This window comes from Diabrotica virgifera, chromosome 6 (genome assembly GCF_917563875.1).
Source record: "Diabrotica virgifera virgifera chromosome 6, PGI_DIABVI_V3a".
Lineage (NCBI taxonomy): Eukaryota > Metazoa > Arthropoda > Insecta > Coleoptera > Chrysomelidae > Diabrotica > Diabrotica virgifera.
The window spans coordinates 229,967,172-230,039,260 of NC_065448.1; the positions used below are offsets into that span (position 1 = coordinate 229,967,172).

The window sequence follows — 72,089 nt, forward strand, 5'->3', positions numbered from 1 at the left end:
CTTACATAAATAAATTACAATAAAATTTTGGTTTCGAATTAATATAGAATTTTTGCTCTCGTGACACTTTGACATAATTTCACTCGCCTTCGGCTCGTGAAATTAAAACTGTCAAAGTGTCACTCGGGAAAAATTCAATAATTTCAGAGCTCTTGTGCAATTACTACTGATAATTATTTGGAGGATTCTAATTGAGTAATAGTTTTCTGAACAAAACTATAGTTTGATTTTATGAATGACACCACGACACTGAACTGTTTATTTGTGGCATTTTCAAAGCACAATAATTATGCACAATTACGAAGACACGTGTTCACGGCCTATTTTACAACAAAAGCGAAATGGTCCGTCAAAATGAAAATTTTTACCTAGAGATAAAAACTGGCTGATTTTGGAACCTTTGTAACCAAAACGTGACAAAACTGTGTACATAATAATAAGCCGCTCTTTTATTAGTTACTACATTCAGGGTTGGCATAGAATTTCCCCATCTTATAAAACCCAGTGGGTTTTTTCGGGTTTTTTCAATTGATAAAACCCACTATTATTGGGTTTTTTGGGGTTTTTTTCAAAAATAGCAAATTTTCAGTTGAATGAACGTCATATACATATATTTATTTCTGAATAAAAACAAAAACTAGCATAAATACCATGAAGTAAGTAGTAGGTGAATACAAAACGAGAGAAACTGAAACTAAACTAATAAAACACTTATTTTAGACATGCTATATAGACAAATAAAAAAATAAACAAGTTTCTTGTTAAACAAAGCATCAGCAAAGCATATTAGTTATCAGGAAAATCAGAATCTGTATTTTTGTCACATTCCGTTTCAATTTTGTTAACGTCTGCCCAACTGAAATCTAATTTTCTTCCACATCTACTGTTATTTGCCATAATTTCAGAATGATGTAATTTTACAACTCCAGAACGCCACGGCAAAACGCACTCATCAATGCATCGCACAGTTAAAATTGACAAAATTAAGAGGTTTGTGCTCTAAATAAATCCCCGAAGAAATATCGGTGATTCCCCATTATCCGGCTGTTGGCAAATGACGTAGTGCAGGTGCTGATGCACTGATGGCCAGTGATGCCAAATGTATTTATTTATGTCAAGTTGCTTTATTTTGTAAGCATATTTTGTTATTTTATTATTTTGCAATAAAATTCATAATTTTTGTAAAACTTTTGATAGAGCAGAAACTATCAAATCTAAATAAAAAACTGAAAATCCCCAAAAAAAACCCGAAAAAACCCTAAAAAACCCAAAAAACCCGTCGGGTTGGGCTTTTAAAAAAACCCGGGTTTTTCCAACCCTGACTACATTCAGGTACCCAAAATTTGAATATGTACCAAGAGATTATAAAATAAAATTAAATATTGAGATTTCCAAGCTACTTGTTACAGTAATATAAAAATATATATATAGTTACAACCAAAATTTAAAATTATGTGCACTTTATGCACACTTATATAAAAATAGGCAAAATTGAAATTTTTTTGCATTTTTTATGCATTATATTAAAAATATGCAATTTGGATATTTGCCTAAGTCTAGGCATTACCAATATGCATTCGAATTTCGACTAGCTCAAAATTGCTAATTGGTCAATTATAATTGAATTTTCACTAGTAATACCACTAGAGGTCAAATTATTTCCGGAAATTTTTTTGAGATCATGAATATTTTGAAAATTTCCCGAGTCGCAGACGAGGGAAATTTTCTAAAAATATTCATGATCAAAAAAAAATTTCCGGATATTAATTTGACTTCGCGTGGTATTCGGTAAGAAAATTCCACACCAAATTTGCATTTGAAAATCCAAAGCTGCATGAACAGATTAATAGCGCGCCATAGATTTGTCAGCAATTATTTAGGCTTTCAAATTCGTAATTTCTACTCATTGTAGTTGCATGGGAATACCATTTCAAGATAGAAAATAGTATATTCTTCAATTTTACATAAGTTTTGAGTAACTACAAGTGATAGAAAATGAATCAAAACTAAATTATGTAAACAAATAAAAACCAGTCTGTCCAAAATGTTCTGTTATTGTAAACGTCAAAAAATTTCCACTATAATTCGCTGTTGGGTACCCCACGAGCAAAAAATTTCCGATAAAATACCTCCGTTGCCGTGGTGATCTGTCAAAATAACGGGTGTCCTTGCACATGCGGTCGTAGCAATTGCGATCACGGCTATTATCGTTGCATTTGCGGTCATACAAAAATATGTTGATTTTAACGTTGCATGTGCGGTCATTGCCTAATAAACAAATCATATTTTTACCTTTTTCTACCACTATCACATGAATAATTCTATAACCAAATTTTTGTAAGATTTAAATAATATTTACCATAGACGTTGATAAGAGGAGAAAATGCTTACTAATAATTTTATTAAGGCAAAAAGTATTTTGATATAAAAAAACTTTCTTCTTTTGAGAGTATAGTGAGATTATGTGCACTAATTAAAAAAAATTAAGATAGTTGATTTAATAAACCTTAGTGTCACATAAATAAAATATTAGCGAATTGTTGATTATTTCTATATAAATTGGCTACCTTACTGTTTGTGTCAAATGTTAAAAAGTATTAAAAATTTAAAAATGGGAGTTCCTTCCCTTAGATGCTTTCATGTCTTTTTATATTTAATGTGTATTAGTTAAGTACAAACATTTAAAAAAATCCTTCACATTTTGTCCAGGCTTAGGATTGGCTATGATGAATCATAGGCATGTTTAATTTTTTTTGTTTTTTTTTATCTTTTTTTTAGCTTTTTTGTCAATATTTTCTGTTTTTTTATCTTTGTTTTTTTTGTTTTTTTTTATTTTAATGTTTTTTTTAGTGAAATTTTTGAATATTTGCCACGCACACCAAAAATGATTTTGTATCACAAGAGCGCTGCAATAGTTCTGTTGCACTATTTATCCTATTATCCAGTTGAATATACATTTTCTTTCGTTTCTTATTTTCTAGGTTTAAGTCCATTCTATTTAATATGAAATCGAAATATTCTGCTTCTTTTCTTAAATTTTTTATGAGAATGTATTTGTTTGGATGAGGTTTTTTAACATTCTGTTTAACCGGTTTTTCCATCCTTCCACGGCATTATTTGTTCGGTGTCGGAGGCCATGGCAGTTCCACATATTCATGCTAATCACTGGATTTTCTAGCCACTCGTTAACGAAGTAATCATAAAATTTTGTCAAATTTGCATCTTCCGGAGAATCAGATTGAATAATTAGCCACCCGTCTTCTATTTGCTCGAAAGGTAAGTATGCCAATGCAGAACACATTCTTAAATGAAGTCTAACGTTATCGTCGGTAATGTATTGTGTTGTCAGTCCGATCGACTGAATGTTCCTCCAAAGCGACTGATTAAAATGGTAGTTGCATCCATGCAGTCTAACATCTGGGAAAACAGTGTTGAGAGCTTGAATAACAGCATCTTCAAAATCAAGCGTCACTGTTGTTGGTTTCCATCCGCCTAGTTTTTTGTCAGTATTGTAAAGAGCCTTCTATACGTTTTCATTTTTTTGTTTGGTAGAAGCGCATACAAGACAGGGACAATTCTTGTTTCGTCGTCAGTGCTGCCCATATCAATATGCATGGTATATATTTGTGTAAACTGTTTGGAGGAGCTCTTAAATGTACCGTCGACAAAAAAATCTGTTTTTGTTGCTAACGTTTCCTTTGCTTTCGAAGTCGAAAAACATAAAATTCTTTCTCCTTCTTCAGTGTCGTCAAAACACAAAACACTCTGACCATCTTCTAATCTCAACATTTCCAGTGGGATATCTATTTCAATAGACGACGCTGGTTCTGGTCCGACACCAGTTTGTAAATGTCTTGAACGACAAAGTGTAGACTTACGTGAGGCATACAAAGGAATTTTACTTACAAAATCGAGTCCTTTTGTAAATAGTTTTTCGAAACCTTTCCTGTAAATGTCTGGGGTTGGAGTGTCTTCTTCTCGAGCTCTCTTTTTTGAAATGTACGTAGCCTTTTTTACTTCTAAGAGAGCTACATCGGGGACACCATAAGTGTGTTGGTTGACTTCGAGTAAATCCGTCAGTTTTGTTTTCATTCTCCCTTTACAGTTGTGGTGACGTTCTTTTACACATACCCAAGTTACAACATCTTCCTTATTCTTCCTATATTTTCGATACTGATATCCAGCGTGAAGAGCAGAAGGTTTTCCCTTGGTGGTTTCAATCACTTCAAAATTTTCCATTATTAAAAGTTGTTACTGTTATTATTAATATATTGTTGTTATTAATATACAAATAATATGCATTTGTTTTAATATGCTCCCCCAACCTTTTTAATTAGGCAAATACAAACTTTCCAAAAATCCGTAATGAGGGGATTATTGTGGTTTAGTCATTACTGTTTTCATTACCTATTGTTCGAAATATAGATAAGCGGAATAAAATATTTCAATAGGGTCGACCGGGCCTGCTAATAACTCGGGTGGTTACTAATTTACGACCTTCTTACATTTCTAGCTTTTAAGTAAAATGTCTGATCGCAAGTGCAACGTTACCTGCCAAAATATTTTGGATTGACCGCATTTGCAACGATAATTACCTTGACCGCATATGCAACGACCGCATCGGGACCTATTTCAAAATAACGTATTTTGATTGGTTCAAAATTACAGGTGTGGAATTTTCATTGTAATCAAACGAAAGAAAATATCCAGTGTTTTCTAGTTTTGTGGATGATAATATACTTACCTATTATCTAAATATTATCTAGTCACCACCTCCCACGCAACTTCTTTGTTTATGAGGCACCGGCCACAAACGCAAAAATCGATAGCGGGCTCACAACACAACTTACACTTTGTTGTTAATTAAAATAACCGCCTTTATAAACTAACCATTAACTCGCTGTCCCGTTCCCGCCATTGGGTGCAACAAACCGCACTTTATCGTCGCTATTGACCCTCCCACCCCCCGGTCCCACTCACGACCGGAGGAATATACTCCTTGAGGGGTCAACAGATTTATATGACAATTCGGGGGATTATACGAGATGTACACATGCGGTTACTGAATAGTTTATACTTACCTTCATTTTTGCATGTATTTTTAGTGTAGGAAACAGAGGGTGAACCTCGCAAGATGGACACAAGTCCGGTTTTATTTTTTTTCTGGTATATTAAGGGGTGCTTGTTATGAGACTAACTTTTTCTTAAAAAATTTCGCCTTGGAACCCCCCTTTCCATCCCTTTAAAGGAGGTAATTTGTGGTTTTTGTGGAACGAAGCCCTTCCTGTACGTTTTGCAAAAAAATTTATTTAATAATAAAATGAAGAGGACTATATTTCCTACTACAGTCAAACCCGCTTATTGGAATAGCCTTCGTGCCGAGCAAAAGTATTCTTATAACCGGGATATTCTAATAACCGATCATTGGTGGCTAGTAGAAACGTTTCGGGATCTCAAATTCCTATCCCTTAAAGCGGGATATTCCTATAACAGGTATTCTATTAAGCGGGTTCGACTCTATTTATTTCCCGAGAGCATATGTCTATCACCCACCGTTTAGCGGGGGTGGCGCCCCAAATTTGGCAAATTTTTAAAAAAGATGTTTTAAAAAAAATTATTTTTCCCCAACTGTAATGAAAATTAAGAAGAAACAATGCGGCAGTTAATCACAAATAAGTGGCTGATTTTTTTATATAGGTCAATTAAGGGCATTATAAGGGTCAATTAATTTAAGGACAATTGCAAATTTTTTAATTACGTTGTGTTACATTTTAAAAAACCCCTTTTTATACCATCTGAACCGCTTATTTCAGAGTAAAAAAACTTTCAGCGATTATCCATGTACTAGTGTTATTTACAAATTTGTATAATGCACCCCATATCTTCCCCGAAACCACCCAGAAAAAGGAGAATTAATAAAGAAAATCAAAAATTGATTTTGGGCCACCACTGTGGCTTTAGGGTGCAAAGAAAATAAAATATGCATAGGTCATAATGTGTGTTCTTTAGTGTGTACTGACAATGTGTTCCTTTATTTTCCATAAGTACGCTATTCATAAAATGAATAGGTGACGAAAAAAAAAAACAAACTGGAACCCGCCAAAGCATTTCTGAGGTTTGCGGCGCCACTGTGCCGTAACGGTTGCTTATAGGAAAAAAATGCATAGGACCTTATTTGTAGAGAAAATAGTGGTCTTTAATTCTGTATAAGATTTGTTTAAAAACAAGCATACGTAATGAGATAATCGTCAAAACATGCTCTGCAATGGATAGGGGTAGTTTCTGCAGTTTATTTTCAAGGATAGGGGTAGTTTCCGAAGGGATGTTACAATAATCATATATATTTGTGAAAAACCCTATTAATGAAGCATATGTCCATATGGGTCAAAAAGCAAAAAAAAATCTTTTTCTACCCCCCTTTATTTATTTTTTTGCTACAGGGGTTGCATTAAGAAATCGCTTTTGTTGTCCATGCATGGGAAATAAGAACGCGCACAAAATGATATATGAATTCCAAGAAACTTACTTTCTTTATTAATTCTCTTTTTTTTTGGGTGATTCCGGAAAAAAATGGGGGTGCATTATAGAAATTTATAAATAACTCCATTACATGGATAATCGCTGAAATTTTTTTTACTCTAGCATAGGCGGTTCAGGTGGTACAAAAAGGGGGTCTTTTAAAATGTAACACCCCGTAATTAAAAAATGTACAATTCCCCTTAAATGAAGCCTATACCAAAAAATCAGCCACTTATTGTGATTAATTTCCCCAGGGGTTTCTTCTTAATTTTCATTACAGTTAGGGAAATATATATTTTTTTAAAAACATCTTATTTAAAATTTTTTCAACTTTGGGGCGCCACTCCCGCTTAAGGGTGGGTGAGAGACATGCTGTCGGGAAATAAGTAGTAGGACATTCATTTTAGTATTAAGTAAATTTTTTGCAAAACGTACAGGAATGGCTACGTTTCGCAAAAACCACAAATTACCCGTTAAAAGGGATGAAAAGGGGGGTTCCGGGAGAAATTGTTTAAGAAAAAGTTAGTCTTATAATAAGCACCCCTTGATATACCAGAAAAAAGATAAAACCGGACTTGTGTCCATTTTGCGAAGTTCAACCTCTGTTTCCTACACTATTTGTCTTATTTTTATATTTATTTATTATTTGTTTTAATTTTTTAATTTTACTCAACGTATTCTGGGGTCGACACTGGTAATTAACGTCATTTTGACGTAAAAATTGCATTTAAACGAGGTAACAATTAAAAAAAATGGACTACTCGGTATTTAAGGGTGTAAACTATTCCATGGCTGCAGCTGTATAAATTACGGGTGGACTAAATAACTCTACCTTGGAAATTGGTTGGCATGGTTACATTTCAGATCAATTATTCTTCTTCTTTCTTCTTCTTCCTCTTTATAAGCAGTTCTGCTTGGTCACTTGTGGATTGGTTGTCACTTTATCTTTTGCGCGGTCGGCCGATACTTCTTCTACCGATTGGTGATTTATTTCTTGCTATTTTGACCACACGTGTCTCCCCCGTTCTTCTTATGTGATTCTTCCATTCCTTTTTACTATTGAGTGTTCATTCGTTTATACACTGTACGTTACATTGTCTTTTAATATCCTCATTCCTTTTTCTGCCGTTTCTCTGCCGTACTCTCATTTCTGCCGTTTCTAGTAGTCTTTGTGTTGTGGCTGTATTTGTCCCTGTTTCTCGACAAGGAATACTTGTAATATATAAAACAGTAAATAGAGACCCACAGTACCATAATCCTGCGAGACATGGACATTGAATAAGAGGAAAGAATATATTCTGGAAAGGGAGACGTGTATTCGGATAAAGGAAGACAGAAGACAAGTTGGAAAGAAAAACTAACAATGAAATAATGGCTTTGTGCAAAGAACCTACAATCAGCAGGTTCGTCAAGTAACAAAGGATCAGATGGCTGGAACATGTAGAAAAAATAGCTATAAACAGAATGCCCAAACTAATTATGACTGATCGACTCCAAAAGAAGGGGTAAACCCCGAAGGAGGTAGATTAATAAAGCAGAGCAAGATTTTGAACTCGTGAAGGTGCGGGACTTGAAAGGGAAAGCACAATAGAGAAGGAAATAGAGAAATATGGTTCATCAGGTCTTTCAGTAGTATAAAGTAGTTAACAATTTTGTATATATTTACGTTTGAGTTTTGTTTCAAATAATAATAATTTTAATGAAGTTAATCTTATGATAGTGCGGCAGATTCGTGCAAATATTATAAGAATTGCACATTTAACGATACAATCATATAATTTGGTCCACATATACTGCACATATAAAGGTTCAAATTTAGATATGAGGTCATCTCAGATTTTGCTTTTTACAAAAATGGCGGCCATTCAAAATGGCCATACATATGTGACTAATAGAACGATATCTTTTGAATGAAAAGTACGATTTCAACCAAATTTGGTATATAGGTTCTTTTGTGATTTACAAGGTCGATGTCGTGTATTGGAAGAATCGGTTTACCAGAAGTTGTGTTTTTCCTGCTTTTTTTAAAACTATTTTATATTATGGAAATAATTTATTTTAAATTTTTTCACCCTGTATATATTAATTTTTCAAAATGGTAATACCACCATTGAAAATAGCGTAAGAATATGTTTTAGGAAATATTTTGAACTTTTTAGTTATGTTAATTACCATTTAATAAATGCGTAACGTATCTTCACATGTACCTATGTGTGGCAAATCCGTGCAAATATTATAAGAATTATTGTGCATTTAATGGTAGAATTATATAATTTTGACCACATATACTACACATACAAAAATTCAAATATAGATATGAGGCCATGTCAGATTTTGCCCTTTACAAAAATGGCGAGCATTCAAAATGGCGGCTATAGGTACATATGTGACTAATAGCACGATAACTTATGAACGGAAAGTCCGATTTCAGCCAAATTTGGCATCAAGGTTATTTTTTTGATGCATAAGATCAACGTCTTCAACCGGAAGAATCGGTTTACCAGAAGTTGTGTTTTTACTGTTTTTTTTATGTAAAAATATGTTGTTTTTCTTTTCAATTCTTCCACCCTGTATATATTAATTTATCAAAAAGGTAATACCGCCATGGAAAAGAGTGTAAAAATATTTTTTAGGAAAGATTTTGAAATTTTTAGTTACGTTAATTACCATTTAATAAATGCATAACGTATCTTCACATGTACCTATGTGCGGTAGATTCATTTTGAATGCCCGCCATTTTTGTAAAAGAAAAAATCTGAGATGGCCTCATATCTAAGTTTGAATATTTGTTTGTGTAGTATGTGTGGTCCAAATTATATGCTTTTACCATTAAGTGCACAATAATTCTTATATTTTTTGCACGAATCTGCCGCACATTGGTTCATAGGTACATGTGAAGATACGTTATGCATTTATTGATTGGTAATTAACATAACTTCAATTTTGAATAAATTTTGAAGTCGTCAAAGAATTTATGTACTTGGGAGCGATCATAACATCTGAAAATAACTATAAAAAGGACGTGGCAGCCAGGATTATTGCAGGAAACAGGGCATATTACTCGTTAAGGACCCCACTTAAATCAAAAATACTCTCAAGACCAGCAAAAATAAGAGTATATAAGACAATAATTCGTCCCACAATAACGTACGGAAGCGAAACCTGGACTCTGAATCAGCGAGAAACAACAAAATTGCTGGTACTTGAAAGAAAGATACTGCGGACTATCTATGGGCCTTGCAGAGAAGATAAAACAGGAGAATGGAGAAGAAGACACAATGATGAACTCCAGACAATATACGGAGATGAAAACATAGTACGCTACATTAAATCAAACAGAATACGATGGGCGGGTCACGTACTAAGATCAAGTGACGAAAGACTTCTAAACGCCACATTCTGGGAAAGGCCCGATGGAAAAAGGTCAGTTGGTCGCCCAAGAAAGAGATGGAAGGACGCAGTAGCCAGTAATCTAAGCAAAATGGGAGTACAGAAATGGGAAACAGCTGCTCAGGACCGACAACAATGGAGGGAAATAGTAAACGCAGCCAAGACTCACATAGAGTTGTAGAGCCAAATGATGATGATGATGATGAATTAACATAACTAAAGACCTAAAAATATTTCCTAAAAAATATTTTTACGCTCTTTTCAACGCCGGTATTACTTTTTTGAAAAATAATATATACAGGGTGAAAGAATTGGTAAAAAACAACATGTTTTTACATAAAAATTAGGAAAAGCACAACTTCTGGTAAATCGATTCTTCTAGTTTACGACTTTGGTCTTACACATCCAAAAAATAACCTATATACCGAATTTGGCTGAAATCAGACTTTTTGTTCAAAAGTTATCGTGCTATTAGTCACATATGTATAGTCGCCATTTTGAATGCCCAGGGCCTATTTTACCACTAGGCCCGTGAGGCACCTGCCTCGGGCCAGCATTTTAATGGGGCCCGGAAAGATCACCAAAAAAATTTTATTTTTATTACAATAACAAAATAAATTTTTAAAATTCTTTCATTTTACGAAGAGGAAATGATAAATGATGACTCCACTGTTGATTTTCAAGCGACTTCACCTTGTCACAAGTACATCTCCGTCAGCTCCTACAGAAAACAACAATATCAATAAATCTTTTCCTAGCGATATAGGGGATTGACCAAAACATTTAGGTAAATCTGGAATTTCAACAATATCTTATAAATGAGCACATCAGAATCAATAACTGCTAAATCCTAAATTTGTTGTTCTGCTATGTAAATCCAAACTAAAAGTACAAATTTCTGAAGATGTAAGGGGCATGCAGAAAAATGAGAAATTAGTGTGCCATTTTTATGATATTTATTGATGCCCCTTTGACTGAGAAATGCCTGATACTTTTTGGAAAATTTACATTTTTAATGTTTTTTTAGCCTCCTGAAAATTTTTAAAACATGGATTTAGCCATTTTGATTCTATAGGCCTCAAATATAAATAATCGACCGACTCAATACATTGATAATATTAGTGAATGAATTTGTTACACAACTGGATAATAATAGAACCAGACATTTGCAAAGTGCCATTTTTTATGACATGAAAGCTAATGGAGAAATATTCTTCGTGAGTGGTTAGTGTACAGTCCTAAATGTAGCCTTGTTACGTTTGTAAACTGATTTCCACGAAAATTATTATTTTTCTAACTTTTGATAATTATACTTAATGACTGAAAAAGTATCAGTAGGACAGTTATTCAACATTGAGAGCGTGATCTCCTGAATACATTTCATTAATTGGTACGTTAGTCAAGAGAAGTAGTATAGCAGGAAAAATTGTAACAACAATGGAAAAAAGTTATTTAGAAGAAAGGACACATTCGAGATATCTTTTTCAACGAATAACAGCAATAGCAACCATTAAATTTTTGTCAAAGAACGGTCTATCCTTTTATGGTTCAACAACCTAATTACAAAAGGAAATGACATATATACAGTGAGTCGCATTTAAGACGAAGACAGCCATACATTATACATTTTGGCTATCAAAATAAATACAAATTTGAAGTTTTGAACAGTTATGCAGGTTGAATGTCCACTTTTTTTAAGATACTCAGCTGATATTTAAATTTTAAACGCAGCCTACTGCGACTCCAAAAACAGGGTAAAATTTCGATATTTTGCTTCCCGTTGGAAATATCGGAAAAAGTTATTTGAAAAAGATGTTACAAATATTATTCTAACCCCACGTACCAAATTTCATAACAAAACTCGTACTTTTAGTTTTTTTTCATTAATTGTAGTCAGGATCCTAAAACTTAAAATTGGTTGGCCTGAGATGCATCACGGGACAGACGAATTTTAGGGTTCTGACTACAAATACTGAAAAAACTAAAAGTGCGAATTTTGTTATGCAATTTGGTATGTGGGAAGTATATAAGATTTGGAAGTACTTTTTCAAATAACTTTTTCCGATATCTAGCTAACGCGAGGTAAAATATAGAAAAAATTATCCTGTTTGTGGATTCGCAGTAGGCCGCGATTAAAATTTAAATTTAGTTGAGTATCTTAAAAATGTGAACCTTCAACCTGTATGACTCTAATAATAAACAACGTTTAATTGTTTTTAAATTTTATTTATTGTTAATAAAAATTTAAACTTATTTAAAATTTAAATTTTTGGTGCAACTATATTTCTATTATCTAAATAATTAATTTATTTAAAAAAGTTATTATTATTAATGAATATTTAAGGGCCCGAAAATTGTGTAGTGCCTCGGGCCTGATTTCAAGTAAAATAGGCTCTGTGAATGCCCGCCATTTTTGTAAAAGGTAAAGCATGAGATGGCCTTATATCTAAATTTAAACCTTGATGTGTGTAGTATATATGGTCCAAATTATATGCTTCTACCATTAAATGCACAATAAGTCTTATAATATTTGCACGAATCTGCCACACATAGGTACATGTGAAGATACGTTATGCATTTATTAAATGGTAATTAACATAACTAAAAAGTTCAAAATATTTTCTACAAAATATTTTTACGCTCTTCTCAATTGCGGTATTACCTTTTTGAAAAATTAATATATACAGAGGGAAAAAATTTACAAAAAAAAAACATATTTTTATATAAACAACCAGTAAAAACACAACTTCTCGTAAACCGATTCTTCTGGTTCACCACATCCATCTTGTAAATCAAAGGAAGAACCTATATACCAAATTTAGGTGAAATCGGACTTTTCGTTCAAGAGTTATGGTACTATTAAGCACATATGCATAGCCTCCATTTTGAATGCCCGCCATTTTTGTAAAAGGCAAAATCTGAGATGGCCTCATATCTAAATTTGAACCTTTATATGTGTAGAATATGTGGTCCAAATTATATGGTTGTATCATTAAATGTGCAATTGTTTCACATATCGGCCGCACTATGATTATATTTAATATAAATGCCGTAGGTCTTAACGATGTTCCTGTAAAAAAATAAAACACACTATTAACGTCACTCTGTTGCCGCCATTGGGTGCAAGAAACCGCACTATCGTCGCTATTGACCCTCCCACTTCCGCCCCCGGTCCCGTTCCCGACCGAAGGAATATACTCCTTGAGGAGTCAACAGATTTATACGACAATTCGGGGGATTATACGAGATGTACAAATTACGGGGCGACTTAATGATTCTCTAGGTAGTGTGTAATAAAGTCATAAAGGTAATGGTCTAAATAGTGCCCTAAGATAAACGGAAAACGTTAGAGATAAAGAGCTTGATAAACAGCTCGTATTTTTTAAGTAGCTCGTAAAGGTTTTTATTTACTTTATTAAGATTTTACACTTATTAAGTTACATTATGGTAATTTGCTTCGTTAACGGTTTTTTTTTTCAGCGAACCACGTGACAGGAGATGAGGCATTAATTTTTTTTTACATTTTTTGTATATAAAAATTATAATAGTGGGGGATGCAAGTATGCTAAATTTACAGTTACTCAAGCGTTATGGGAACCTATTGGCTTGTGAAGATTAGGACCTAAAACATTTTCCAAAAGTTTTCCATTTTAGTGGGGACTTTCCATTTTTTTAATTTAATTTGCCATTTCCGACAGTCGTTTTTTCTGATTATAGCGTCATCTATCCATAATTCGAAAAAATGTCTCGAATAAAAGTTACTTATTTTTACGTAAGGGATCCAAATCTGCAATAAAAAATGGGAGCTCCTATTTAAGATTTTAGAGTAAGCCCACCTCCGTGTGTAGTCGTGCTTGATGTCATTCGATAAATTTTTAAAAACTATTTACCAATTATTTGAAAACTATTAAAAACTGACCAACGTAGGAAAAAAAATCATTTAACACGGCTGATTTTTTAAAAAATGTGTCCCAAAAGTAGTGGAACGGTCGAATATTTCGCGAACTAAACATCGGATCGAAAAACTGAAAAATACGTGTTCAATAATTTTCAAAAATCTATCCAATGACACCAAACACCAACCCCCACTATACCTCCTGGAGGTGGGGTGGTGGTAACTTTAAAATCTCAAATGGAAACCCCCAGTTTTTCTTACAGATTTTAATTCGTTACGTAAAAGTAAGCAACTTTTATTCAAGACATTTTTTCGAACTGTGGATAGATGGCGCTATAATTGGGAAAAACCATTTATCCTGATACCATAGGTAAATTATAGAAATGGTCTAATATCTCACGAAATACACTTCCAAATAAGAAACTAAAAAAGAGAATTTTAATCTTTTTCGAAAACCTTTCGAATAACACCAAACATGACCCTCCAACTCACCCTCTGGAGGTGGGGTGAGCGGTAACTTTAAAATCTTAAATAGCAACCCCCACTTTTTATTACAGATTCGAATCCGTCATGAAAAATTAAGCAACATTTATTCGAAACATTTTTTAGATTTGTTAACAGATGGCGCTTTAATTGGCAAAATACGATTTATTAGCGCCATCTATCAGAAATTGTAAAAAATGTTTCGAATAAATGTTGCTTAATCTTTTGTGACGAATACGAATCTGCAATAAAAAGTGGAGGTTTCTATTTAAGATTTTAAAGTTACCCCCCACGCCACCTCCAGGGGGTGGGTTGGAGGGTCATGTTTGGTGTTATTCCACAGGTTTTCGAGAAAGATTAAAAATCTGTTTTTTGGTTTCTCATTTGGAAGTGTATTTCGTGAGATATTATACCGTTTCTATAATTTACCTCTGGGATCAGGATAAATCGTTCTTCCCAATTATAGCGCCTTCTATTCACAGTTCGAAAAAATATCTTGAATAAAAGTTACCTACTTTTACGTAACGAATCCAAATTTGCAAAAAAGAACTGGGGTTTCCATTTGAGATTTTAAAGTTACCCCTCACCCCACTTCCAGGGGGTGTAGTGGGGATTGATGTTTGGTGTCATTGGATAGACTTTTGAAAATGATTAAATATGTATTTTTCAGTTTTTCGATCCAATGTTTAGTTTGCGAAATATTCGACCGTTCCGCTACTTTTGGGACACCCTATATTGTTCCCTATGCTTCTTCGAACACCATACCGACCATCTGGCTACTGAAACATGTTGCGTTCATTACTGCGCAGCATACTTGTACAGGTAAACATTATTAGAAATATGAACTGTAATTGACAGACATTTCTGTGGTTTAAAAAGTAATGACAAAAAAATTTTCGTCCTAAAATAATTTAAATTAAATTTACAGGGTGATTGATGAGTATGATAAAGCTCAGTAGATCCGCTATAATAATAGCTAGCAATAAAAGTTAATAATAAAAATTTTGGCCAACTTTCAGCTTCACACCACGAAATTAGTTAGATTGTTACAGGGTGTTCGATAACATAGTGGCAGACCAAACTTATGTTTTTTTTAAATGGAACACCCTATATTTTATTTTATATTCAAAATCCTCTTAACTTTCCCATCTCAAAAATATAAAGGTTTTTATGTTATATAGGGCTTTTACAAAGTTATAACAAATTTTTCATGAAAATGGTAAAACAAGTTCAGCCCCCTGTATAAATAAAAAAAGCACAACAGCGATGGTTTATTGGTGCCATATTTTTTTGTTGGTTGTGAAAATTTTGAAGAATTGTTAATATTGCTAATTTTTCTTATATCGAATACAGGGTGAGTCAAAACGCAAGTACATTCTTTTATCAGAAATTTTAAATAAAACACCCTGTATTTTATATTACAATCGAAAAATATCATGACCGTACATAAATTTTTGTATAATATTCCCTATGTCCAAATTTTTTAGTTTTCGAGATATTTTCATTTTTCACAGCAAGTTATTCATTAGGGTGTTCTACATAAAATTACTGTGAAAATATTGTACTTGCGTTTTGACTCACCCTTTATTCGGTATAAAGAAAATTAGCAAGATCAACCACTTTTATAAATTTTGACAATCAACAAAAAAATATTGCACCAATAAACCATTGTTGTTGTGCTTATTTTTATTTATAAAGGGAGCTGAACTTATTACGATTTTCATAGAACATTGGTTATAACTTTGTAAATACCCTGTATAACATAACAAACCTTTATATTTTTGTGATGGGGAAGTTAAGAAGATTTCGAATATAAAATAAAATATGGGGTGTTCCATTTAAAAAAAAAAGTTTGGTCTGCCACTATGTTATCGAACACCCTGGACCCTTGAACATTCTTACTAATTTTGAAATGTGAAGCGCAAAGTTAGCTACAATTTTTGTTATTAACTTTTATTGCTATCTATTACTATAGCGGATCTACTAGGCTTTTTCACACTAATCAATCACCCTTATTTTGTGTTTACCTGTACATATCTGCTGCGCAGTAATGAACGCAACCTGTATCAGCAGCCAGATGGCCGGTACGGTGTTCGAGTAAGCATAAGGAACAATTTATCAAAGAATCAGCCGTCTTAAAATGATTTTTCGAAAACGTTGCTAGCTCCTAGACCAATTTAACATTTTTAAAGTTAACACACCCTCTTTGTGAAGGCCATGTTTGATATCATTAGATAAATTTTTAAAAAATATTGAACACGTGTTTTTCAGTTTTTCGATCTTACGTTTATTTCGCGAAATATTTGCTTTTTTTTTAAACTGTTCCGTGATTGCTGTGTGTTCCGTGCTTCCGTGGATGCGTGTGATAACTTTATTGTCCACGGAAATAAATAAAATAAAATTAAATAAAACGTAAAACAACTGTTAATAATATATTTTCGGTAAAAAGCCTGCTTATTGCTTGGAGCAGGTGTGTCTTAATTTTTCTCGACCGAACGCTAGTTGTGACTGAACTCGTATTAATTTTGTCACCATATGATTTCAGATTTGAGTGCCCCTAGAACTGAGATTTATTGCTTAAGTGGAAAGACGTAAAATGTTTCCTGCCAAAATTTTCAGTGTATTTTAAATGGATTCATTTTTTCTAATCCTGGGAAAACTAATAAGTCCTTACAATAAATTTAAACGCAGAATGAAAGACTACGTTATTACCGAGGGCTGAAAGTCCCTTTGAATAAATAAAAAGTTTCTTTTAAATGAAATATTTGCAATTAAAAATCAGACTGAATTTTTTCTTGTATTTTCACTACTTTAACTTATTAAAATAAACATCGTAGAAGTTTTCAGGGACTTTCGGCCCTCACCAATAATAGAATATTTTTTTCTGCGTTTAAATTTTCCAAAAATATTTATTAGTTTTCTCGGGATTCGAAGAAAAGGAATACATTTAAAACACATTGATAATTCTGACAGTCGACATTTTGCGCCTTTCCCCTTAAAAGACTGGACAAAGTAATTGATTAGATAGGTATTTTGTTTTTGTTTTGTATACATACAAACTGAAAGAGGTTTAGGCAATTAATAATAATTATAAATATACAAACTGGAACATGAAGTAAAAACCACTTCTATGTAAAAGGTATATTTACTAAAAATTTTTTAGAATCCCAATGGATTCAATAAAATGAGTTCATCAGAACGTTTTCAAACCTATCGGTCCATCATCAGTGAATCTAAAATCAAATAAGTAATCTCACTATTAAAATTGAAAGATGGTTGAAATTGTGAAAGTTAAAAATGTGGTTATGATTACTTACTTGAATACTTGCAAAATAGCCCCAGAACCAAACAATGATTGTGATTATAAATAAATCTACATTATGTTGAAATAAATTTAAAATGGCTAAACGCCGATGTTCAGGGATTAAACCTCTGGGAATATGGTGAAACTCTACCCGAGGACCCAATCAACCATCTTCGGTCAACGATGAATACTAAGTGTCAAAGCTATGTAAGGAAATGCTTGATGTAACATTGACAGTTGAGGAAGAAGGTAGTCGATTTTCAAGGAAATTTAAAAACAAAATCATGATCCAAGACGAAGATATAGTAAAGATTTTAATGTCTGAAAATGTCTGTTAATTAAATCTATTGTTTTTTTAAAAATTAAAAGAAAATGTGTTTTACAAAATAAAAATTATTTTAACTGTAGGTAACTACAAATTGACTGTATCAAATAAAATAAACCTGATCAAAAAATTTCAATATGATAAAGTGAGCTGATTAGTAGTAATGACAGAAATAAAATTAAATAAGTGGTGATATAGAAGAAGTTTTAAATTTTGAAAATGGATATTATTATATCAAGAAATTTATATGTCCACAGTATGTGTATTGATGGTTGTATAGGTAGAAGGGAAATAGGATAAGAAGATAGCAGATAGGATAGGAAAAGGGAAGGTATAACAAAGTAATAGGAATTATGAAAATAATTGACGGTGAATGGGGACAAAATTGCGGTTAAGGGATGTTTGTCGGTTAACACAATTGGGACTTTTCTTTAGGTCTTTGACAATTTCCAAATCCTCGTATAAGTCTAAACGGAGTGTATTTTTTTGTTGAATGTTGTGTATCAACTGGACCCCATCAGGAATCTTAAGTTCGTGTTTATTGACTTTAAAATGGTGCGAAAAAGCTGAAGTGGTATCTCTCTTACTGTGTTCTGCCGATCGGGTGGAAAGAGATCTGTAAGTTCTACCAATGTAGGTAGCATCGCAGTCTGAACAAGAGAGTCTGTATACCCCACTACGGCTCATGTAATGGATAGGGTCTTTGGTGTTAGTTAAGCTTTTATTGAGGGTGTTATTGACTTTAAATGAGATTCTGATGTTATCACAAGAATTAGAAATTATTTGTTTGACTCTTTCAGATAATTTGGAGTTATTAAACGGTAAGGAGGCATAAATTGGAGTAGTTGTGGAAGATGATGAGAAAGCGGATTGTTGAAGTAACTTAAGTTCTCTTTTCTGTTGAAGTTTATGGATGATGTCTGGGTCATAACCATTGTTAATTGCAATTTGTTTGATGATGTTCAGTTCTTTGTTAAATTCAGTTGTAGATAGAGGAATAGACTTTAATCTATGTATAAAACTACGAAATGCAGAAAGTTTATGTGAAAGAGGATGGTTAGAAGTGGAATGGATAACGTGATCAGTCTGTGTAGGTTTACGGTAGATACCAAAGTTGAAGTGGTCATATAGTCTGGTAATAGATATGTCCAGGAAGTTAATGGAGTTAGAAGATTCTAGTTCCATGGTAAAAGTGATTTTAGGATGGAGTTGATTGATTTTATGAAGTAAGTTGTGAGCTGAGTCGGAGTTACCAGATATGAGGACTAAAATGTCATCTACATAACGAAACCAATGTAATATCTCTGGATTTTTTGTGATATGATTGGATTCTAAATGATCCATAAAGACATCAGCTAAGAAAGGGGATAAGCAACTTCCCATTGCTAAACCATCTGGTTGTTGATAAAAGTTGTTGTTGAAGACAAAGTAATCTTGAGATAGGCAGATTTTGAGAATGTTTATAATAGACGAAGTGGTAGTGGAGGTCACCGAATTATTTAAAAGAAGCGAGTTGACCAGACTAATCGATTCATTTTTTGGGACTGAAGTGAATAAATTGCTAACATCAAAAGAAAGCATGACGATATTCGGATTAAGATTGACAAGTTGAAGTTTTTCAACTAATTGGCGAGAATTCAAAACAGTAAACTGTGGGGTGAAGTTAATAAAATTTTTAATAATGTTAAGAATGAATTTAGATAAAATAGAGACTGGAGTATTGATGAAACTGACAACGGGACGAATGGGAATGTCAACCTTGTGTATCTTTGGTAAACCGTATAACCTGGGAGTGAGTGGATTAAACGGAATTTTGGTGTAAAGTGCTTCATATTCAGAGAAGAAATCAGTAAACTGTTTAAGATTGTTTTTCATTTTTGACACAAAAGATTTTGAAGGATCAACAGGGAGAAGATTAATAATCCATTACATGAGCCGTAGTGGGGTATACAGACTCTCTTGTTCAGACTGCGATGCTACCTACATTGGTAGAACTTACAGATCTCTTTCCACCCGATCGGCAGAACACAGTAAGAGAGATACCACTTCAGCTTTTTCACACCATTTAAAAGTCAATAAACACGAACTTAAGATTCCTGATGGGGTCCAGTTGATACACAACATTCAACAAAAAAATACACTCCGTTTAGACTTATACGAGGATTTGGAAATTGTCAAAGACCTAAAGAAAAGTCCCAATTGTGTTAACCGACAAACATCCCTTAACCGCAATTTTGTCCCCATTCACCGTCAATTATTTTCATAATTCCTATTACTTTGTTATACCTTCCCTTTTCCTATCCTGCTATCTTCTTTATCCTATTTCCCTTCTACCTATACAACCATCAATACACATACTGTGGACATATAAATTTCTTGATATAATAATATCCCTTTTCAAAATTTAAAACTTCTTCTATATCACCACTTATTTAATTTTATTTCTGTCATTACTACTAATCAGCTCACTTTATCATATTGAAATTTTTTGATCAGGTTTATTTTATTTGATACAGTCAATTTGTAGTTACCTACAGTTAGAATAATTTTTATTTTGTAAAACACATTTTCTTTTAATTTTTAAAAAAACAATAGATTTAATTAACAGACATTTTCAGATATTAAAATCTTTATTATATCTTCGTCTTGGATCATGACTTTGTTTTTAAATTTCCTTGAAAATCGACTACCTTCTTCCTCAACTGTCAATGTCACATCAAGCATTTCCTTACATAGCTTTGCCACTTAGTAGTCATCGTTGACCGAAGATGGTTGATTGGGTCCTCGGGTAGAGTTTCACCATGTTCCTAGAGGTTTAATCCCTGAACATCGGCGTTTAGCCATTTTAAATTTATTTCAACATAATGTAGATTTATTTATAATCACAACCATTGTTTGGTTCTGGGGCTATTTTGTAAGTACTCAAGTAAGTAATCATAACCACATTTTTAACTTTCACAATTTCAACCATCTTTCAATTTTAATAGTGGGATTACTTATTTGATTTTAGATTCACTGATGATGGACCGATAGGTTTGAAAACGTTCTGATGAACTCATTTTATTGAATCCATTGGGATTCTAAAAAATTTTTAGTAAATATACCTTTTACATAGAAGTGGTTTTTACTTCATGTCCCAGTTTGTCTAACTATAAGGTATACAGCCAATCCAGGGAACTACCCCTTTTTAGTTTAATTATAAATATGGTTTTGTATATTATGATCGGAAAAAATGTAAATTTTAAATTAGATCTTTTTATTTAATTTAGAACCAAAAGTTAGTATAAATTAGTAATTAAAATTAATTAAAAATTGTACATAATTTTAACTTGTCGCTACAAAACTTTGTGACACCCATTTCTTTACGCCCGCTCAAATTGTCAGATTTTTGAAATATAGACTGTTCTGCATGTAACTAACTTAATTTATTTTAATCTGACGATAAAGCTCTGGTGGGACTCTTTCCGTGTTATCGAGCCCTAGGTAACTTGGTATGCAGGTGTATCTACAAAAAATTTTCGTACACATCTGGCCGTTGCGAGTAGAACCGCTTTCTGCATGGTCTTGTAAAGATGTTCATTTAGACCCAGCTTTTTTATGCTTTCGAGGAGGTTCTTCGGAATGACTCCAGTAGTAGACATAATAATAAGTATCGTCTGGGTACTTTGAATTCTCCATTGTCTTCGTATTAGATCTCTGTACTTGGCGATCTTTTCAGTAAATTTACTACGTAGTGTTGTTTGTCTTGTTAATTTACAGCTACAATTTAGGAAAAAGAGAACTTGTAATTCTCTTCTAGTTTTTGCAATAATAATTGTATATTTCTCCGAATGAATTTAAAATACATTATGGTTGTTTTACCTTTCTCCAAATTTGTTACCAAATTTTAATTTTATTGTTAATATATTATGGTTATTGAAGTTATACGTCTTCAGGCGCGATTGGAAATAAATGTAAATGTGCGCAAATTCATCAAAAATTTTTAGCTCTACGCGCAGATAAACGTTACACATTTGCTCTGATTGGATATTGCAATAACCTGTCAAAAATTATTCAATATGGAGGCTACGGGTAAATATATGTTGTGTTTTAGTTTTTACTGCTGTGAGAACAGAGATAAAAGTAAGGTTGTAGTGACTTTTTAAATTGTCTTTAAAGGCAACAGGTAAATGTTTTAGTATTGTAATAAAAAATTATATACCTATTTGCAAAACGTAAAATATAGTAGTGCTTCAATTTACATAATTTGATTTCTAACAAATTTTCTACCAATCTTCATCTAATATTATATTGTTCTCTTAATCTATATTTTGTTGTATTTTAATATTTTAATTCCGCAAAACTCAAACTAATTTGATTAATTCAGACAATAAACAAATATGATATGACCAACTGTCAAAAAGTTTAAAACATTCAGTTGGTGTGTCCAATTGGGTGCATTTTAAAGTGATTGATTCACAACCTAATACAATGCTAATATACACGGGTTTGAGATCCAATGCAAACTTTTATTTTGTATTTTTTTATACATTTTATGACTATAAGTATATTTATATTATATAATTTTTTTTCAGAAAATAAGTATTTAGGTAAAATTTTTGGCAACAATTGTTGCTTTTTTTGCCAAAAATCATTCATTTGTGACATTTTTCAATGTGTTTGTATTTTTAATTTTTTTAATTTTTGGTGTTGTTTTAATAGAATTTTTTGGAAAGTGGTAAGTATTAAAATTAATTTAGTATTTAAATAAAATATAAATAAACTGTTTTTTATATTCATTTAAAGTACTTATATTTATTTAAGCCAGTGTGTGGCCGCCTGTTACAAGCAAGTCGGTTTGAAAGTGCTCTCTCGGAAAAATTGTGAATTTGGGTATGTGCACTTTATATTTAAACTGAAGAACTGTCAACCATATACCAATAGATGCAAAGAAGAGTTTGAGAAGAAAGATTTCAAAAATATCATTCTATTCTTCTAATAAAAGGAAAAGTTCAAAATTAGTAAATTATTCCTTAAAATTAAAGTAAAAGTTTTTAGTATAACCAATTTTAATACATTAACTTTTTGCATTTTAAGTAACGTTTTTGTTCAAAACAGTAATTACGGTCTGCTAAAATAAAGGTGACCATACACTAAAATCTACCGAAGAAAAAATATGGAACAGAAAATTGATGCGATCCTTGAAAAACTACTAAAGTTAGACCTACTGGAAAAACAAAACATGAGAATGGAAGACAAAATCGACACAATCACTAAATAATTGGCAGAACTAACAGAAGAAAATACAGAGTTAAAAGAAAAGAATCAAGAACTTCAAACAATATTGCAAATTCAAGAAAGAAGGGTAGAAGTATTAGAAAGAGAAGTAAGAGAAAAGAATCTGATCATCCAAGGAATAGAAGAGATCGAAAATGAAGACGAAACGCAAATCAAGCATAAGATTTCAGAAATTTCAAGAAAATTGCAAGTAGAACTAAATACAGATCAGGATATTATAGAGATACGAAGACTTCGTATCAAAACTGTTAATAAGAAAAGACCGATCCTCATAGAATTTAAAAATTGGAGTAAAAAAAACGAGGTCCTTAAAGAAACAAAGAAATTAAAAGGTACAGACATATTCATAAATGAAGACTATCCAAAACACATACAAATTCAAAGAAATGAACTTCGCAAATATCAAAAAGAAGCAAGAGAGAAAGGTCAAAATGCAGGTATCCGTTATAACAAATTGCTTCTAAATGGCGAATTATTCACTTTGAGTCAATTGCAAACCTTATCACAAGAAAATGAAGCTATAGTAATAGAAGACCAAAAGACGAATAGAGCTAGAAAATATGGTGATAGATCCCTCTCGGAGGAAGAGTTATCAATGGGCTCTACTACAGAAAGACCAACGAAAATAACGAAAACAGCGTACTCAAAAAACAAGTAAGTAGATAATCAAAGCCGGTATGACTATCAAGATAGGGAAATCAATGTGTTAGAGAGAGAAGTACCTTTCCAATGAGTAAGAGTGAGAAAGATGCTGACGTCACAGCGATGGAATCTACCATAGTTATTTTCCACTAGATGGCGCCACCAATCCGCCATTCTTATTCCAATTCGCCATTTTTATTCCATTTCAGTATTTTTATTTAAATTCGCCATTTTTGATCCAATTTTCCTTGACATTACGTCAAAGAAATCTACCATAGTTTAGCTATTAGCAGCTAGATGACGCTATTTTTAAATTAAAATAGTAAATAAATTAAAAATAAAACAATTTTCCGTTCTGTGCTAGTCACCACGCTCTTCTTCTTTTTGTCAACTGTCTATTCTTCTTCTTTTACATAATATGTTATGTTATTTAAGCCAGTCACGTGCAGAAATCTAAGCTCTACGTGTTGCATACTATATTTTATCTACGACCGATAATTTAGTATGTTTAAGCGATGGTGACATCTCGTTAGCATTGGTCTGATTGGAGATTGTCATACGTTAAAGGTGTGGGGAGTATCGAATATGTTATTTGATCCATAAACTAACCGTTACGAGCTGCATACTATATTTTATCTATGACCATAAAATAATATGTTATTTAAACCAGTCACGTGTAGAAATCTAAGCTTTACAAGTTGCATACTATATTTTATCTACGACCGTAACATAATTTATGTTTAAGCGATGGAGAAAAATTAAACATCATGTCATAAAGGCATTAGATATGTATCTTTACTAAAACAAATTTGTTAGTAGCGTCATGTCTTTGAGTGAGTACAGACATAAAGTTGAACAGTTTCAAGATAAACTCATTGAGTTACAGAAAGATATTAAAGTATATCAGGATTTAAGAAAAATTATCAAACAATTAGAGAACCTACATATTAGCGATAGAACATATCCACTAGGACATATTCAACCATGGACGATAACACCACCAGCAGAAACATGAAAAATGAAATTAATAATATATTCGCATTGACATGTTTAATTTTAATGCCTGTATTTATCTTAATTTTAAAAATTATTTTTAAAAAAATTGTAAATAGAGGATTTGACACGTAATATAAAAATTTATGAGTAAATAAGGAGTTTTAATTAAAAGTCAATAGTTTTTTATATATTTTTATTATAAAACATAATTATACAGGTAATATCGTATTACAAAACCATTGGCGTAGTCGATCCACATTTCTTTCGGTACATAAAAACACTCCATTGGCGTGACAGGGGTTTGCATCAGGAGCAAATTTACAAACGCAAGGCGTATAATCAAATTTGCAGACATCAATAATTGTAGGAAAAACTCCAATCATATTACATTTCTGTTGTAAAAATCTGCTTTTTTGTTCTCCTCGAACGTAAATGTAATCGGCAGCATACAATAACTTGGATTCTAGTATTTGATTTATTTTGGAATATTCCACATCACCATTGGAATACCGAATGCCATGCACGTTTTTCTCCAAGAAGAATACTGTCTTCTTATCTTGATTAGTTAATGAAGTAAACGGGTGCGGAGACGTAAATATGTAATGATGTCGTTTAAAACCAATTTCAATGCTGAGTTCCTTGGGTACAAACCATCCATCTACCATAAATCCCTGTATGTCAACTAGAGCAATCCTCATGATTAAGCGTGGTGATTGATACTGAGGGACGTACTCTTTAAACCTACTTAAATAATATTTTTGATAACTTCTGTTAGAGGAAAGTATTCGAGTAGGCTGTCGTGAACAATTAAACAGTAGGCTCGAGTGCCTGCCGGAAAACCTTCATCTGCTTCGATTTCCAGTTTAACATCAACGGTTCCTGATCTGAATGACGTATCATCCTGCTTGGAACAGTCAAAAACAAATAAGGCATATTTCTTGAAAGCAGCATAATCTAAGATGGGATGTTTTGTTGAGGAAAGAGTATAACTAGGAAAGAATTCCGTATAGTTATAGTGAGCTATAGCATAGTCATTCTTTGCAAAATCCAATTGCATTCTCTCGTTAGGCCAGTATTCTCCATTAATAACCAATCGCACGCTGGACATTCTAATGTGATCAAATAACGTTGGATCAGCGTGTATGTCATCTCGTTTAGAAGTTTGAAAAGCCACAATGACATAGCGTGGGCGTTCAACAGATGAAGTTGTCTTTACACTCCATATCTCGCGTCGAGATCCTGACGTAAGTGAAGGTAGTTCATTGAGCTCCCATTTACGGAAAGGTATAGTTATCGGCACATTATTCTTAATCGGAGTCATTAATTCAATTTTCATATCATCATTGGGAAAGACATGCTTGACCTTGAGTTCCATGCTGGAAACAGTTAAAGATACTGTTGTTGTTGTTGTAGCATTAGGTTCTTTCACTAGAATACAGTCTCTATCATTGCGTGCTCGAACAAATCGAAACACTTGACGGCCATAGGTTAATTTATTGTAGTCGTTGAAAATGTTGAATATATGTTTTATCGGAATCAGTAGACTAAAGTTGTCTCCCGATATATGTGGATTATTCGGATAGTTCCATCCTGCAGTACTGAGAAACTTGGAATCTTCAGGAGTATAACATAACAAACTGCGAATAGTGCTAACTACACCTGGGTCTCTAACTATTTCCATATCATGTGAACTTTGGATATACGTACATGTATCAAACAAGAAAGCTCCAGCATTCGGTGCAAGAGAAACCACGCCATCACCTACTTTCTCTATACTTCCTTTAATTTCCAACAGCGTTTCGTGTATCCCAAAAAATGCATCTGATTGATTTATGATAAATTCGACAACGTCACTATTATTAAATGATTTGATGTATGGTGTATATGTCCGAAATTCTTCTTTTCTAATAGTATTATCGAACAGAGGTTTTTGGTAAAGATCGAAAATATGAGGTTGAGGCTCCTGCTGTTGAACCCCCCGTCGAATGTATTGACGTTTTGACATCTTTCAGCTTTAATCCAATGGCAACAAGAAAGGCTTTATTGGCGGCAGACACGTCACGTCGCATGCAGGATCTGTGTGAGACTAATAGATATTGACTTGTAGAGTTTTGTTTTATAATTAAACCCATTTATATCGTTTCCTTAAAATCCAAATGGAGCGTACTTTTCTCTCCTCTAAAATTGACAGGTCTTAATTCCTGATCGACTATACTAACAGTAATTTTGGTAATTTCACGTATACTGCTGCTTATTGGTATGTATATAGGGTTATGAGGACGTTCATCAATAGAAAAACCTGGATCAACATTTATCGGAAAATGCAGAATGGTGTGTACAGGTCTGTCTTCGTAGAAGGCTCCTTCAGTAATGTTGCATTCAAATAGTAGACTTGATACTTTTATAATATTTACAGGTTGGTCTGAAGAATGCATTTTTCCTGATTTTAACACTCTATTTGAGGAGAAACCCAATAATTTACCAAGACTATCTTCTTTCTCGAAAGTAATGGTATGATCTTGACAGAAAATTTCACATTTAAGCGTATTGTTGTTCGGTTTTAAAGTGAACTCCTGAACCGAATTGTATATACCCATTAATTTATTTCGAATGTATGCTTCGATATCGGTAATTTCATACGATCCTGATGGAATTTCGATATAACGCAACTTTGTACGATCATTCTGCTCATAGAAATAAAACTTTTCACCATCAATGTTTGGAATTGAATTAAATGTATGAAATCCCAACACTGCTACATAATACTGCCGTAGCGGATCAAGCACAAGAGGCACTTGAGGAGTAAACGAAAACTCGTTTGTAGTACTTGTTAGGGTCAATAATCGAGACATGACTGATAGGAGGTAAAAGGTGCAGTAAGTTAAATACCAAAATATGTTAAACATTTCTTTATTTTTCTTAGAATAATGTTACATGTTTTTCTTGTCTTATTTATATTTTGTTCATAATACGGTATTCTACAAAATACACATACACTTTCCATCGTCCCACAAACATCGCACCATACGTGTTTCTTATAGTCTTTCTTGCAAGGTAAATAATATTCTAGTGCATGGCGAATATCTTGTGGTAATTCATACCAGACATCAGCGCTTATATTTTCCATTATACAGAAACTTTAAGCACAAATGTCCACAGTTTATTTGGTTATAACTTTGATATTGATCGTTATTATAGACAATTCTTCCACCATTCAAATAGGAAACTAGTTCTTGAGGTGGCTTCAAGCAGCCATATGAATCAAAATACGCTATGTCTTTGTTTATCTTTCTGTAAGCTACCCAATGTGTACCAGGGTTTGTTGAAATGTCGAGATTAATTATAGCACATTCATGTTTACGAGGGTTACGAGGTAAATTATCTCTCATAAACACACCACGAAAATTTGGAATTTTAAGTAGTTTAACAAATTTATTCAAGTCCACATTGGTTAAAGGTCTATTAGGTAGCTTCAGAGGTAGTTTTTTGACTTTTTTAAATATAATCCAAAGCCTCCTTTAGCGTTTTTTCGAAGGTATAATCCTTTGCCTAGATGTTCCATAGCTGTATTATGACGTTTGTCCTCTTCTAGTTTCTTTTGAGCATTCTTTGAATCAATTACAGTCTTTGCGATGGCACTTGCACCACCAGCCAAACTACCAAGAGCTGATAAGCCTGCAAAGATGGGGATTAAAGGTAAAATACCACCAGATTTTGATTCGAATGGAATGATTCTTGGAACTCGTACATTTCTTTTCCCACCTATATTCTTCACGGCTGTTCTAGCTGCTGCAAGTGCAACTAGAGCTGATTTACGCAAATTTGGTGATGGAGGAGTTCGTTTCAACGTTCTGATAATTGGTTGTAGCACGTGTCGCTTAAATGAACCAACACCTTTACCACGTTTCATACCCATACCTAGTTTTCGTTTAACTTTCATTGCTGTAGTAGTCAACCAGGCAGTGGCTTTTTCACTCAAAGATGCGTCGTTTGCTGTAACTCGTTCCCACGCTTTGTTTTCCAATACCCAATCTGCTTTATGTCTATCTTTCAATGAATTACTATGAGAATATGCAATATCATGATCTCTCGCAGCTCGATCTAATGGATTTATCCCTGGATCTCCACGAGCTAGACGTTTCTGTAATTTAGTTCCAGGTCCTAGATACTGGTAACCAGGGGCATGCAATTCAAACGGTATATTGTTGATCAGAGAATTCAACACTCCTTCACCTTGAACGACTAACATTGAAATGAATCGCTTCTTGAAAAATTTCTTTATATAACCAAGCGCATAAAATACATCTTAATCACAATATGAAGGTCATTCAACAAGATAAGACACTAGCAGTGGAGAACTTGGATTTTGTCGATAACGTGGCAAGAATCAGTAAACATGGTGTATTGCTACCACATTCTTTTCGTGCTATCGTATGTGGCCCAAGCGGATGTGGAAAAACGAATGCTATGCTAGCATTACTGTTTGATCTAAATGGCGCTAAATTCAAAAATGTTTACGTATATTCAAAATCGTTGTTTCAACCCAAGTATCAGTTTTTGAAGGAAGTGTTGGAATCTGTGAAAGAGGTTGGCTATTTTCCATTTAAAGACAATGATGACGTAATAAGTCCTGACGAAGCTAAACCAAACTCAGTATTCATATTTGATGACGTATCTACGGATCCACAACAAACAATACGTGAATATTACTGTATGGGAAGACATAAAGATATCGATTGTGCATACATATGTCAATCATACAGTCGAGCAGGCAAACAACTCCTGCGTGATAATGCCAACCTTATTGTATTGTTTAAACAGGATGAGCTCAATTTAAAACACGTCTTTGATGATCACGTCTCACCTGACATGACATTTGTTCAATTTAAAAAAATTTGTTCTGAATGTTGGCAGGATAGGTATGGTACGTTCGTAATTGTTAAGGATTTCGATATTTCTAACGGACGATATCGTTTAGGCTTCGACAAGTTTATAAAATTGTAGTTATGATCGAAATACACGCATTCCATAACAACATGTTAGACAAAGAGGTAGCTGCACGCAAGCGTAAAGTTGCTGAATTAGCTCGAGTCATTCGCAAAAAGTATTTGGCATTAAAGCTAGGTAGGACAGAACAAGACGAGACGCTAAATAAACTCTTTGAACCCATAACTAAACCACTAAAAGATATTGCACAATCCTCACATCATGCTATTAATAAGAAGCTTAAACACGTCAAAAAGGAAGAGATGAAATCAGAAGAAGAGGTGAAAAAAGAAGATAGCGATGACGATGTTTTTTCAGATACAGTATCAACGAATCATGAAAATGAAGATTTAAAACAATATAAAGAATTAAATAATACTGAAGTTCATCACAATTCCATAGGCCATCTTAACGGTGCAACTGCAGAAAAATATCTTAATATTGTCAAACCGTTGTTTAAACCTAAAAAAGCAAAGAAGCAATCACCGAAAATTAAATCTACTAGATTAAAGAAACTGTCTCTCGAAGGTCAAGAGAAAGCGACTCGTTCACCACCGAAAACTCGGTCTACTACATCAAAGAAATCGCCTTTAGAAGTAGTAAAAGCAACTCGTTCATCATCGTCAGCAACTACCTCCAAAGGATCAGGGTTCATCGATGCTTCTCATTTGATTTACAACGATAATCCTATTGAATATGTATATTGGGATGATCCAAATGAACTATGTGATAGACTCGAATTGTTGATTGCTTCCCAAGAAGCAGGAAACACATCCCATAGTAACGAAATTGTTGCCATTATCAACGAATTACGTGAAGCAGATATTATATATTAATGTTAGGTCAGATTAGACATCATTTCCAACATGAGTGTTGATAAGTTTGGTCGTCATCATTATCGTTCTAATGAACAAGCTATTCAAAAGCTGCGTGAAGGCTTCAAACAATCCATTTTAGATTTACAAAACCAGATACATGCAGTAAATAAGGATATTAAACGAGATCCTCCTGTATCAGGTATACATCTTTCCAACAAGAAATATGTAGATGACCACATTGCAAATATAAAAAATTGTCTGCGAAAAGAGATTACCTTGATGCAAAAAGAATATAGTTCAAAAGATACTCAACTTGAACAAAAAATTTCTGACTTTCAAAACTCCATCGGTAAGATTGAAAGCAAGTTTAATAAAAAAAATAATGAGTTATCTGATGCAAATAAACTGGCTGTCTTGAAAATATCTGATTTAACAAAAGAAATGAATGATTTACAAAAAGCAGTAAGTATCCAGAATGCAATAAAACAAGAATCTGTTGGAGAAAATACCGTGACAGTAGATAGGATTAACAAGGCATTGAATCTACAAAAAGCTGCAGAAAATACCTTGACAGTAAATAAGACTAACAAGAGAATAAATCAAATGTTGTCCTGAAAAATAATTTCCCATCGAAAATACTTAATAAATCAAATGTAACCTACATTACAGAACGCAGTAGATAACATTACTTCATGGGACAATCGTCTTAAGTTTAAATTCATAATGTCTAAAGAAAAACAACAATTGGTCAACGAATTACATAAACCAGCACGAAAAAATTATCCTCGTCGACGAACCGTCATTAAAGGACTAGATGATTTATGGCAAATGGATATTGCAGAGATGAGATCCTATGCCAATCAAAATAAATCTTACAAGCTCATTCTTGTCGTAATTGACTGTTTTTCAAAATTTGTGTGGACTCGACCATTAAAGACAAAAACAGGGGAGGAAATAACAAAGACGTTTGCAGATATTTTAAATCAAACTCAACGAGTTCCGAAAAATTTACAAACAGACCAAGGTACAGAATTTTTCAATTCCAAGTTTCAAAACCTCATAAGAAAACATGGTATTAATCACTATAATACCTTTAGTGTTAAAAAAGCAGCCATATGTGAACGAATTATTCGAACATTGAAGGAAAAACTTTACAAGTATTTCAGTCTTAATGGTACTTACAAATGGATAGATACATTGCCTCAAATTACAAAAGACTACAATAACACGAAACACAGCAAAATTCGACTTAGACCTATTGATGTTAATAAGTCTAACGAAAAAGAAATCTTACGAAAATATTACACTCACTTGAAAATTTCACGTAAAAGAAAATTGAAAGTTGGTGATATGGTGCGTATTAGTAAAAATAAACACCTTTTTGATAAGGGATATAAGCCAAATTGGACAACAGAACTATTTAAAATTACTGAAATTAAAATAACAAATCCCACAACATATTTGATTGAAGATATGACTGGAGCGCCTATTAGAGGAGGATTCTACGAAGAAGAATTACAGAAAACAAAAAATACAGACATTTACTTAATTGAAAAAGTATTGCACAGACGCGGAAATAAGATGTATGTTCAATGGCTGGGTCTCGATAGTAAACATAATAGTTGGATTAATAATAAAGATGTGGTTTAGTACTTTTTAATGCGAATGCAACCTTGAATAGGAGGGACGCAATATAAAAGACCGCTCAGCAACCTCGCTCTCAGTTAGTTCACCTCGCTCTTCAACATGAGTTCTCAAGATAGTGGTTATAGTTCATCAAGTTCTATTGTGGTATTCGATGATTCATCAAGTGAAATCAATTATGGTGCCGAACTAGACCAAGTTTTAGCAAAATTCGAAGAAGCTGCGAAGAATGAACCATACTACTTGTTAGAAGCCTCATTTCCACTAGATAGTTACATAATTAAAGTTGGTCTATCTCCAGCTAGACAGTTTACGGCATCCGTCATTTTATGTCAACATGCCATAAAAGAAGAATTATTCGACGGTCGAAGAATTAGTATAGACAAATTTGAGTGGAGTGACATAATTAACCTATTTTCACAAAAGATGAATGATTTTTTCTATGCAGACGAGTTTGATCCTGTCGAGTTTCAGTGTGGAGACTACTGCAAGATACGACAATTGGTGTTGGATTCAATCAAGTTCCTTGTTATTGAAAAACATGGTGTGGAATACTATTTAGATGAAAATGATGTTACGCAAATTCTACAAGTACACCGCAGTATAGTGACTCATCGCATATCGTTGTTGGAAAATTTAAACTTTCATGCATATTATACAAATGTTGTATATTTTTTGCAACAGAATTTTTGTACAGATACTAGTTTATGTGGTCCGTTTGAAGCTATTACTGCGTTTTGTGAAATTTCTCCAGCAGATACTTTGTTAAGCCATGCTATGAGAGAATATGTATATTATTATAAAATTAAAGTTGTAAATGACTTAAATAACTTTATTTGTTAATAAATATTATGTATTTAAACACTTGTGTTTTATTTTCGTAATATATTTACAAAAGGATAATGAAAAAATAATATTGTACAATAGTCATTTTATTAAATATTACTGAGGAAAAGTGATTGTGTCTTTTCACCAGCCATACATATTTTTAATATCCAAGTAAATGCCCTCAGCGTCTTAAAGCGATTATATTTTTGCTAAAAAATTAAGGTATATCACAATGCCCCCAGGGAAGCGTCTTAAAGGATTCTGGTATTAAATATCGTTTATCATCATAAGGACTTAGGGCCGTTTTTGTTTGCTCTATGCTGAATACTGAATGTTGATATGACCGAATACACCTTTGGTTTGTGCTTTTAATTTTGTATTCTTTTAAACAATTTTCAAAATCTTCAAATGTGATTATATTTTTGACTACATTATATTTTACACCTTTTGCTTTTTTGGTTATACCTAAATTTTGAATACCACAATCAATTTGTTCCTTGTTTAGTTTCAGTTTTAAACGTTCTCTCTCATTTTCTCTCTCTTCATCAGTTGTTTGTAATTTAAATGTATACATTTTTGATCTTAGACCAATAAAATGTGTAATAATTTTTCCATTAGCTTCATCCTTCATTAGACCGGGGATTTTTTTATTTAACCGTTCTATCATGTACGGGTTATTTTCCGAATAGTCAGATGTATCGAATTTACAGTTGTGTGCCTTTAAAACCTCCTTATATGCATCTAAACACTGTAATTCATATATAAAGCTATCTGTATCCATGTACAATAACATACAATTTTCTTCTCCCATCGTTGGAAGCATGAAGGAGTAATGAAAATCATACATACATAATTTTGATATGTCTAGGATTGCTGCACCTATATACAAAGGTTTATTAAAGCACACCACTGATTTGGTTAGTTCGATGGCCACTAGGTTTTCACTAAAGATAGTACGACTGTGAAACCGAATACTTGCAATCAAGTTTTTGGCTCCATACCTTCCATTCCAATTTTTACATATTTTTACAGTTCTATGCCTCCTTATATTCTCCATGGTCTTACCGAACACAGCATTATTCATCATTTTATAGAGATTTTTCTCAAAACTGCTCTTAGATGCAGCCCGTAAGTTAGTATTTAACTCAATATAGGGTCGCAGCCATGCAGATTGATTAAATTTCAAAACTTTATGTATTTTAGTTAAAATTAATCCGTTGGATAAAGCCTGCTTTAAATTTCTATAATGAATAATATATTTTGACTTATTAAAAAGAGTTGGCAATAATTTTGGTAGTTTTGAACCGGGAGGAATGCGGTGTTCGGCAGCAAATGGAAAATCTTTATGTTTGTCGTGTAATTCACGTGGATACTCTAAGTCAACTTGAAAGAAATAGCCCTCCTTCGCAGCATTCGGAATTGACATAATATCAATATGACCCTTGGGAAGTTTAGTGGATTTAGATGCAACACCAAATTTGGTTACATCTTCAATCCACTTAAATCCTCCAAAAGGTAAATATTCACTCATAGCCCAACCATATAGATTATTTACATCTAAATACATGATGTACTTAGAGGGCTGTGTGGGGTCATATGTCGACATGTACTTATTGTTAGCTTCCGAAAATCGGTTACTACACACAGATATTCCGCCTCTTATGCCTTTTTCAATAAACAAAATCATATCCACATCTTTTAATAACTCTAATCTACATTTTGTATACCTAAGCATACAGTCCCATGTATAACCTGGTATGGTATAATACCACGCAGGATCTAAATGGTACGTATCCCTACATTTTTGTCTAAATTGTTCAAATACATCAGCCAGAAGCAAAATATCTGTTTTTAAGTACAAATCGCTATACTGTCCCAAATTTTTACATTCAAATGTAGACCAAACTTTCTGCGCATGAGCATACTTCTGTTCGCTAATATGTTCATCACATAATTTATTATAAAAATGACTAATTGTAGGTAAAGAAGTTTCCTCTAATTTTTCCAAACTATCAACATAATCATAGCAAAATACTCCTTTGCAAGTTAATAAGTTAAATGCATTATCATCTAAACTGTAAAATTCTTGTTTTAAAATCTTCTTCTCTGAAGTATCTAAAAGTGATGCTAATTCATCGAGTGAAGTTCCCATAAATCTCATAGTATCGATAAATCTTAGTCTAATTTTATGCTCATCTGAATGTAGAGTAAAAGAAATATATTTTTCTTTATTAATAGGAAGTAAGCTCAGGTGCCCATGTTTGCATAAATCGATAATCATGAAATGTGAGTCATATCCACTAAAATTATGAAAGGCTACTGGCACAACAAACACCTTTCTGAAGTTTAAATTGCATGCTTGGTGTGCAAATCCTCTTATCTCTCCGGTAAAATGATCATGATCTACCACAATTATATCTGTAGCTAAAAAGCGTTTCTCACAAATATGACAGGCAGTTGCCTCACTTGTACTAGGCTTTGTAACCATAGGTACAATTGATTTTATTTTAGAATTGACAAATTTGGATATTTCAGCCATTTCTTTTGCAAACCACTCCATGCAATTTTCACCTCTGTAGCTTCGAAAATATGATAAGCTGTCATCGTAAGCACAGTTAAAGTAATAGCCTGCACTATAAGGTACATGCTTTTGGTATTTTGCTGTTCTGCTCAGTTTTACATTAGAATCTGTAAAATTATGTAACTGACATTCAAAATCAGCATATATAATAAAGGGAGTGGTTTGTTTGTATGTGAAATTTCTAAAAGCAACATGATCGTATTTGGGAACAGTCATTTTACATTTGTTTATGTCTCTGCAGAACTCTTCGTGCTCCGCAAGTTTATTCCCGCTGGAAAAATAATTCATGCAGCGATCACAAATATATTTTTTATGTTCGTTCTTGCTTAACTGAGAACTTACCAACCTAGACATATCTTTAATCCAGCAATAATGATATTTTATTTCAATATTTTCATCGTCACTAGGAGGAGCGTCGTAATCATTTAACTTTGGAAAATATTTATCCTGAATTAGAAGCAAATTTACATGTCTATCAAGCTTGTTTTGTGTAAGTCTAGCAGGTACTACTTCGTAAAATTGTTTTTCCTTAATTTGATTTAATTCCAAAGCATAAACATTCACTGATATAGTATTTATTTTTTCAAATTTTGTAATATGACTTAAAGGCATTGGAGCTTCCAAGTCCTCCGTTTTCAACGCAGTACTGTAATATGGATATGCCGACGTACGTTCTGTATTTATTTTAGCAGGATAAAGAGAGCTAATAATCGCCCAATAAAAACAATTTTGATCATAATTTTTGATATTTATACATGCTCGACGCTTTTGAATTTGCTCAGGAAGTTTAATGTACGATGATCCGTTCCCAATTTCGACTTTATTGATGTTAACTTCTAATGAGATTACTTTAGAGAGAGCGGCACCTGAATCTTTTTCTGCAAACTCAGACATTTTTTTAAAAATTTTATCTTTGACATTTTCGCTAAACCAAATGTGTAAATCGGTTGAATAACTATCTATAATGACATTTTTAGTGCTAAAATGCATCAAATCTAAACTCTCACTGTCACCTGTCTTTTTAATAAATTCTCCCCACAAAGTAGTGTTGACTTTAAGTACTCTATTATATTTCAAAAGAGTTTTAACTTTTTGTCTAAATACCGCAAAAGCATCATCCAAAAACGGTCCTACATCCTTATGATATAAATTTATTATAACCCCTGTCTTAATCCGGCTTGCAAAACTTGAAGCGACATTTTCCCATTTTACTCTATTACGTAATTTTGAATTAAGTCCTAGACCAACATGTCTATTAAAATTTAAAATTATTCTTCGAAAATGTTTAAAATGTCCTACGTTTGACTGTAATTTTCTAGCAGTTCCTACAGGTAATCTTTTAGCTTTAATTAAATTATTACATTTGTAAATGTGTGCATTTAATCGCTTTAACCACACTTTAGCATCAATTGAAGTAAATTTATCAAAAATTATTTTGCGTAGTCTTTTAATAGTTAATAATAGATTATCCGACTGCTTAACTATTTCCTTAATCATTTTAATATATGTATGGCTTATAAAAAAAAAAAAACAAAATCACTTACCCTCTTTTTTATTTTAAGTTTCAACGATTTTGAATTTGGCTGCTGGATGTTCGTTTCCACTGCAATGGATGAAACCTTGCTTATTTGTTGCTAAATCCACCTAAAACAATAACAATTTGCTATACTAAAATTCACTCTCTTCGAAAAAATAAAAAAAAATGTATTGCTAGTGCGATTTTCGAAACCGCTGTAGAAAACACAAAAAAAAGACAAAAAACATATCTAATAGGAGGCTCTCTAATAGAAATATGTTGTAAAATTTCGATGCAAAATTCGGAGCAAAACTCTCAATAACAACTTGCTATACTAAAATCGAAAAATAGAAAAAAAATGTATTGCTATTACGATTTTCGAACCTGCTGCTTAAGTATTTAAACCCTGCTTATCTTTGCTAAATCCACCTAAAACAATAACAACTTGCTATACTAAAATTCACTCTCTTCGAAAAAATCGAGAAAAAAAAATGCATTGCTAGTGCGATTTTCGAACCGCTGTAGAAAACACAAAAAAAGACAAAAAACATATCTAAGAGGAGGCTCTCTAATAGAAATATGTTGTAAAATTTCGATGCAAAAAATATAATTCGGAGCAAAACTCTCAATAACAACTTGCTATACTAAAATTAACTCTCTTTGAAAATAGAACGACAAAAATCGAGAAATAGAAAAAAAAAATGCACTATTGAGATTTTCGAACCCGCTGATTAAGTATTTTACTATATTATATGTATGGTTAAAAAAAAAAAAAAAAAAAAAAAAAAACAAAATCACTTACCCTCTTTTTTTATTCTAAGTTTGAACGATTTTGAATTTGGCTGCTGGATGTTCGTTTCCACTGCAATGGATGAAACCTTGCTTATTTCTTGCTAAATCCACCTAAAACAATAACAATTTGCTATACTAAAATTCACTCTCTTCGAAAAAATCGAGAAAACAAACAAAAAGACAAAAAACATATCTAATAGGAGGCTCTTTAATAGAAATATGTTGTAAAATTTCGATGCAAAAAATGTAATTCGAAGCAAAACTCTCAATAACAACTTCCTATACTAAAATTAACTCTCTTTGAAAATAGAACGAAAAAAAATCGAGAAAAAAAAAAATGCATCGCTAGTGCGATTTTCGAACCCGCTGCGTATTTCACTATATTATATGCATGGTTTACAAAAAACAAAATCACTTACCCTCTTTTTTATTCTAAGTTTCAACGATTTTGAATTTGGCTGCTGGATGTTCGTTTCCACTGCAATGGATGAAACCTTGCTTATTTCTTGCTAAATCCACCTAAAACAATAACAATTTGCTATACTAAAATTCACTCTCTTCGAAAAAATTGAGAAAAAAAAATGCATTGCTAGTGCGATTTTCGAAACCGCTGTAGAAAACACAAAAAAAGACAAAAAACATATCTAATAGGAGGCTCTCTAATAGAAATATGTTGTAAAATTTCGATGCAAAAAATGTAATTCGGAGCAAAACTCTCAAAAACAACTTGCTATACTAAAATTCACTCTCTTTAAAAAATAGAACGAAAAAAATCGAGAAATAGAAAAAAAAATGCACTATTGAGATTTTGGAACTCGCTGCGTATTTCACTATATTATATGTATGGTTTACAAAAAACAACATCACTTACCCTCTTTTTTTATTCTAAGTTTCAACGATTTCGAATTTGACTGTTGTATGTTCGTTTCCACTGCAATGGATGAAACCTTGCTTATTTTTTGCTAAATCCACCTAAAACAATAACAACTTGCTATACTAAAATTCGATCTCTTCGAAAAAATCGAAAAAAAAATGCATTGCTAGTGCGATTTTCGAACCCGCTGCAGAAAACACAAAAAAGACCAAAAACATATCTAATAGGATGCTCTCTAATAGAAACATGTTGTAAAATTTCGAAGCAAAAAATGTAATTCAGAGCAAAACTCTCAATAACAACTTGCTATACTAAAATTCACTCTCTTTAAAAATAGAACGAAAAAAATCGAGAAATAGAAAAAAAAAAGCATCGCTATTGAGATTTTCGAACTCGCTGCTTAAGTATTTCACTATTATATGTATGGCTTATAAAAACAACATCGCTTACCTTCTTTTTTTATTCTAAGTTTCAACGATTTTGAATTTGACTGTTGGATGTTCGTTTCCACTACAATGGATGAAACCTTGCTTATTTTTTGCTAAATCCACCTAAAACAATAACAACTTGCTATACTAAAATTCACTCTCTTCGAAAATAAAATGAAAAAATCGAGAAAAAATGCATTTCTTGTGTGAGATTTATATAAAATATATCTAAAATAAAGGTCTCTAATAGAAAAAAATTTCGGGAAATGTTGAAGGGCGCGGAAGTAGAGGTTGCTCACTTACTCGATGGACGGATCAAATACAGAAAGCCTGTGGAAAAACATTCTCTGAATCTATATGAGGGAAGCTCAGGACAGAAGCAGATGGAAAGAGATAGTTGCGCTCGTATTATAGGGAATCACGACACTCAGCAATGAGGAAACGACTGAGGAGGAGGAGGAATAGAAAAAAGTTGCAAAATTTTAAAGCAAAAGTCTTTTAGAGTAATTCGATTAAGAAAATTATATATACACAAGTTACAAATAAGCAAACATAGATCTAATATGTATGAATAAAATCGAAATTACTAAAAATTTGGGATTCTAACCTGCTGCAACGCTACGAAGCACTAGATAAAACAGAAACCAAAAGACACATCATTTATTTTTGCTATACAAAATTTCACTCTCTTTGAAGTGGATCAAAGAATGTCAGATGATATTTCTGAGAAAGACAGAAACAAGTTGGCTAACAGGTTTATTTAGTAGAATTATGGAAGTTGGACAAAGCCAGACGAATGGAGAAGCACTGTATTTATTAAAAAGAGACAACAATGTACAAAGAGCAATATAACTATCACATATGGGCAATTGATAGACGGATACGTGAAAATCAGTTCGGCTTCAGGAACAAAGAAGCAAACTCTCATATATAAGAAGCAAAAAATATTGAGAAATACTAGAAAAATAAAACCGAAAAAATATATATCTAAGAGACAGTCACAAAAGTATTTTAGTTTAATTTTATTGAAGAATGGCATATAACACGGTAAGAATATAAATTAAAAATCAGAATAAAGTAAAAATAGTACTCACCTTACTGCTATGTTGACTGCAATATGACAAATGTACTTAACTGCCTCGAAAACTCGAATACAATATTTTTCCCTGCTTTTCTCGTTTTTATATCAAAGTCCAGTAATTATATTGATGGGTCTTTAATTACTGTATTTTCTCCATCAATTTGTGACGTATTTTTTAAATTACCTTCTAATTGCTTTGCTATTAAGCAAAGTTTATAATATTTTTCCATATATCATTTAGCTATTAAATAAAATTAAATAAAGTTTCTAATATAATATATCTTTCCATATTAGCAGTGGCGTATCTACGAGGAAGGGAAATTTCATTTTTCTATGTCATTTTATTCTGTTAAATAATCACGTGAACCAATAGGACTGAAAATACTAAAGCCTTTTTACATGCTGTTGTATTTCATTTTTTTATTGAACCAATAGGAGTTCGATTTTTTACTTGTGTATATATAATTTTCACAATCGAATTAGTCTAAAAGACTTTTGCTTTGAAAATTTGCAATCTTTTTCTATTAAATATCTTCCTTCTAGATTTTTTTTGTCTTTGTCAACTCAGTCGAAGTTCTTTTTCATATCGATGAATTCAATTTGTTTTATGTGTGGGATTTTATTTGAGATCATATTTAGAACGAATTATGGTAGATTCCTTCAACGTAATATCTGTGTCAAGACAAATTGGAATAAAAATAGCGAATTGGAATAAAAATGGTGAATTTAAATAAAAATGGACTAAAAATGGCGTCATCTAGCGGCTAATAGGTATGGTAGATTTCTTCAACGTAATGTCAAGGAAAATTGGATCAAAAATGGCGAATTTAAATAAAAATACTGAAATGGAATAAAAATGGCGAATTGGAATAAGAATGGCGGATTGGTGGCGCCATCTAGTGGAAAATAACTATGGTAGATTCCATCGCTGTGACGTCAGCATCTTTCTCACTCTTACTCATTGGAAAGGTACTTCTCTCTCTAACACATTGATTTCCCTATCTTGATAGTCATACCGGCTTTGATTATCTACTCAAGTAACTAAAGCAAGTTGGACGGAGACAAAGAAAAAAGAAAATAGTACGAAAACAGCAATGGAAGAAGACACTACCGAAAACCGAAGAGAGAAAGAAATACTCACTGTCGGTGCGGACGCCTGCAGCGTACTTAATAGTAACAGTAATGTTAAGGTGATTAATTATTATTATGGCGACGGCGTCCGCATTGAGGGTGAAAATAGTAATAGTTATAGGTACAATAAGAGAAATGATGATTTTTTTATGAGAACATTTGATAATTTTGATTTTGTTTTTAATAGTGACGTAGACTTTAATTTTAAGAATAGGGGTAAAGATAATAGAATTGTAAAGGTAGGTCAGAAAAACGAGCAAACTGCAATAATAAACCAAGACATAACTCCTCATACTTGTAATGTTAGGGAAAGTCAGGGCAATAATAGAGCAAGGAGTATTGGAAAGGACCGTCATCATAGGTTGACCGCTGGGGGCACATCGGGGGATTTTCCCAGCTCTAGTCAAATTAACGCAAAAAATCAAAATACAAGTAATGCTGAAATAAAAAGTGGCCTCGATGGCGACATAGAGACTGAATGTACGGAAGAGACTAGAAAACAGGATAAAACAAACAAAAAGGTGAATAAGTACAACAGGAAAAAGAAAAATAAGAAAAGTGGAAAAATTTTAATTGGAACTTGGAATATAAGAACATTAGGAGAAATAGGAGAACTACAAAACCTTATTGAACAAATAAAAATCTACAAAATAGATATTTTAGCGTTGCAGGAAATGAGATGGAAGAACGAAATATCTGGGAATATGGAAAATATCTAATATGTCATGGTAATTCAAAAGGTGGACAAGGTGGGATGGGCTTCATAATAAGTGAAAGATACAAACATGCGGTAAAAAGCTTTACTAATATAAACGAAAGGATAGCTATTCTGAAAATGAAAGGCAAGTTCTTTGATATTAATTTCATTAATGTGCACGCACCTACAGAGGACAAAGAAGCAGAAGAAAAAGAAAATTTCTATGCCAGATTAGACCAAGAAGTGTCAAATATAAACAATTATAGCGTTAAAACACTTTTAGGAGATTTAAACGCAAAAATAGGAAGAGAGGAATTATATCAGGGAGCAATAGGTGCACATAGCCTGCACGAAATAAGTAATGACAACGGGCAAAGAATCATAGATTTTGCAACAGACAAAAAAATGGTGATAAGCAGTACAAAATTTCCACATAAAAATATCCACAAAGAAACATGGGTTTCTCCCGATATGAAAACAAGAAACCAGATCGACCACGTCTTAATAGGAGCAAGACATGCTTCAGACATTTCAGATGTGAGAAGTCATAGAGGGGCAAACAGCAGCTCCGATCACCACCTTGTGCTAATTAAATATAAACAAAAAATTACCGCCAAAGAAACAGAAGAAGGTGAAAAAAAGATCAAATACGCCTCAGATATATTGGCCTCTAATGAGGAAAACAGAGCAAGATATGAAACGAAAATAGAGAACATAATTGAACAGTATGATCAAGTAAATGAAAATCAGGTCAGAAATATCGAAGATAAATGGAGGGTCTTAAAAGAAGCAGTGATAACAGCTGCAAAAGAAGTAGTGGGGGAAAGCAAAGAACCTAGCCAAAAAAGATGGTATGACAAAGACTGCCAGAGACTAATGGAACAAAAAAACCAAGCTAGGCTTAAAATGCTGAACAACAGTACGGAAGAAACCAAAGAGGAATATACTACAAGAAGACGACAATTAAAAAAACATCTAAGATTTAAAAAGAGGAAACACAATAAAGATAAGATTGAAAGGCTAGAAGAATATGAACAAAAACGTGAAATAAAACTATTTTATAAGGAAATAAATCTTGAAAAAAAAGGTTTCCAATCAAGAACAAAATTGTGCAAAGATAAAAATGGGGACTTAATAGCAGACGAAAAAGGAGTGCTAAAACGGTGGAGAGAACATTTTAATGAACTGTTGAATAAACCAAATCAACGTTACGAAACAGAAGAGCTAAGATTAGTAGGAGAGATTGAAATAGACCAATATGCACCAACAGAAGCAGAAATAAAAGAGGTAATAAAAAAAATGAAAAATAACAAAGCCCCAGGATGCGACACAATAACTGTAGAAATGTTAAAATATGGAGGACATAGAATACAGAGTGAAATATCAAAGTTAATACTAGAAATATGGACCACAGAAATAATGCCGGAACAATGGAAAATTGCAGTGATATGCCCTATACATAAGAAGGGAGATAAGTTAGATTGCAATAATCATCGAGGAATATCACTACTAAATGTTGGATACAAAATATTTAGCAAAATATTGGAATTAAGACTAAATAATATAATGGAACAAACAACAGGGGATTATCAAGGAGGTTTCAGGAAAGGCAGGTCAACTATAGACCAAATATTTACAGTAAGGCAAACGCTGGAAAAATTCTACGAGCGGAATACCGAACTACATCATCTATTTGTAGATTTCAAACAAGCGTATGACTCAATAATTAGAAAGGAATTATATAGCGCAATGCAAGAGTTAAATGTACCAAAAAAACTAATCAGATTAGTAAAATTATGCCTAACCAACACCAAAGCAAAAGTAAGGATCCAAAATCAACTGTCCGATGAATTTAACATTAATGAAGGTCTAACACAAGGGGATGCACTGTCAACAACACTTTTTAATCTTGCGTTGGAACAAGTAATCAGGAAAACTCCTATAGATAGGGATGGTACAATATTTACAAAGCTCAATCAGATCGTTGCCTACGCAGATGATATAGACATAATCAGCTGGACATTAAAAGACCTAGAAAAAATTTATACATATTTTAAAGAAGCGGCACAGACTATGGGTCTAGAAGTTAATGTCTCAAAGACAAAGTACATGATAACAACTCGGGAAAAAGTACAAACGAAAGGCAACATATCTCTGAGCGGGCAAATATTTGAAAGAGTGGACCGTTTCAAATATTTAGGATCAACAATAACAGAAGGAAATAAAAACAGTGATGAGGTAACAGTAAGAATTTCGCTTGGAAACAAATGCTTCTACAGCCTACAAAATATCATAAAGTCAAAATCAGTATCGATTAATTCAAAAGTAAAAATATACACAACAATAATGAGACCTGTAGTAATGTATGCATCAGAAACATGGGCCTTGACTAGTGAACAAGAGGAACAACTTCTTAGATGGGAAAGAAAAATCTTAAGGAAAATATATGGTCCTATACAGGAGAATGGAGAATGGCGTATAAGAATGAACCACGAAATAAACAGAGTGTTTAACAGACCTACTATCACAAAAGAAATACGAAGTAAACGACTGAGTTGGTTAGGACACGTAGAAAGGATGGATGATAAGAGAAATACAAAAAAATTACTTAGAAAAGAATTAAATGGGAAAAGACCGAGAGGTAGGCCTAGAAATAGATGGATTGATGGTATTAACCAGGATTTGAAAGACCTAGGAATACGAGAATGGGAAAAACAAGCAAAGCAAAGAAAAACATGGGCAGCTATAGTCAAACAAGCAAAGCACACATAACGCCGAAAAGACCTCCTCAAAAAAAGAAACAAGATAGTAATATTTTAGATAAATATCGTTTAGAACTTTTGAGGAGTTATGCGTGTGGCTGGCCTCCACACCATGTAAAACTTTAGAGCCTAGAAACCCCAACGGGCGACCATGGCCCTCCATGGGCTGTCAGCGGTCACCGATGATGATGATGATATTTATTTAAGTATAACTTGTTACGTACGTAACAGTTGTTAAATCCACACACTCTTTTTTATTTATAAGTATCTTTCAATTCTGGATATCCCTTCTTGCTTATTAATACAACTACACCCCAGTAGGCTCTTTATTTTTGATCTAGCCCACTTTATAATATGATTTTAGTCCAAATTTTCAGTTTGAGGAATAGTGATTGATACCGTAAATATTCAAACACATTAATTTCTTCCACCCATGCAACCAACTCGCTACACATAAAAATTAAATTTATTAAAATGCGAGTTTTATGAAACGTCATGTCCAACGACACAGTCACATTTCTTATCATGCATGCAAATCTGAGATTTGCCGTGCTTTACGAGATTTATTCATGAAGACATAAACTCAATCAAAGTGGTTTCGATAAGTACTGTTATTTATTTTCAGCGAAAAGTATTTACGTGCTGTCGAGGATGTAATATTTAACAGTAACGCTATTGCTGCATTGTAGAGGTGAGCCGGTTCAATAGCAACGAACGCTCTAGAACTTTACCACGCAATCACGAAAAGGTTTTGTGGTCTACGCCGCAGTGTAGACCACAGTGTAGATTACAGCATATTTAAATAAAATAAAATCAAAATGTGATTACGTGTATATACTGTGTATATGTATAATTTTTTATACATATGTGTACATACATACATAAAAGATGTGGGTGTCGCAAGCACGGCTTAAACTGGTCAAAACTGTGTACTGGTTGCTACGGGTAAACTTTTGATAATACACTTGAAATTGAGCTAGTGAAGATTTAAACAATAATAATAATATTGATAGTATAATATATATTATGGCCAAACGTCACTAGTCATTCATTATTGTACTCATTTGACGCCATTTGCGGCAGTAAAGTAATACTTTATTGTACTGAAAGAAGAATTTTACTTTACCTGCCGCGATTAATCAAAATAAATTGAGATTGAATGTAAGTGGTCGATGGCAGTAATCGATTATTTATTTAAGGCTATGGGTACATAATTCGCAAATATTTTACGTGTATCCCTACTTTTTCTGTCTTTACACGGCAAATTACGTGTAGTAAAATTCACACTGGTATGGATATGTAAACATTACTAGAATGTCATTCTACTTGAAAATGTCATCATTAGTTTAAAGAGATGGGTTTTGAATGTTCTTGGATAACTGTTATTTTTATAATTGCAAATTATTAATTCAGTTAATAAAAGTGATAAGTTTTTCACTAACTATGTATTCAGTGATTGTAATAATTTATTTGTACAACAAAGACTCATACTCAATCGAGAAAAGAGGAAAAGTGTTAAAGTGATTTTTTAATAATATATTGTTATGGAACGCTTACAATTTTGAACACCTTTAACAACAAAATACTTGGATCACAGAATATATTATCCTGATGTATTCTCTGCTTGGATCTTTCACAAATAATACACAATAAATAACTTTTTATTAAGTTCACGTCTTAAATCAATTATTTATCAAATACACTATATAATATCAATATTATTTAATCAATAACTCAACATATTTCTGATGCAATCTCAAATATTTAAAATTGTCACTCATTGTCAGTGTCTGACTGACAATATATGCTGACAATATTATATTCGGCTGAGTGCGTTGTAAGACAAAGATAGATTTGGAAAATATTGCCACGCATTGTGTTCATTTTTTTCAAATCCTGAAAAAACCAATAAATATTTTTGAAAAATTTAAACGCAGAATGAAAGACTAAATTATTACCGAGGGCCGAAAGTCCCTTAGAATAAATAAAAGGTTTATTTTGAATGATATATTTGAAATTAAAAATCACACTAAATTTTGTCTTAGATTTCCACCCCTGTAACTTATTAAAATAAACATTATAGAAGTTCTCAGGGACTTTCGGCCCTCGCTAATAACATAATCTTTCATTCTGCGTTTAAATTTTTCAAAAATACTTCTTAGTTTTCTCAGGATTCGAAAAAAATGAATCCCTATTTGAATAGCATTGCAGCCGAAAATACGTACCGATCCTCTTAAGTGAATTTAGAATTTATTTACTTTAATTATTAAAAATAATGTACAAAATCTACGTTCTTATTAATTAAATTTATGTCAGAAAGTGAACTTCTGTAGTATTTTGCAATTATATTCATGAAACATAAATCAAAATTTTACAGATTTAGTAATTAGGTACTTATTCAATATTGATAACAACTATCGATTAAACATCGAGATCGGCCATCATGCAAAAGCTTTCTGTCACTGTCATCGTCATTACTGTCAATTTTTATTTCGTCTTAAATTAATAAAATCCTTAAATCTAAGTTTTGTATTAATTGTGTAGGAAACAGATGTTGAACCTTGCAAAATGGACACAAGTCCGGTTTTATTTTTTTTTTCTGGTATATCAAGGGGAGCTTATTATGAGACTAACATTTTCTTGAAAAATTTCACCCCGGAACCCCCCTTTTCAACCCTTTAAAGAGGGTAATTTGTGGTTTTTGCGGAACGTAGCCCTTCCTGTACCTTTTGAAAAAAATTATTTTATAGAAATATAAAGAGGACTATATTTTCTACGATTTGTTTCTGAAGAGCATATGTTTATCACCCACCGTTTAGTGGGGGTGGGGCCCCAAAGGTGACAAGTTTTTAAAATAGATGTTTAAAAAAAATAATTTTCCCTAACTGTAATGGAAATTAAGAAGAAATCCTGCGGCAATTATTCACAAATAAGTGACTGATTTTTTGGTATAGGTTTCACTTAAGGTGAAACAGTAGCGATCAACAGGTAGCGAAAACGCGTTCCAAGATTGCGGCTGTAATTTTGGATATTTTTTCGAGATATTTGGCACACGTATTCGTAATATAATAAGGAATGGCGGTACAGAGCCCAATTTAAAAAATATATTAATATGTGGAAATTACTCTGTAATTAAATACAATATAAAAAAAACGAGCCTGTACCGCCATTAAGAAGAACAAAAAAATACACTTTCTTCAAATAAACTTTTTTATCCGATGCCTAGATTTTGTGTCATTTTGGAACTACTAATGAAATAAAAAATTTTAGTAGTTCCAAAATGACACAAAATCTAGGCATCGGATAAAAAAGTTTATTTGAAGAAAGTGTATTTTTTTGTTCTTCTTTGTACTGGTGCTTTTTACAAATTTGTATAACGCACCCCCATTTTTTCCCCGAAACTACAAAAAAAAAGAAACATTAATAAAGAAAGTGATTTTCTTAGAATCCTTCACACACAATGCCTTTTATTAATATACTTCATATATCGTTTTGTGCAAGCTATTATTACCCATGCATGGACACCAAAAGGAATTTCCTAGTTGAACCCCTGTAGCCAAAAAAATAAATAAAATGAGGGGTTGAAATATAATTTTTTTTTGTTCGCTTTTTGATCCATATGGGCATATGCTTCATCAATAGTGTTTTTAAAAAATATATGTGGTTATTGCAACATCCCTGCGGATACCACCACTATCCTTGAAAATATACTGCAGAAACTACCCCTATCCCTTGGCGAGAATGTTTTGATGATTTTCTCATTACCTATGCATTCTATTTAAATAAAACTTATACAAGGTTAAAGATCACTATTTACTCTAAAAATTAGGTCTTATTCATTTTTTCATATAAGCAACCGTTACGGCACAGTGGCGCCGTAAACCTAAGATATGCTTTGGCGGGCTCCAGTTTTTGTTTTTTTCACCTGTTCGTTTTATTGATAAAGTACTTATGTAAAATAAAACAATACAGTGTAACCTACAAATTATGACCTATGCACATTTTACATTCTTTGTGCCCCAAAACCACAGTGGTGGCCCACAATCAGTTTTTGCACAATTTCGCCACCTACACGCATTTTATTGCATTAATGCTACCTTAATAGCACAAATTTCACCCTTAAGTGGTCGCTAAGCAGTGGCGGATCCAAGGAGGGGTGATGGGGGTAATAACCCCCTCTCAAACCAAGTGATATTATATTTAAAGATTATAAAAATATTCTAATTAAGGATAGCTTTAGTGAGATGAGAGCTTTATCTAATCAAATTCTGCATTCATGTTGACTATGCGTGCATCTATTTAACTCTAATATTTATTTTTAGTTATTGAAATTGCTTTATCCTGAAATTCGCCCTTAAAATATGATAAAGCGCTATTGTTTAAGGAACACATATTCAAAATCTCTAGTATTAGTGCGTATCAACCTGCCTTATAGTCCAGGAACCGAAGCTTTCCACCCCGCAATTTTTACAGAATGGATCGATTTGCTTGAAAATTTGAGAATAAGTAGTGGATGGTCCAAGGAACAAAATCTATATGATGCCGAAAGGCGCTTTTATTATGGGGGTGGTTGCCACCCCATCTCTGGGGTGGAAATTTTTTATTATATTTTGACAGCAAAAATTGATAAAAACATTCATTCTAAGCAAAAAATGTTGTATACATTTTTTTGATAAAACTAATAGCTTTCGATTTATTCGCTATCGAAAGTATTAGTTTTATATGGAAAAAATCAATGTTCTTCTATATTATACTCATTTACTATTCACTCAATTTTTGTCGTAGAAAAAAATTTTTCACACCAAGTTCTTAAGAATTAGCTAACCTACAATTTCATATTTAAACATTTTTTCCTATCTTTGATGCTAATCTTTCTATTCTGAAGAAAATAGCATTTTTTAGAAAACTACAAAAATTCTTTATTCGCTTTTAACTTCAATTTTCTAAAAACTAATCATTTTAATTCAGTCAAACTTTTAGAATCTATTAATAATACACAATAAAGAAGAATAAATAGGGCCAATGACTAAAAACACCGCTAACTTACATTATTATGCTTACAATAGGATTTCTCCTTTTTTTTTCTCAAAAAAATATATTGATTTTTTAACCGTAACTTTTTTATTTTGTATCTTAGAAAGTGTGGTATAAAAGAATTTTGTAGGTTTTTACAATATCTACACGACTATTAATATTAAATATTATTAAAATCCTTAGTCACAAAAGGAGGTGACTTTGAAAGGGTTGGTAAAGGTGGTTTTTGCATGCTATTACAAGTTTTAATTGTCAATAGCTCACTTAATTTTTGTTACAGAAAAACTTTTTTGATACCAGATTCTTGAGAATTAAATTAGATACAATTTAATATTTAAACATTTTTTCACATCTCTGATGCTAATCTCTCTATTCAGAAGAAAAGGTCATTTTTTCCAAACTACAAAAATTCGTTAATCGCTGTTAACTTCCCTTTTTTAAAAACGAATCATTCTAAGTCTGTCAAACTTCTCTAACCTATTAATAATTCATAAATAAATAAGACTAAATAAGGTCAATGACTAGTTTTAATTAGGTTGGTGATTACGGGGTTGCTTCCGACCACTTTTGGGCTGAAAAAAATAGGGACTGACATTCTTTTCATTATAAGTCACTTAATTTTTGAGCTAGAGACTTCTTTTTATTTCTGGAAATAGATATTTTTAAATTCTTTAAATTAGTTTTAACAAGTTGTTCTCGAAAAAAGCATATTTTTCCCGTCTTTTGACTTTGAAACTACAATATTTATCATTTGACAAAGGAGAGCTAACATATAATAAAGTATATCTTAATTACTGTTGGTCTTAAAGAAAATTAAAAAACACGGTTTTGTTTATTTTTTCAAATAGTACAATTTTGTTAAGTAAGGTTGTTTTGATAAAACGAAAACTTTTGGAGTTATTAGCAGAAAACTGATTAAAAACCTTGATTTTTCGATAGAATACTAACACTTTCGATAGCGAATAAATCGAAAACTATTAATTTTATCAAAAAAAAGTATCGAACATTTTTTGCTTAGAATGAACGTTTTTACCAACTTTTGCGGTCAAAATATAATAAAAAATTTCCACCCCCATGGTAAAAGCGCCTTTCGGCATCATATAGAGTTTGATCCTTGGACTATCCACTACTTATTTTCAAATTTTCAAGCAAATCGATCCATTCTGTAAAAATTGCGAGGTTTTGTCCTATTTCAAGCTTCATTACTTGGACTATTATAACTGGTTGTAATACTAAGCGCGGGACTCCACTTGCGATTTTGTAGTCGCGAAGATTGAACACATTGTTTCAAATACAAGTCAATCCATGAATATTTAGTCGCAAATGGATTGACTTGTATTTGAAACAATGTGTTCAATTTTCGCGACAAAACAATCGCGCGACTACAAATCGCAAGTGGAGGCCGGCGCTAACACTGGTTTTACTTGAGTAATGTTTCTTGGCTAACAAATGCATTATCTCACGTTAGGGTAATATTAAAAATTGATGGCACTTATCACAGATTCACTCTCGACCACAGCGTTACGCAAACTGCCTTGAAACACTCTTGCTAATGCTGAGAGAGCCAAAACCGGAAACGGTAATAACGACACAGGCACAATATGCTGATTCTAAGATAAAATAAAGTACAGTCGGAAAAATGAAAGAATACCCATAAACGATCACACCAATCACTTATTTTGTATTTGCTGTCTTTTTTTATAATTAACAAACGTTTGTTGTAGAAAACGACAGCAAATACAAAATAAGTGATTGATGTGATGGTTCATGGGTATTCTTTCATTTTTCCGACTGTATATGACATTATTTTACAAAGAGGGCAACGTCTAAAGAAACGTGTTAAGCCAAAAAACAGATTTACCATTTTTTAGGGTTATGGCCCTATTGAAATCGGGGTGCGGTATATTATATTATTGTACCAAGAAAAAAATTTGTATGTTTCTTTCACAACAATATAAAAATTTGTCTTAATACTGTTTTGTGGTTATCGTAAGTCTATAGAGTTCGAAATGTTATTACTTTCTCCAGAGGATTTGTTCATTAATTCCGTCATATTATATGGTCCTCCATACTTTTTTCAAAGATTCGTAGTAACTCTTCATCTCGAGTCGTCATTGCCCCTGTTTCCTCTACATACATGAACACTGGGCGTATTATTGTTTTACAATATTTGCACCTTGTTGATATTGATATACGTCTCACTCTTAGTTAAGAGCATAGTCCAAAATAACACTAATTTAGTTCTATTAGATCTTATACATATTAAGCCATTGCTTAATTCTATTTAGGTTTGATTGGAAGTTTCTTGGAGGAGATATGCCAAAATAGCAGTATCATCTGCACAAGTTGCTACTGTTGCCGTTCTTGTTGTTGGAATGTCTGTATACAAGATATCGCTGTCGCGGTGGAACAATGACGCAACTACAAAAGTGTAACTTTTCAGGAGAGCCAAAAATACAAAACTATTTTACTTTATACCTCATGCAATGAATCATAATAGAGTTACTGGATTAGTATTGCAGTTATACTTGGCCACCGTGATATACTGTAACTCTACTACACATTCGAAATTAATTCTTAATTTTTCATCCCTAAATTTGATCCCTAATTGCAATTACGTCATTGTTGCCACAGTTATTTTGTGGCAACAGTGACGTAATTGCACACAATTGAAATTGGGGATCAAATGTATGGATGCAAAATTAAGAATTTAGAATTTAGTTTTATAAAGAAAAATTTAGAATTTAATTTTAAAGATAATAGGTCTGGATCCCGCGTATGAAAAAAAAGTTGATTAATAGCAAGCTGAAATTTTGTTAATAGCTTAAGGGTGTCTAGTCGGACAAACTTTGATATATGGGATCACTAGAACAGGGGTAGCTATAATTGTGGAATAGGTTAAAAATTTGGAACGGTCACACCGCGAACATGGCACATTTATTTTGTCCGACAGAATAGACTTAAACTCTTCGAACAGAGATTAAACTCTCATGCAAAAATCAGACTGCAATTTATCACCAAATGGGCGTTTTAATGAGTGGAACATGTAGAATACGTCAAATGACAGGAATTATGACAGGCGATAAATAAGAGTCTGATTTTTGCATGAGAGTTTAATCTCTGTTCGGAGAGTTTAAGTCTGTCCTGTCGGACAAAATAAATGTGCCGTTTTCGTGGTGTGACCGTTCCAAATTTTTAACCTGACCCACAATTAAAACTGCCCCTGTTCCAGTGTTCCCATATATCAAAGTTTATCCGACTAGACACCCTTAAGCTATTAACAAATTTTAAGCTGGCTATTAATCAACTTTTTTTTCATACGCGGGATCCAGACCTATGAGTAATATCATTGTATAACTAGACCATGTGTGTAGATAAACAATATCTTTAAATCTAAATTTTAAATTTTCATATAATATTCTAAATAATTTCCAAAGATATACTCATTGTGTAAAATTTTTGGTTATCTAGCTAGTTCTGAAAGGTGGCATGGAAATAAGAGCAAAAAGTCATTGAAAAAGTTTATTAAACAAATTGAAAATTGTAATAATAGTGTAGGAAACAGAGGTTGAACCTTGCAAAATGGACACAAGTCCGGTTTTATTTTTTTTTTTCTGTTATATCAAGGGGTGCTTATTTTTTCACCCCTTTAAAGGGGGTAATTTGTGGTTTTTGCGGAACGTAGCCCTTCCTGTACCTTTTACAATTTTTTTTTTATAGAAATATGAAGAGGACTATATTTTATACGATTTACTTCCCGACAGCATATGTCTATCATCCACCGTTTAGCGCGGGTGGCGCACCAAATTTGACAAGTTTTTAAAAAATATGTTTTAAAAAAATATATATTTTTCCCTAACTGTAACGAAAATTAAGAAGAAATACTGCGGCAATTATTCACAAATAAGTGACTGATTTTTTGGTATCGGCTTCACTTAAGGGTAATTGCCCTATTTTTAATTACAGGGTGTTACATTTTAAAAAACCCCTTTTTATACCATCTGAACCGTTTATGCTAGAGTAAAAAAACTTTCAGCGATTACCCATGTACTGGTGCTATTAACAAATTTGTATAATGCACCCCCATTTTTTATCCGGAACCACCCCCAAAAAAAAAGAAGAATTAATAAATAAAGAGATTTTCTTGGAATCCTTCACACACAATGCCCTCTATTAATATGCTTCATATATCATTTTGTGCACGTTATTATTACCCATGCATGAACACCAAAAGCGATTTCCTAGTGCAACCCCTGTAGTCAAAAATAATAAATAAATTGGGGGTTGAAATTTTTTTTTGTTTTTTGCTTTGTGATCCATATGGGCATATGCTTCAGCAATAGGGCTTTTCAAAAATATATATGGTTATTGGCACATCCCTGCGGAAACCACCACTATCCTTAAAAATATACTGCAGAAACTACCCCTATCCCTTGGAGAGCATGCTTTTACGATTTTCTCATTACCTATGCATTCTTTTGAAACAAAACTTATACAAGGTTAAAGACCACTATTTACTCTAAAAATTAGGTCATATTGATTTTTTTTCGTATTAGCAACCGTTACGGCACAGTGGCGCCGTAAACCTCATAAATTCTTTGCCGGGGCTCCAGTTTTTGTTTTTTTTTCGTCATCTGTTCGTTTTATTGATAAAGTACTTATGTAAAATAAAACAACACAGTCTAACCTACAAATTATGACTTATGCACATTTTACAATATTTGCCCCCCAGAGACACAGTGGTGGCCCAAAATCAATTTTTGCATATTTTCGCCACCTACACGCATTTTATTGCATTAATGCTACCTTATAAGCACAGTATTTACCCTTAAGTGGTCGCTAAGCAATGGCGGATCCAGGGAGGGGTGATAGGGGTGATCAGCCTCCTCTTAAACCAGGTGATATTATATTTAAAGAATATAAAAATATGTATTTATTTTTATAGAAATACTTATATTATTATTTTTATAAGAATGGCGTACTTTTTATGCTTTAGCGAGAGTCTCGGATCCAGCATCGTTAAGAGGGGGGTGCCAATTGGCTAAATTTATATAAAAATAAATGAATATTTTTATAATTTTTAAATATAATATCACTTGGTTTGTGAGGGGGGGGGGCTATTGCTCCCATCTCCCTTCCTGGACCCGCCACTGCTTAGCGACCACTTAAGGGTGAATATTGTGCTATTAAGGTAGCACTAATGCAATAAAATGCGTGTAGGTGGCGAAAATATGCAAAAATTGATTTTGGGCCACCACTGTGGCTTTGGGGCGCAAAGATTGAAAAATGTGCATAAGTCATAATTTGTAGGTTAAACTGTGTTGTTTTATTTTACATAAGTACTTTATCAATAAAACGAACAGATGACGAAAAAAAAAAACAAAAACTGGAGCCCCGGCAAAGCATATATGAGGTTTACGGCGCCACTGTGCCGTAACTGTTATACGAAAAAAATGAATAGGGCCTAATTTTTAGAGCAAATTGTGGTCTTTAACCTTGTATACGTTTTGTTTAAAAATAATGCATGGGTAATAAGAAAATCGTAAAAATATGCTCGCCAAGGGATAGGGGTAGTTTCTGCAGTATATTTTCAAGGATATGGGTGGTTTCCGCAGGGATGTTGCAATACCATATATATTTTTAAAAAGCACTATCGATGAAGCAAATGCCCATATGGGTCAAAAAGCAAAACAAAATAAAATTTCAACCCCCCATTTTATTTATTTATTTTTTTGCTACAGGGGTTGCACTAGGAAATCGCTTTTGGTGTCCATGCATGGGTAATAATAACGTGCACAAAATAATATATGAAGCATATTAATAAAGGGCATTGTGTGTGAAGGATTCCAAGAAAATCACTTTATTTATTAATTCTTCTTTTCTGAGGGGTGGTTCCGGGGAAAAAATGGGGGTGCATTATACAAATTTGTAAATAGCACCAGTACGTGGGTAGTCGCTAAAAGTTTTTTTACTCTAGCATAAACGGTTCAGATGGTATAAAAAGGGGTTTTTTAAAATGTAACACACTGTAATTAAAATTAGGGCAATTACCCTTAAGTGAAACCTATACCAAAAAATCAATCAATTATTTGTAAATAATTGCGGCAGGATTTCTTCTTAATTTCCGTTGCAGTTAGGGAAAAATATATATTTTTTAAAAACATCTTTTTTAAAAACTTGTCAGCTTTGGGGCGCCACCCCCGCTAAACGGTGGATGATAGACAGATTCTGTCAGGAAATAAATCGTAGAAAATATAGTCCTCTTCATATTTCTATAAAAGAATTTTTTTGTAAAAGGTACAGGAAGGGCTATGTTCCGCAAAAACCACAAATTACCCCCTTTAAAGGGGCGAAAAGGGGGGTTTTGTGGCGCAATTTTTTCAGAAAAAGTTAGTCTTATAATAAGCACACCTTGATATACCAGAAAAAAAAAAATAAAACCGGACTTGTGTCCATTTTGCAAGGTTCAACCTTTGTTTCCTACACTATAAAAGCAAACATTTTTAATAAAATGAAACTTAAAAATAAAATTGAAATTACAAAAAAAGTATCAACAAAAAATTGAATCGTAAAAGGCTTTACAAAATCCAGGAATTATATATTTTGAAAGAAATTGTTTCAAATCTTTTAGTTTGTTATCACCTAAAAGGAATTTTTGAAGATTAAGCCCTACGCAGCATTTCGGCGAAAATAATTCTGACGAATTCCGACTCCTTCTTTTTTGGCAAACATCAACTTTCGTCCACGTTGGTTGTTTATAACTTTCTTTATACAGGAAGTAATCTTTCCTTTTTAAGATTTGAAGTAACATTACTTCAGTTATGATTAAGTTAACATCCAGTCCCATTTCATTGTACAGTGCTTCTACATCGTAAAACTACATTTCTTACAGTGGCCGTTACAGTGAAATCCATTTCTTTAAAAATTAAAGGAGCTCCTGTTTTTTTAACATTCCAAATTAATTCCTGCTTGATTAAGAGAGCATTACCAAGTGTTGGTGTTTGGGGATATTGGTGTATATTTATGTCTGCTTCTTCTTCTGATCATGATGAAGATGATGATGATGATGATGATGATGATGATGATGATGTTGATAATGATGATGATGATGATGATGATGATGATGATGATGATGATGATGATACCTCAGTAGTGGAAGGATAATAGTGGTCACTGGAACATTTATCATATATATTTAAATCTAATAATATCACAAAAATAGTACTTACATAAAATGCACTTACGTCAATGTTGCCTCCCAATAAGGAGAAATCCAGATGAACAATGAAACAGAAAAAATGTTAATGTTTCAATAACACAAAATAGAATTGCGTCAATGTTGCACTGTAGGTACAAGCACACACTCGACCTATCGAAGCACAACTGTACACTATATCATTGTTTCTTTGAGGTCGGCTGATTTTTCAATATGACGCATCTGCTCCCTGGTAGCTAAAAGCTGAACAACACGTCTGACAGTGATCTACCGAATGGGGTAACCAAGTTTAGACTCAGTGACGACATAAACTCATTTTTTTTTTAAATTTGCAGTTACGTCAATGTTCCACCGGGACAGCGATATACAAGGTGTCCCGAAAAGATTGGTCATAAATTATACCACAGCTTCTGGGGTCAAAAATAGATTGATTGAACCTCACTTACCTATATACAATAGTGCACACAAAAAAAGTTACAGCCTTTAGAAATTACAAAATGAAAATCGATTTTATTTTATATATCGAAAACTCTCAGAGATTTTTTATTGAAAATGGACATGTGGCATTTTTATGGCAGCAACATCTTTAAAAAAATTAAAGTGAAATTTGTGCACCCCATAAAAAATTTATGGGGTTTTGTTCCCTTAAACCTCCCCAAACTTTTCTGTACGTTCCAATTGAATTATTATTGTGGCACCATTAGTTAAACACAATGTTTCTAAAACTTTTTTGCCTCCTAGTACTTTTTCGATAAGTCAGTGTTTATCGAGATATTTTAAATATTTTTCGAATCCACCACATATTTGTATATTAGTCTAGGCGCCAGAAGGGTCACCGTGTCATATTCAATTCTGATGGACAAATTCAACGGTTTCTTATGGATTTTTGGCTGCTGATTACGAATTTCGAGGGGGAATTTAGATCCGAGTGGTCAAAAATTGTTATAAACAATTTAATTGTTTATAAATTGTTTATAAGTCTCTGGCTCATAAACTGAAAGAGATAAAAAAAATGTTTCAAATAAAATTTGTTTCTTAATAAAAAACGAAGAAAAAACCGTTTACTAAACTTAAATCTAACAATTAGAACTCAAGATATTGTAAAATTAGTGCACAATGAAAATTGCAAATTGCAAAATAAGTATTTTTCGAAGCTTTATCGATCGTAACTCGGCTTCTTCGCATGCAAATAAGTCTTAGAAGGTGTCGTTTTAAAGCTTACTTAGCAGGCTTCCAAACAAAGCTTGTTAAATTACTTGACCTTCATTTGTTTTAAAGTTATACTGGTTTGAACTTACAATTTTCTTAAAAATATTGTACATTCATTTGTTTATAAGGGTTTCAAGCAAAATTGAGCTATAAACATTTATACTTTAATGAACAAAACTGATAGAAAAACTCAAAAGGAACAATTTGAGGTTACGAAAATGTTCATAAGTTTATTTTTGGCCAAGATATCGATATTTTAATGGCGCGCGCTATGAGGCGCAAGATCGGCTCATCGCGTAAAGGTTCACGCGCTAACTTCTCGATGCAAATTTTAATTTCTATGTATACATACGTTATCTTCATTTTTCATTTTTGAAGATCCTAATAAAATTTTATCATATAATTCTTATAATTAAATCATCATACTGTACCTCGTATCACCTTTCATTCTATTTACATTGTCTTCTTTTTTTTGCACTAAATGAGAAAAAAACATTAAAAACTAATATTTCAGAAGTATAACTAAAAAGTAAGTTGATATTATTTATTAATCCTATTTTTACAAACATTTTTTTCATGCATCTGCAAATCTGCATAGAGATCTACAAGGAATATCAGCTTTTTTACATCTGCATAAGTTCTTAGCGAAATTTTAACAGTTACATGGTGGTACAAGTCTGTTCTTGTAGGCAGTAGAACTAATACTTTTTGAGACTTCAGAGTCTAATTATCTATATGATATCCATATAACGTGGATCTAGCTCTTTTGCAGCATCATCAAGGCCCGTCAATTGTGTGTATGTCGCCACATCATAAATGCTCGTTTTATATGCAATGATGATGCTGAAAAAGAACTCGATCCATTTTTATATGGATATTACATATTGGCTCATTTTCATGCGTAGAAGCCGAGTTACGATCGATAAAGCGTCGAAGAATACATACTTACTTGACTGTAAGCCAATCTTGCGCCTCATAGCGCGCCATTAAAATATCGACATCTTAGCCAAAAATAAACTTACGAACATTTTCGAAAGCTCAAATTGTGCCTTTTGAGTTGTTTTATCATTATTGTTAATTAAAGTATAAATGTTTATAGCTCAAGTTTGCTTGAAACCTTTATAAACAAATTAATGTACAATTTTTTAAAGAAAATTATAACTTCAAACGGGTATAACTTTAAAAGAAATGAAGATCAAATAATTTAACGAACTTTGTTTGGAAGGCTATTAATTAAGCTTTAAAAGAACACCTTATAACGCTCATTTGCATGCGTAGAAGCCGAGTTACGATCGGTAAAGCTTAGAAAAATACTTATTTTGCAATTTGCAATTTGAATTGTGCACTAATTTTACAATATCTTGAGTTCTAATTGTCGGATTAAAGTTTAGTAATCGGTTGTTTCCTCGTTTTTTATTAGGGAACAAATTTTATTTGAAACATTTTTTTTATCTCTTTTAGTTTATGAGCCAGAGCCTTATAAACAATTTATAAACAATTAAATTGTTTATAAAAATTTTTTGACCACACGGATCGAAATCCCCCCTCGAAATTCGTAATCAGCAGCCCAAAATCCATAAGAAACCGTTGAGTTTGTCCATCAGAATTGAAAATGACACGGTGACCTCTATTTGGCGCCTAGACTATATGGTTAAGTACGATTATAGAGACCTGTTAATAATCTGAAAATTTATTTATAATTTACATTTTTAGGTATATTTTGAAAAAGAAGCTACATCTCGATAAAAGGTGACTTATAAAAAAAAGACTAAGAGGCAAAAGTCTTAAAAACACTGTGTTTAACTAATGGTACCACAATAATAGTTTAATTGGAATGTACACAAACATTTGGGGGGTTTAAAGGAACAAAACCCCCATAAAATTTTTACGTAAATATATTGAAAAAGAAGCCACATCTCGATAAAAACTGGCTTATCGAAAAAATACTAGGAGGCAAAAAAGTTTTAAAAACGTTGTGTTTAACTAATGGTACCACAATAATGAATTAATTGGAACGTACACAAAAGTTTGGGGGGTTTAAGGGAACAAAATCCCCATAAATTTTTTATGGGGTGGACAAATTTCACTATAATTTTGTTTTAAGATGTTCCTGCCATAGAAATGTTACATTTTCAATAAAAAATCTCTGATAGTTTTCGATATATTGAAAACAATCCATTTTCATTTTGTAACTTCAAAGTGCTGTAATTTTTTTTATGAACACATTTGTACTAAGGTAAGTTAGGTTCAATCGAACTATTTTTGACCCCAGAATGTGTGGTATAATTTATGACCAATCTTTTCGGGACACCCTGTATAATATTTGTGGACAAGGTCGCTACCTTTTGGGATTCCTGAATATAAAGAAATAAAATATCACAAATTTTTTATGAACTATTATTATTTTCTTATGTTAATATTTACAATGATAATTACAAGTGTTCGTTATGAAGATAATTTTCTACAATTTTATAAAAATATCATTAATAAACTTTTGTATGTAGGACTTCGTATCCTTTCAGTAACATATGATATTTTTTTAACGCAAAATATAAATATTGACAAAGCAATACATTGAGATATTACAAGTTAAAAGGACTGACCTTTCTAAATGAATTCAATTTTAATAAGAATTATAAAGATGATGTAACGATACTTACATAAGAAAAATTGCAAAATAATAACTCCCAATAATGGTATAACAAAATAATTTTCTAGCAGAACTTTTTCAAAATTTTACATTTCTTCAACTTCTCAACAAATTGCAGCCAATCATTGAGTAAAAAATTAATTTAGTTAAGTGTGTTTGGGAGCGTTAAAATATTACGTAACGCAGCTTGGGGGGAGGGGTCTTGTAAAACGTTACGGTGTGTTACATGGGGGGGGGGGGGAGCAGCGCGTTACGTAACATTGTGTTTTAATTTATGTAGGTAAATAAACAAGACTACGGAATGAAAATCTCCCAAATTGGCAACTTTCGTTTATATTTTACGGAGAACCCCTAGATTATATTATATTGTCCCAGTTGTCCATGTTCCGGCCCTTCTACAACTACAATAGGATAATATAGTATCTATACAAGTGAAAATTGTTCAAATTTGTCACCAAATCAAGAACAGTAACATATGTTTGCCATAATTATTTGGACCTTTTTGGAAAACAAAAGCTGAAAAGATACAGGTTACAGATGGGATTCAGACCAAAGAAATTTTAAGAGAGAGTCATAAATCGTTTGTCTACTCGTTTTCTGAAGTCCATATACAGTATAGTTTAATACATGAGAAAAACAATAAAGGATGAAGCCAAAAAATATGTAATAAAGGATGGGGCCAACTAGGGAAAACGCAAAAAATTAGTAGTAAAAGATTATTATGTTAAGTTTTTATTATTACCACAAATGCTGTTAAATTAATTTTTTACCGACTCTCCAGTACTTTTCGCAACATAATTGTTCCAGTTAGGTTAAAATGGTCATTTGGGTGTTACGTAATGGTTTGGTAGGAGGAGGGGGTACAGAAAAATATTACGCTGCTTTACATGAGGGGGAGTGGGGTCAAAATTTTTCAAAAATTGCGTTACGTAATACTTGAACGCTCCCTTTACTGTTTAATCTTTTTGTGTGTTTTGATTGCGTCGAGTCTTGTTTCTGATGCGTACGTCATTATTGATCTTATACTGTCCTTATAAATTCTTGATTTCATCCCACAGTAGTTGATGTGTGAGTTAGAGCGAGGCCTCATAAGAGCGAGGCCCCATTAGTCCGTTACGCTGCGTTGCGTTGCGAGGTCGCAACGGACCAACTCATCGGGACGTGGCCCCATTAGTGCGTTGCGCAGCGTTGCGTTGCGACGTCGCAACGGAACAACGCATCGAAAGGCCCATCGGTGCGTTGCGATGTGTTGCGTCGATCCGACGATTCATCGGATCGATGGCAGGTGTGGCATACCCTTACTCCATATAGTGTTACTAAGGCATCCTTCTAATCAATTTCCTCTTTATACTTGATCTCTTGTGAGCTAACCCTTAAAGGCTATCGTCATTTTGGCTATCGGTACATATTGTATCGTTTGCATAACAAAATACTTTAATTTTTTTGTTCGCCATTCTGTATAGTCTTCCTTTATTGACGCTCTTGATGGCTTCATCCATGATTCGATTGAAGTGAATTGATTGATTTCTCCTCTCTTTTTCCATTGTCTGTATCTATAGATTCCTTGATTTAACTAGCTCTTATGACTTATTGTTGTAATAGATGTTTACAATTGTTTTTATAATATCTAGCAAAATCTCTTTATCACATAGGAGATGAATTGCATTTTAGTGGTAAATAATTTCACATAAGTTACTAGTCCACAGTACATCGTCCTTTTTGAAAGATGATTAAAAAAGTCTTAAAAATCATTTTAACTGCTTCGTTTGAGCGAGTCTACCACTTTCTAAAAAATTTCAGAGTGTAGGTTGGACGCGTTTCCACATGCCCCACACCTAAACCTGTAGCTCTAGCGCGGTAAAATTTGTTATTACAAAACTAAAAAAATTTTATTTTAATGAAAAGATTATACGTGAAAATAAAATAAATTATTTTTATCGGACAAAAAAGAGGACGCGATCGTAGAGTCCTACACCAGCAAGATGCCACTATAGTGCGGTAGCTTGGTTATTACTAGACTTAGGCAGATATGCAAACTGCATATTTTGCATGTTATGCATAAAATATGCAAAAATGTCAAATTTTGCATATTTCTATAAAATTGTGCATAAAGTGCATATAACTAAAAATTATAGGTGTAACTATGATATTCATGAAATAAATCAACAAAGAGCTTGGAATATTTAATTTTGTTTCAATATCCCTAGATATTATATAATAGTTTTGTCTTTGAATATAAGGGTTCCAAAATCGGCTAGTTTATACCTCTAGGTAAAAATTTTTTAATTAGGATGGTCAGTTTTAGAAATCAATTATGTTTTAAAATTGAAACTGTAACACCTTTCTTTGTAATAATTGTGAATGGTGATTTGAAACTCCCCAAAATAAGCACTGCTTCAACTTGATATAATCTTACAAAAAGCTATCTATAGAAAAGGATACTTTACTGCTCAATTTGTGGTAAAACCGAAAGTACTACAAATTACGTGGTATTTTATTTTATATCAGAATATTTTTTAATATTTGCTGACAGAAGGCTAGTTCGCAGTAAATCAATGCATTTTTTCTTTTCTCAGGTTTTTTTTTAATTTCTTCAAATAGGATCTTAAAAATTCAAGTCATTCAATAGTGTACTGAAAGGTCGCTTAACATTGTTTTCCCGTAAAATAGCTTTAATTTGAATAAAAACAAAACCATAATATACATATATTGGACTTATCTTCGTGCTTTTAATTTAGGCGCATAGTACTTTTTCTTAGATAAACAGAAAATAACAAGAATCTCCTGTAACTATTTAGGGGATCTTCCTGCTGTCACAGTCATATTATTTATTATCTTGATATTTTCAAAATTCCTACACCGACTTTTATTGATATATTTAATTTAAATATCTTAATTGTTATGCAAATAGTTACCAGGTCCTTTCTGAAGTACTTAGTTGAAGTACTTAGTTGAAGTACTAGGTGGGACATTTCTAGGAACCATTTAATTTGAAAGCAAATATTATCGTAACTTTGAAAAATGCCCCAGTTACATCAGTTGGTGTAGAAATAAGTTTTTTCATTTACAAAAAATCATATATGTATATACTCAGAAGCCATAAGTTGTTTTTGTTAAAACATTTTAAACAGGATTTAATCATATATTGTTAGCACAATTCAAAGTAATATCATATATTTGTTAAAATGCTTAAATATTTAAGTACCTAAGCTTAGTAGGTAAAATAAATAAATGGTAATTACTATAAAATATGAAGATATTTTAAATATTTTTGTAAATAAAACGGATACTAGTTTCTGAGTTGTTGATAATAATATATATTTTTCTATTTTTATATGCATATTTTCTAGATAAACATGCATATTTTTGTGTAAAATACTGCATATTTCGTATGTTTTTATTTGCTTACTTGCCTAAGTCTAGTTATTACAAAACTCTTAATTTTCAATTGAAAGTATTTGTATTTAATTAACAAAGATTGTAGATCTCTTGTCCGACAAATTTACAGCCTCCTGAAAATTTTCAGAAAGTGGTAGACCCAATCAAACGAATAAGCAGTTAAAACCATTTTTAAGACTTTTGTAACCATCTTCCAAAAAAAGGCGATATACTGTGGACTATACATCTTTTATGTTAAAAAATGTTAACAAAATTTAAATATTATTTTTTATTAATTTAGGTCTTGTCCTAATAAGCTATTTTTTTTAATATAACTCAAAAATCTTTAACCATTGTCAATAGTTTACTTATCGTGGTCATATATTATTGAAAGGACTTATTATGTTTAAAACATAAAATAATTTTTAATTTAAATATAATAAAAGTTTACTCTGTCGATATACATATTTCCCAATTTTTGTTCAAGCATATGGCATAATGGACCAGGGCATAATGGTTGATATAAAAAATAGTAAATATAATAAAGAAAATAGAAAATATAACAAAAATAAAAGGAAAAATAATTTACCTGCGATCTAAGGCCGGGCAACGGAAAGGGATGGGTTTTTAATGGTATGCAAAAAAATAGTTTATCAAGATTTTCGGAAAACTACAATTCCTATGGATAAATTTTAAACAGCATAACTGTAGATAATAAAAAGATCTGCAATTGTTGTATTTACATTATTTTCAAATATTCTCAAAATTTATATGAAAAATTAAATCAACCGAGTTTTTGATTTTTTATTTTTATAATCCATAAAAGTATTTTTTTTTTCAGAAAATTTGGTGAAACTTACCTTTTTAGGTCATAAATATTTTTTATTTTTTTTTTATTATCTTAAATACTGTTCATCTGAAGAAACAAAATTTGGTTTGATTTACTAAATACCACCAAGTGTAACAAACGCGCTCTATATTCAATGCTAAATTAATGTCCAAATTAGTAATTCTCATGCAAAAAACGTAAAATTTCCAATTTTAAAATATATGTAGAATTATGAAAATATTCAAAATTATTAAAAAAATGCAAATCCAAATTTAAATTTTAAATACAAGAAAACTAGCAATATTTGTATAAGGTATATTAAGAAATAATCATAATTTGTGGTCTAGAATCTACAACTCAAAGATTGGACACTCTTAATGAATCACACGGTATAAAGTAATTAATAAAATTCTTAATATTTCCACTTACTGAACGACTCGTTTTTCTCTCAGTTCTTTCGCAATAAAATGTAGGCGTACAAGCAGAAATCATTTAATGTGTTTTGCTTTTGAATATGATGTAATATAATATTATCTTTTGTATCGTTGTTTTCCACATATCCAATTTTTTCTTTTGAAATATTACCGAAAACTTACCACCGAGAAAGCAGATTGGAAATGAAATGTAAGAGCGTCTTTATTCGTTTCTTTTGGTTCCTTTGATTTCCTCTATCTTAAACTACAGAATGTTGGTAGCTATTGCAGTCTCATCATTATGTTGACTTTGTTGACAAATTCTATGAACGAAAGCTGATGTTAAAGTATTAAATGTTTTTGTATTTATTGTCGTTTATTTTCTTGCTAAACCCGAAGCTGCTTTTTTGTTTCATACACTTGCCTATTATATGTTTTATTGCAGATTATACATACAAATAGATTCAACCATTCAACTACTAATAATCTGCGTAAAACAATCAAATTCATAATGCCTTTAGAGTTTTATTATGAATAAAACTAAATTTGTTTGTACAACATACAAGAAATTATTATTTTTTTAATATTGCCCTAAAATATTATTTGATTTTAGTTTTTGTGGCCATGTTAAATTCAACAGGGCTATTTATGAAAGTCAATATTAATATTTTCAGTTTAGAGCTACAGATTAAAAATACAGATCGTATTTACCTTGCTATGTAGATTCCAAAGTTTCTTTTAAAGAAATGTACTGACTTCAGAATTAGTCCAGGGTGGATCTGTTTTCAGATGGACGTTGAGAGGTGACTCGTCCAATTTTTTTGCAGAAATTGCTTGGTATTAACCCATATAATAATAATTAAGTTATCCTTCCATTCAATAAGGTCAAGAACATTGTTTAAATAATCAAAATGTCAAAAAATAAAAGAAAATTTCGATTTTTTTCTTCGTTTTTTGATTATAACTTTAAAAGCATTCACTTTCGAGAAACGTTGCACTAAAATAAAAGTTGCATAATTAAATTTACTACAACATAAGATTGATTAATTTTTTTTTTAAATTGTTACCCTTGTTGCAAAATAGCAATAATTGCGAAAAAATAAACATAATAAAACAAGTATTTGCATTTTACGTTTCTCAACCATTTCTGATACACTTAGGACCTTCATATTTCACCCAGAAAAACTTTATGATGTTATAAAACAATACTGTAAATTTAGTTAAGATGGGTTTAATAGATTTTGCAAAATAAATTTTGCAATCCAGCTTTCGCAAAAAAAATTCATTTTTTCAAAATGTTGCAGGATAAAGCAGATAGCAAGTTAAGTTTTTTTTTAAAGGAAGAATACTGTACCTTTCATTTGTAATTTGCAAAATTAAAATCGGTTAACTACCACGGCGTCAGGAATTTTTTTTAAACATTAATTTTTGGTGCTACGCGCAGAACAGCGGTGTTCGATTCACACAAGTTGATTTCCACCAAAATGTCTTCTACCTAATATATTATTTTGTTACTCTATATTTTGTTTTATGTTCATATTTTAATTTCACACAAATCAAACTAGTTTGATTATTATTTGTAAAAAATTGTTTAAACAATTGCATATGTTTAAAAATAATACACTTTTATTTTCTAAGTTAAAATATATGAACAAAGAAAGTTTTTGCTAAAAAAGTATCATTTCAAAGGACAGAGTATGTGTTTTTATTTTGCAATAAACATTTATTTATTTATTTCGAAATGTACTAAAAATCAAAATTTATCAATCATTATGAAAGGTCATTGGAATGCCTAATCAGAGCGAACGTATCCGCTTTCATGCGCGTAGCACCAAAAATGAATGTGCATTTAAAAAAATTCCTGACGCCGTGGTAGTCAACCGATTTTAATTTTACAAATTGCAAATGAAAGGTACAGTATTCTTTTATCTGTAAAAAAATTCAAATTACTGTCTGCTTTATTTTCAGTGCTGCAATATTTTGAAAACATGAATTTCTGTTGCGAAAGCTGGATTGCAAAATTTATTTTGCAAAAACTATTAAACCGATCTTAATGAAATTTACAGTACTCTTTTAGCATATCATATTGTTTTTCTTGGTGAAGTACGAAGGTCCTAAGTTTAGCATAAGTGGTTGAAAAACGTAAAATGCGAATACTTGTTTTTTATGGTTTTTTCGAAATTATTGCTATTTTGCAACAAGGGTGTCAATTTTTAAAATTTTCAGTTAATCCTATATTGTACAAAATTTAATTGCGCAACTTTTATGTCCGTGCAACTTTTTTCTAAAATGAATACTTTTAAAGTTATAATCAAAAAACCAAGAAAAAAATCGAATTTTTCCGTCATTTTTTGACATTTTCATCATTTAAACAATGTTCCGGATCTTTTTGAGTGGGAGGATAACTCAAATATTATTATATGAGTTATTTTCAAGCAATTTCTCCAAAAAAATATGAGTCACCTCTTAACATCCAAATGTACTAATATTTTTACCGAAGATGCGTCCTGGTCTAATTTAACATCTTTATTAATATTACCAAATATAAATTATTTTTGTGTAATATTATGTATCTTCCTCTCTCTGCATGTCCCTCCGCTAACAACCCTTAGTAGTTGAGTATAAATTAATATATTTGTGTAAATAAAAAACTCAATATGATTGTCTATGTACATATTTGATAAATAAACAAGGATAGGTACATGAAAATCGACAGAGCAAATAAATTAATTTTACAAACTCAACAAACACCATTTTTTATGATTGATAACAATATGTCTACATATAGTCAACATGTAATAATAATTACAATGAATTTCCTAAAATTTCATCTAGTGTGCCTCTAGAAATATAAAACGAGTTACTATGTACAGCCTTCCAAGAGGTTGGGTTGTCATCACACATAACTTAGTACACTTAGACCAGTTTTTATTTTCAATTAAATACAATGTCTCCACCAGCTGTTTTTTTACGAGAAATAGTAAATTCTTAGGAATATTTTGTATCAATTTAAGCAAATGACCTATTTCCCTGTAATTGTTTTGATAAGTCAGCGAAATGCTGTCACAAAAACCTTATTTGATTAATTTTTCAGTGCTGTTACTTTAAGCTGATTTGAAATAGAAATTTACTTCAATTTTCAGTTCCTTATCTCCATTTATCGTTTCTTGTTTGCTATTTCTTCCAATTTCTTATCCCCAAGTCTTTCTTGCTTGCATTAGGTCAGTATTTTCTAAAGCTTATCTGGATTATGTACTTTTCTTATTTATTTGCCATTGTGTGTCGCTAATCATCACCCACCTGGGTAAATGAAAACAATGATCAAGGTAGAGAAATCAGGATAAGCATTGAAATTACAAGACAAGCTTTTATAAAAATGAAAAAAAAAATATTTGTTCATCGAGACTCTCCTCTGAGTTGTTCATCTGTAGCAGGGGATAAGAGCCTCAAGATGCTACGTGTTGTCAACTTTTGTATGGAATGGAAAGCTGGACACTAAAAAGGGATAAAATAAAGAAGTTGGAAGTATTCGAGATGTGGTGCAATAGTAGGATTTCGAAAATACCATGGATCCAACGATTTATCAACCCGGATCTATCCACTGCTGGATATAGGTCTCCCTCAGTCTTTTCCATGCATTTCTGTTTTGTGCTGTTTGCACAGGTATGAAATGGCGGTATTTCTATCGCAGGAAAGAAGATCTCAAATCTCAGATATGCAGATGATACAACATTAATAACTGCATCCGAAGAAGGAATGTACAGCCTGCTGAAGCTAGTGGAAGCCGAAGCAATAGATGTGGTCTCAAGATCAATAAACAAAAAAGAAAAATTATGGTAGTAGTAGATTATTTAATTTCACTTCAGACAAGAGGAGCCTTAGACCAGTTTGAAGTGGTTAACGAGTTCAATTATCTAGGATCCTACATCAGTAATACAGGATCTTGTGAAACAGAAATACGTAGGAGAATAGGCATGACCAAAAACGCTATGAGTCGGTTATCGAAAATCTGGATAGATCGCTCCTTGTCGAAGAACACCAAAATAAGATTAGTACGTGCCTTAATTTTTCCCATAGTTAATTACGGATCCGAAACATGGACAATGAAATAGGACGACAGAAAAAGGATTGACGCGCTTGAAATGTGGTACTGGAGAAGAATGCTTTGGATCTCATGGACGGAACACACAACAAATCACTCAATCGTCCAAGAGCTTAATATTCAGACTCGACTTTCCTCCATTTGCCTCTCCACCGTCTTAAAATTTTTCGGCCATATTGCAAGAAGAAGTGATGATAACCTTGAGAGACTTATAATTTCGGGAAAAGTTGAAGGGCGCAGAAGTAGAGATCGCTCACCTACTTAATGGACGGATCAAGTACAGAAAGCCAGTGGAAAAACATTCTCTGAATCCATGAGGGAAGCTCAGGACAGAAGCCGATGGAAAAAGATAGTTGCTCGTATTATAGGGAATCACGACACTCAGCAATGAGGAACCGACTGAGGAGGAGGCTGTTTGCATCTAATTTTTGTCGATCCGTTTTATGTCATGAGAACATCTGGTTGGCGGAGGACCTTTACTTCGGTATGTTTCTTGTCTTGGTCTCCAGTATATTATTCGCTGTGTCCATCTGTTATCCGATATTTTAGCTATGTGTACAGCCCAGTTTCACTTTAGGGTTATAATTCTTTCTGTGCCATCCGTCACTTCTGTTCTCAGTTTTATCTCCCTGTTTCTAATTCGATCCCTACGAGAAATGCCTAACATTGAGCGTTCCGCGGCTCTTTGAGTAACACAAATTTTATTTATTACTTTCTTGGTTATTGTTAAAGTTTCTGCACCATATTTATGCAGGTACCTACTGGCAATACACAATGATCAAAAACTTTTCTTTTTAGATACATATAGGCAGTTCTAACTTAAGGACATAGCTCAGCTTTCCGAATGCCACCCAAGTAAGTCCTATGTGGCGGCATAAGGATCCCCCAAACCGACGCGAAATTTTTGCGACGCGAATTTTCCGTAGCGGAACATTCGCAGGCGGAGCGGTAGCGGACAAGGGTTCCCCATACTGACGCGAAAGCCGACGCGACTATTCGCCATACAAATGTGAACAAATTATATTTTTAAATCGGCCAACAGGTTTAGGAAATACAAGACATCAAAAATGACCAAATTTTTAAGTGGGCGTAATCTCTATGCACGCAAATTAATAATAATATTATAATATATAATGAAAACTTATCACTTTCTCCTAATTCTGACCCGATACTATTCCAGACTTTATCCTTTTTTTCTTATATTTTTATAATCTTCGTCCGTTAAATCATATATTATAGGATATTGTTTAACAATTTCAATGAGTTTTTCTGTAACAACCATTTTAAAACACGCGAAACTAAAGCGGTAGCGGAAAAAACCGTGCATGCAGCGTTTCATGAAAGGAACGCTGTTCTGCCGCGACCGTTGCGGATTCCGCGCAAAGTGGTCTGAACACGTCCATAATCCGCCGTGCCTATCGATTCGCCGCGATTCCGCGTAGGTTGCGGTTGCGAAAGTTTCGCGTTGGTTTGGGGGATCCTTTAGTTCTCACGTTTGATTATCTCTTCCTATGCGTATTAGTTTTAATCGCTATACCGCGGAAAACTTGCCTTTGGGGTATATACGTAAAACGCAAAGTAAAATAAAGTTATATATTAAAACCCCAGCTAACGCATCACACTTAAAATTTAGTTTTTTTCAGAAATCAAGACATTTTTCAATTATTTTTACAATCTTTAGCCAATAATATTTGAACATGCTATAGTGAAAACTGTTTAGTTAATAGTTTAATAAATAGGACATAAATTTGAAACAGACAATATCTTTTAATTTGCGGTAGCGCAAAATACTCAAAAATTGTTAAAATTCACATATTAGCACCTTAAAAAAAGGTGTGGTCTAGTATGTTGTGTTGGGTGTTATTAGCACAATCCCTTTTTTGTTCTTTTACTTTACACTCCATTTAATTGGAATATAATTATTATAGTGTGTTTAAAGTTATAAAGGATATAAATAAAACAACTTATAATTTTAATAACATGTTTAATTGAAACAAAAAAGAGACCAGATTATAGCCAAACAATGTCAACATATTAACCCTATATTGCATGAATTTTAAATATGCAAACTAAAAATGTTTTTTTCATTTTACCTGGCTTTAGTTATGAACATAAATGATCCCATAATTTAATTTTTGAGTCGGTCCCCCTTTTTTGGGAAATTCGGAATGTGTACTGTAAGCAACAATATGCAGTTAAACTACATTTATCAGATAAAACAAAAATTTTGTATCCCCACTTTTTTGTTTTTTTTTTGGATTACACTGCTTTATATTGCTTGTTCCTTTG

General features: G+C 32.4%; 2 protein-coding genes across 3 annotated transcripts; both read right to left on the reverse strand.

Annotated features, from left to right (window-relative positions):
* Positions 1-25,576: 25,576 nt before the first annotated feature.
* Positions 25,577-26,836, reverse strand: LOC126886316 (uncharacterized). Its single transcript, XM_050653189.1, has one exon. The coding sequence runs from the start codon at positions 26,834-26,836 to the stop codon at positions 25,577-25,579; it is 1,260 nt and encodes a 419-aa protein (XP_050509146.1).
* A 6,292-nt stretch (positions 26,837-33,128) lies between these two features.
* LOC114329198 (uncharacterized) lies at positions 33,129-41,442 on the reverse strand. Of its 2 annotated transcripts, XM_050653817.1 has the most exons (5): positions 39,321-41,442; positions 38,868-38,968; positions 38,416-38,515; positions 38,007-38,107; positions 33,129-37,332 (listed from the first exon to the last, which is right to left on the reverse strand). In XM_050653817.1, the coding sequence occupies exon 5, from the start codon at positions 37,183-37,185 to the stop codon at positions 33,325-33,327; it is 3,861 nt and encodes a 1,286-aa protein (XP_050509774.1). In that variant the 5' UTR covers positions 37,186-37,332; positions 38,007-38,107; positions 38,416-38,515; positions 38,868-38,968; positions 39,321-41,442; the 3' UTR covers positions 33,129-33,324. The 2 variants fall into 2 exon arrangements, with proteins under 2 accessions (XP_050509774.1, XP_050509775.1); XM_050653818.1 differs by lacking the exon at positions 38,416-38,515.
* Positions 41,443-72,089: the final 30,647 nt, after the last annotated feature.

What these genes read in the sequence shown, in the direction of transcription:
- LOC126886316 (XM_050653189.1), bottom strand. Translation starts at nt 26,836, where the DNA reads ATGTCAAAACGTCAATACATTCGACGGGGGGTTCAACAGCAGGAGCCT.
- LOC114329198 (XM_050653818.1), bottom strand. Translation starts at nt 37,185, where the DNA reads ATGATTAAGGAAATAGTTAAGCAGTCGGATAATCTATTATTAACTATT.